The 60935-nt window shown below is 47.2% G+C and overlaps 5 protein-coding genes across 10 annotated transcripts; 2 read left to right on the forward strand and 3 right to left on the reverse strand.

The window, feature by feature from the left end:
• Nucleotides 1-3234: 3234 nt before the first annotated feature.
• Nucleotides 3235-6531, reverse strand: LOC147526377 (coiled-coil domain-containing protein 81-like). The gene is made up of 7 exons (XM_086629356.1): nt 6418-6531; nt 5924-5985; nt 5620-5773; nt 4977-5233; nt 4573-4658; nt 4009-4103; nt 3235-3344 (listed from the first exon to the last, which is right to left on the reverse strand). The coding sequence occupies exons 1-7, from the start codon at nt 6488-6490 to the stop codon at nt 3235-3237; spliced, it is 837 nt and encodes a 278-aa protein (XP_086485482.1). The 5' UTR covers nt 6491-6531.
• A 4223-nt stretch (nt 6532-10754) lies between these two features.
• On the reverse strand, nt 10755-14052 carry LOC147526378 (coiled-coil domain-containing protein 81-like). The gene is made up of 7 exons (XM_086628671.1): nt 13939-14052; nt 13445-13506; nt 13141-13294; nt 12497-12753; nt 12093-12178; nt 11529-11623; nt 10755-10864 (listed from the first exon to the last, which is right to left on the reverse strand). The coding sequence occupies exons 1-7, from the start codon at nt 14009-14011 to the stop codon at nt 10755-10757; spliced, it is 837 nt and encodes a 278-aa protein (XP_086484797.1). The 5' UTR covers nt 14012-14052.
• A 4210-nt stretch (nt 14053-18262) lies between these two features.
• RAD17 (RAD17 checkpoint clamp loader component) lies at nt 18263-35267 on the reverse strand. Of its 6 annotated transcripts, none has more exons than XM_086628665.1 (16): nt 35207-35267; nt 33645-33923; nt 32432-32515; nt 31552-31708; nt 30922-31058; nt 29839-29891; nt 29620-29745; nt 29463-29532; nt 28729-28840; nt 25958-26149; nt 24704-24789; nt 23981-24127; nt 23328-23474; nt 22459-22579; nt 21065-21122; nt 18263-19063 (listed from the first exon to the last, which is right to left on the reverse strand). In XM_086628665.1, exons 1-16 carry the CDS (start codon nt 35246-35248, stop codon nt 18796-18798), a joined length of 2079 nt encoding a protein of 692 aa, XP_086484791.1. In that variant the 5' UTR covers nt 35249-35267; the 3' UTR covers nt 18263-18795. The 6 variants fall into 6 exon arrangements, with proteins under 6 accessions (XP_086484791.1, XP_086484795.1, XP_086484793.1 ...); XM_086628669.1 differs by lacking the exon at nt 35207-35267 and adding an exon at nt 33198-33464 and having other exon boundaries at nt 33645-33666; XM_086628667.1 differs by lacking the exon at nt 25958-26149.
• A 245-nt stretch (nt 35268-35512) lies between these two features.
• Nucleotides 35513-37225, forward strand: AK6 (adenylate kinase 6). Its single transcript, XM_086629631.1, has 5 exons — nt 35513-35584; nt 36110-36202; nt 36548-36606; nt 36693-36838; nt 36984-37225. The coding sequence occupies exons 1-5, from the start codon at nt 35557-35559 to the stop codon at nt 37171-37173; spliced, it is 516 nt and encodes a 171-aa protein (XP_086485757.1). The 5' UTR covers nt 35513-35556; the 3' UTR covers nt 37174-37225.
• A 1861-nt stretch (nt 37226-39086) lies between these two features.
• Nucleotides 39087-51927, forward strand: CCDC125 (coiled-coil domain containing 125). Its single transcript, XM_009979038.1, has 11 exons — nt 39087-39357; nt 40923-40981; nt 42283-42369; nt 43267-43344; nt 44059-44144; nt 46297-46379; nt 47268-47383; nt 48656-48763; nt 49777-49948; nt 51357-51490; nt 51592-51927. Exons 1-11 carry the CDS (start codon nt 39087-39089, stop codon nt 51925-51927), a joined length of 1530 nt encoding a protein of 509 aa, XP_009977340.1.
• The last annotated feature ends 9008 nt before the right edge of the window (nt 51928-60935 follow it).

Raw genomic sequence — 60935 nt, forward strand, 5'->3', positions numbered from 1 at the left:
GAAGCTCTCCCCTCCAAGAAAAGGCAGCAATGAGCTGTCCAGAAAAGCAGGGCGCACTGGAGCGCAGGTGCCAGCACACCGGGCCGCGTCATGGCCAGGCATTGCTCAGGGCGCAAGACACACGCTGTGGAAGGGAAGAGCCCCAGCAGCATGCAGAGAGATGGGAATCTCACCTTCCCGGTCCCACAGAAGCTGGATCTGGACTGTCCAAAAGAACCCCCAAATTCCAAGCACTCAGCTTGGCGGCCTCTGCAGACTTGCTGAGGGTGTGCTCAGTCCCACCAGCTATGTCATTACAGAAGACAGGCAGTAGTAGTGGCCCCACTAGAGACCTCTGAGCGACATGCCTCTGGCTCTGTTGCGTTATGTTGCTGCTAGTGCTCTTTTACCCTTCCAGACTGTGGCTTTCTTCTTCATGCTGTAGTTTACGCTTGCCAAAACAGGGCTTTTTCACTTTCAAAAGATTGTCTCTTTCCTAAGTGAAGAAACTTGCTACCAACAAGGCCATTGGGCAGTTCCTGAGCGTCAGCCAAGGGCTCAGCTAAGGAGTGGCTTCAATGAAGCACATTTCTCCATGCGAGCGTAGCTTTTCAAGGGGCGTCAAGCTCACCGTTTTCTTTTTCCACTGCGGACCTGCCCTAAGAGGGTGCTATGACCAGCCACGGCGCTCTGGTTATCCCTACAAAGCAGTGTTTGGATGCAGAGAAGGCCCCACGCCACGTGCCCCGGCACAGACTCTGCTCTTCTGGGCAGCTTGATAAGCTGCCAGCAATTTGGATTTATTCTCATAATAAACCTAAACCAGAACTCTGCTTTTCTGCTTCTAAATCACTTTCTGTGAGAAGCTGCTGGAAGCTTCCCCTGTGCCCGACAGAGCCAGTGCCAGCCAGCTCCAAGACGGAGCTGCTGCTGGCCAAGGCTGAGCCCATCAGCGACGCTGGTGGGGCCTCTCTGGTGACATATTTCAGAAGCGGGGAAAAAAAATCCTGCACAAGTGCAGACAGAGAGGAGCAAGAGTACGTGAGAGAAACGACCCTGCAGCCACCGAGGACTGTGAAGAAGGAAGGGCAGGAGGTGCTCCAGGTGCCGGAGCAGATATTCCCCTGCAGCGCTGCTCTCTGCCGGGCAGCGCTTCGGCACCTCTCCTCCTCCCGCAGCCTCTCCTGCAGCTTCTCGCCATAGGCCTTTCTCCGGAGGTGGGGAGGGCGATAGGGCTCCTCAGACAGACAGGGGCAGAGGCTCTGCCAAGGCACAAGCGACTCTCCTGAAGCACTGCCACCGCCGGCTGGGACGCTTTGGCCCGGAGCCATAGGGCCAGCTCCTTCTGTAGCACGCGGTCGCCCCTGGACAGCCCCGGACAATGGCGGCTCAGCCCCACCACGCACCACCATCAGCCTCCGCCCCGCCCCGCCCCGGCTCCCGGCAGCCCCCGCCCACGTGTCCCGGCAGACGCTGCTCTGCCGCTCACACGGGCTGTCGCGACCGCCCGGCGCGACCCGTCGCAGCCCGGCCCGTGTCGCGGGAGCCTCTCCAAGCGGGGGCGGCAGGAGCCCCCGTCCCCTCGGCCGCCGCAGAGAAAAGCACTGCAGGGAGCAGCACGGTCGCTCGGCTGGGCACAGGCACCAGCAGCCTTTATTCCGCACGTTCCCCTGTGCAAAGGGTTAATTCTCCTCGCCCGGGGCACCGCTTGCTGACAGCTCTCCCGCTGAAGAGGGTGGCCGCCGTGAGGGCTACGGCCGCTGCCTCTGGACTCTCCGGGGCTGCTCGCAGGTTCTTGGCGCGCCCGACAGCCCCTGTGCCTTGGCGCGGCGCTCCAGCAGTGCCGTCCTCTCCCCCCTGCTGAAGGACGCGGAAGAAAGGGCGTCAGCAACGCCCCGACACCTGGCTCAGGCCAGCGGCTCCTGGAGGTGCTGCCGAGGCCGCTGCTGTGAGCGGCATCTCGGGAGACCTCGTGCCCCAACCACACCGCCGCGAGAAGGGCGCAGCTCAGCCGGGGGCGAAGCCGGCAGGGCCGAGAGCTGGGATCGAGCGGGCTCGGCAGCGGAGCGCCGGGTACCCGGGAGTCACTGAGTGGGGAGGGCAAGCAGAGGCTGCCCCTTTGGGAAGGCAGTGCCCAGCAGCTGAGCCAGCCTTGGCTCTCCCGGCCCTTTGCCAGAGGCGGCACACACTTACTCTTCCCAGGCTGTCCTTGGGAGGTGCAGCTCTGCCCGCCCCTCCGACGCTCTCTGCCGTGCAGGGCTTTGGCACCTCTCCTCCTCCCGCAGCCTCTCCTGCAGCTTCTCGGCATAGGCCTTTCTCCGGAGGTGGGGAGGGCGATAGGGCTCCTCAACCAGACACGGGCAGAGGCTCTGCAAAGGCACAAGCGACTCTCCTAAAGCACTGCCACCGCCGGCTGGGATGCTTTGGCCCGGAGCCATAGGGCCAGCTCCTTCAGCAGGAACACGGGCAGGGCAGTGGGCAGAGAGAAGACCTCTGCCTGGCCAGTTTGCCACAGCACTGCCGCCTGGCCCATGCCAGGAGACCCTGCTGGCTCCCCTCCAAGGGAGCAGGGAGGGAAGGTTTCCTTCTCCTGCGGGCTGGAAAGCGCACGACAGACCTGGCCTCGCTCCATGTCCTGCCCCGTTCTATCGGCGTGGTATTTGCGCCACACCGCCGCTTCCACCTCTTGGCGCCTGGATGCCATCAGCAGCTGGAGTTGTTTTTCTGCCCTCTCAGCGCGGTGCGAGCGCGTTCCCTGGAGGCCATGCACACACCCCACGCGCAGCGTTAGTCTCCTCGGGCTTGGGCAGGGCAGGAGGGCAGGGACGGTGGGCAGCTCTTGCTGCCTCTTCTGCCCCGGCCCAGGGTCCGAAATGGGACACGGGGCTGGCAGATCCCTAGGGCATACCGTTCCTGAGGGCTGCGGACCACAGGCAGGGAGCTCCAGGTGTGGCCAAGCTGGAGGTCTGGGCTGCTTCAGCTCATCCTGCTGGATTTCTGGCAGGAATCTAAACAAGTACGGCAGGCTGAGCTTGTGGGAACCCAGTCTGAGCCGGGGACGGGCTCGCAGCCTGTCCCCCGGCTCCGGCACCACTGGGCGGTTTGGCAGGAGGACCACGTGTCCAGCAGGACGTCGTCTCCAGGGCCTTTCGGCATCAGCACGGTCACCCCGGCCAAGGGAAAACATCTCACTCGGATGACAACAAGGGCACGCTGTGCCCCTGCGCCCGCAGCCACGCCGCTCCTCCAGAAGACTCACCTGACTCGGCCCCCGTGCTTGGCTTTAGGCTGCTCGCAAAGCGTTGCCAGCTGCCTGGCTAGAGAAACCCTCCGCTGAGCCAGGAACACCGGATCCAGCACACTCACTGCAAGAGGGAGGCACGAGAATAGCACAACAGCGTCTTTGGGACCGCGGGGGCTGGCCTGAGTGGCAGAGGTGCCCGGTCGTGCTGCGCAAGGCTGGCGACAGTCCTTGCTGCCCCTGGGAGCCACAGTTCCAGGAGGTCCTTGTCCCTTGCCCACACTGGATCTGCTCCAGTGCTGAGCTCCTACTGAGCCACCTGCCTCGCCGGGGCACGGCTTTTCTCCTGCTCTCTCTTGCATCTCTGCTGGCAGCAGGGACCCACCAGTGGGAGGAACTGGGAGGTGCCCAGGGGCCCCAGGGGCCCACTGGGCAGGGGCAAGTGCCCCAGTGCACAAGAGTTTTCCTCCTCATCCAAACACACGGCTTGCGAAAGCAACGCAGGCACGGACCGGCCCGGCCTCGCTGACAGCTTCAGGTAGTGCCTTGGGAAGGCAGCTCCCAGGCGAAACGGGACGCGGAGCCCTGGGCTCCCTTTCCCAGCGCAGGGCTGTCCAGCCCAGAGCCTCTTGCCGAGCAGGCGGCCCCACGTGTCCTAGGACGGTTGCACCAGCTCGCAGAGCTGTCTTCTCCTCTGCCGCGCCGCACACAGTGACCTCAGGTCTCCCGCCCTCGCGAGGACAAGAAGAGTCCCCACACCCCCTGCCAGCACTCAGCTGGGACATTACCTCTGCGGGCACCCCCTCCCCACGGCGCCAACTCTCTCCTGGGCTTCAGAGAGATCGCAAGGGCTGACGCTTGCTGGGGGGTCTCGGCTGCAAACCTGGGAAGAAGAAGGCACCAGCTGGGCAAAAGGGCACCACACTCCCTTGGGGGCTGACGCTCATAAGCGTCTGGCAGGCATCTTTGGGAGCCACAGCCACGTCCTTGGAGGACACAGCACTCTGCGGGACCTGAGGGGCCCCAAGGTCTCCATCAGCCTCTGCAGGTGCTTCCCTCGCCTTCCTGCCAGAAAGCTGACGACCCCCGCACGCGCCCTCCTGGCTGCCCCCGCAGACCCTCCCGCCTCTCTCACTCTCTTGGGCCACACTGAGAGTGGACTGGCCACCTCGTCCACACTCTCCAAGCCGGCCACGAGCGAGCGGTGGGTGGACCAGGAAGCTCTCCTGGGAAAGAGCTGGTCTTGCCTCAGTTTGGCAGGAGAGGAGCCTCGGCAGGAGGGTGTCCCCACAGCAGGGGCTGAGCAGCTGCTCCCTTGACCAGCCAGGGGCTGCAGAAGCCATCCTGCTCACCTTGGCAGCGTGATGACCTCGTCTCGACTGAGCCGACTAAATTCGTTTTTGCCCTCAAAGGCCACAAGAGCCATCATCTTGGAGTCCTGCAAGGGGACAGAGACAGGTCAGCAGCCACCCAGCACGCGTGCTGGTTGCTCACCAAGGGGGCAAACAGTCTCGCTGCCGAGGGACACAAAGGCTGCCTCTCGGAAAGCCTTGCACCACCTCCTCCTCCCTTGATGACATTAGCCTCTCCCTCGAAGGGGCCGAGGCGGCACCGAGCCTTGGCCAAGCTCATGGAGAGCGTGTCTAGGCCAGGTGGCGAGGCAGGTGACGGCAGGCCAGAGAAAGCTGCTGGAGAGAGGTGTGACAGCATTGCCACAGAGTCATGAGGAGGAGCCCTGGAGAAAGGACAAGCTCACCCCGAGCAGAGCTTCCAGCATGTTGCCTGTTGCATCTAGCTCCAGCAGGCACTCATCAAAGAAGGTCATGCTGACCACTGCTCTCCGCACAGCTAGGATGCCAACGCCATTGAAGGTGAACTCCACCTCCTTCTTCTCTTGGAGGGCCCCGGCGAAGAACAGCAGGGTCTCGTGTACGCACTGCTCCACGATTTCTGGCCGGAACCGGATGTCTGTGGCAATCTGCTCAAAGTCGAGCTGAACGCATGGTGTCTCCTCTAAAGAAACAAGCACAAAGCAACCGAGTCGCTCCCACTGCAGTTCAGCCAGCTCTGAGGCCAGGTGCCATCGGCGCCCGGCTCTCGGGCAGCGCTCTGCCAGAGAGCGCTCCCCGTTCAGCTGTGGCCACGTCTCCAGAAGGGATCTGATGGACAGCAGAAGGCAAAGAGAAGCTTTGCCTCCTGCTGCGAGTAACCAGCCGGAGCGAAGGGCGATCTGGGGAGATGAGGCTGGCTCCCCGGGAGGAGCAGGGTGCTGGGCCACCATATGCGTGCCCACGCTCAGCGCTCTCCGGGTTGGAAGAGCCTTTGCTCAGCTGTGTTGCAGACGTGCCGGCAGCATGCCAAATGCGAGGGCTGTGCCGGGGAAGCGCTCGCCTTCTTACCAGGAATTTTGGTCTTTGCACACTTTAGCTTGTAAAATTTCTTCAGAAATTTGCACGGCTTGAACACAGGCCTCTCGACAAGCAAAACCTTGTCCTCTCCCACCGTGGCCCGCGCTGGGAGAAGTGCAAATGTCCCAATTCCGATCTCCACCGCCTGAAAACGCAAGCAAGCAGAGGGAGCGTTGGCAGGGCTGCGCAGAGGCAGGAAGGCTGCCGGACGACTCGCGTTGCCCAGCGGATGGCATTTTGTGTCCTGCTCCTCCTGGCGGGGCAGGAAGGGGCACGGGCCGGAGGCAAGGCTCACCCTCTTCTTCAAGAGCTGTCTCCGGATGTAGCTAGACGTGCCAGCCCAGACTTTGCAGATTTCTGGAAGGCAAAGGAAAGGCACGCCGTGCTCTGAGTCAGCAGCTGCCAAGCACCCAGCACCCCCTGCCCACGGAGGCACACGGTGGAGCGCACTCAAGTGCCTCCTTGCCCTGAGAAAACTCTCGCACCGCCGGGGCTGCCCAGTTGTACTCTTGACCACTCCAGCCTCCAAGAAGCCAGTTTTGTGCCCAGGACGAGCCTGTAGTTCCCCCCTGGGGAAGGGGATCCCACCCTTTGGCATGGGCAGCGGCTAGAGGTCTGGGCTGCCAAAGCTACCCTGGAGCCCCAAGGCACCATCCGTCAGGCAGGGCTCTCCTTGCAGCTGCCAGTCCTCTCCAGAAGACCCTCTCCACAGCCCCCGCCCCATCCTCAGGGTTTCCACAGCTCATCTCCGCTTTGCCTCGCTCCTGCCAGGGCCCCCCAGGGCCTTACCGTTGGTGGTGAGCTCCTTCAGGGTTGGGAGCTTCTCAGGCCCCACGGGGTTAAAGAGCAGGTACTTGGACATCTTTGCTACCCTGCACCACAGCAGCCGGGTTACAGGTGCTTGTCCTGCTGCTCCAAAACCCCTTTCCTCCTCCTCCTCCTCCTGTTCCTCCTTCTCCTCCTCCTCCTCCTCCTCGCCACTGCCCCACGCAGCGTCTGCACGGCTCTCCCGCAGTTCTCCCCTCGCCTCCTCCTGGCAGCAGGAGAGCCCCTGCGCAGCAGAGCACTGGTGAGAGCAGTCCCGGCGTTGCCCAGGCTTTGCCAGGGAGTGTGGCCAGGATACGCGGTGGGGAGGGGGAGCTGTTGCTGTGACGTGGGTGTCCCACTGTGACGCCACGCCATGTCACACAGGGATGCGGGGACCCGCCACCTCGCAGCCTCACCATCTTCTGTCCCCAGCACGGGCAGGACAGCCCCACGGGGCACCTAAGGCTGCTGCACTGACACTCCCACCTGCTTGTCTCAACTTAGCCCCTACTCGGCTGACCACGGAGGCACACTCGGAAGCCAGCAAGGATCGCGCAGTGATGCTGAAGGGGCTTTGTGCACTCAGAACAGGGCTGGAAGGTCCACCCAAGGCCCCAAGGGGAAGCAAGCCGGAGCTTCAGTTCACCAGATGCCCTTCTATCCCTAGAGCCACTGGGATGGAGCTCTTTCACCACACCAGAACCCACAAAGGAGGACCGCAACAGCACGTGGTGCACGGGCTGCTGCAAAGACACGACGTGCCTTGCAAATGCATCCTGCCAGGCACGCTCGTAGTCCTCAAAGACTGCACTAGGCAAGACTGTCGGCTTCCCAAACGCTCTGCCGAGCCCCCAGGGGCCCCACTATCCCATGGGGACCCTGAGCGCAGCTCCGGGAACAAGACAGACACTGACAGCAGTGTAGAGAGAGAGGAGAAACCCCAGCAGGCAAAGAGGAGACCACTACCCCAGCGAGCAGCAGAGGTCCCATCAGCCCAAGCCCCAACACCAGAGCAACAAGGAAGCCCCACAGGCCTGAAGCTCTCCCCTCCAAGAAAAGGCCCCAACACCAGAGCAACATGGAGGCCCCACAGGGCTGAAGCTCTCCCCTCCAAAATGAGCTGTCCAGAAAAGCAGGGCGCACTGGAGCGCAGGTGCCAGCACACCGGGCCGCGTCATGGCCAGGCATTGCTCAGGGCGCAAGACACACGCTGTGGAAGGGAAGAGCCCCAGCAGCATGCAGAGAGATGGGAATCTCACCTTCCCGGTCCCACAGAAGCTGGATCTGGACTGTCCAAAAGAACCCCCAAATTCCAAGCACTCAGCTTGGCGGCCTCTGCAGACTTGCTGAGGGTGTGCTCAGTCCCACCAGCTATGTCATTACAGAAGACAGGCAGTAGTAGTGGCCCCACTAGAGACCTCTGAGCGACATGCCTCTGGCTCTGTTGCGTTATGTTGCTGCTAGTGCTCTTTTACCCTTCCAGACTGTGGCTTTCTTCTTCATGCTGTAGTTTACGCTTGCCAAAACAGGGCTTTTTCACTTTCAAAAGATTCTCTCTTTCCTAAGTGAAGAAACTTGCTACCAACAAGGCCATTGGGCAGTTCCTGAGCGTCAGCCAAGGGCTCAGCTAAGGAGTGGCTTCAATGAAGCACATTTCTCCATGCGAGCGTAGCTTTTCAAGGGGCGTCAAGCTCACCGTTTTCTTTTTCCACTGCGGACCTGCCCTAAGAGGGTGCTATGACCAGCCACGGCGCTCTGGTTATCCCTACAAAGCAGTGTTTGGATGCAGAGAAGGCCCCACGCCACGTGCCCCGGCACAGACTCTGCTCTTCTGGGCAGCTTGATAAGCTGCCAGCAATTTGGATTTATTCTCATAATAAACCTAAACCAGAACTCTGCTTTTCTGCTTCTAAATCACTTTCTGTGAGAAGCTGCTGGAAGCTTCCCCTGTGCCCGACAGAGCCAGTGCCAGCCAGCTCCAAGACGGAGCTGCTGCTGGCCAAGGCTGAGCCCATCAGCGACGCTGGTGGGGCCTCTCTGGTGACATATTTCAGAAGCGGGGAAAAAAATCCTGCACAAGTGCAGACAGAGAGGAGCGAGAGTACGTGAGAGAAACGACCCTGCAGCCACCGAGGACTGTGAAGAAGGAAGGGCAGGAGGTGCTCCAGGTGCCGGAGCAGATATTCCCCTGCAGCGCTGCTCTCTGCCGGGCAGCGCTTCGGCACCTCTCCTCCTCCCGCAGCCTCTCCTGCAGCTTCTCGCCATAGGCCTTTCTCCGGAGGTGGGGAGGGCGATAGGGCTCCTCAGACAGACAGGGGCAGAGGCTCTGCAAAGGCACAAGCGACTCTCCTGAAGCACTGCCACCGCCGGCTGGGACGCTTTGGCCCGGAGCCATAGGGCCAGCTCCTTCTGTAGCACGCGGTCGCCCCTGGACAGCCCCGGACAATGGCGGCTCAGCCCCACCACGCACCACCATCAGCCTCCGCCCCGCCCCGCCCCGGCTCCCGGCAGCCCCCGCCCACGTGTCCCGGCAGACGCTGCTCTGCCGCTCACACGGGCTGTCGCGACAGCCCGGCGCGACCCGTCGCAGCCCGGCCCGTGTCGCGGGAGCCTCTCCAAGCGGGGGCGGCAGGAGCCCCCGTCCCCTCGGCCGCCGCAGAGAAAAGCACTGCAGGGAGCAGCACGGTCGCTCGGCTGGGCACAGGCACCAGCAGCCTTTATTCCGCACGTTCCCCTGTGCAAAGGGTTAATTCTCCTCGCCCGGGGCACCGCTTGCTGACAGCTCTCCCGCTGAAGAGGGTGGCCGCCGTGAGGGCTACGGCCGCTGCCTCTGGACTCTCCGGGGCTGCTCGCAGGTTCTTGGCGCGCCCGACAGCCCCTGTGCCTTGGCGCGGCGCTCCAGCAGTGCCGTCCTCTCCCCCCTGCTGAAGGACGCGGAAGAAAGGGCGTCAGCAACGCCCCGACACCTGGCTCAGGCCAGCGGCTCCTGGAGGTGCTGCCGAGGCCGCTGCTGTGAGCGGCATCTCGGGAGACCTCGTGCCCCAACCACACCGCCGCGAGAAGGGCGCAGCTCAGCCGGGGGCGAAGCCGGCAGGGCCGAGAGCTGGGATCGAGCGGGCTCGGCAGCGGAGCGCCGGGTACCCGGGAGTCACTGAGTGGGGAGGGCAAGCAGAGGCTGCCCCTTTGGGAAGGCAGTGCCCAGCAGCTGAGCCAGCCTTGGCTCTCCCGGCCCTTTGCCAGAGGTGGCACACACTTACTCTTCCCAGGCTGTCCTTGGGAGGTGCAGCTCTGCCCGCCCCTCCGACGCTCTCTGCCGTGCAGGGCTTTGGCACCTCTCCTCCTCCCGCAGCCTCTCCTGCAGCTTCTCGGCATAGGCCTTTCTCCGGTGGTGGGGAGGGCGTTAGGGCTCCTCAACCAGACACGGGCAGAGGCTCTGCAATGGCACAAGCGACTCTCCTAAAGCACTGCCACCGCCGGCTGGGATGCTTTGGCCCGGAGCCATAGGGCCAGCTCCTTCAGCAGGAACACGGGCAGGGCAGTGGGCAGAGAGAAGACCTCTGCCTGGCCAGTTTGCCACAGCACTGCCGCCTGGCCCATGCCAGGAGACCCTGCTGGCTCCCCTCCAAGGGAGCAGGGAGGGAAGGTTTCCTTCTCCTGCGGGCTGGAAAGCGCACGACAGACCTGGCCTCGCTCCATGTCCTGCCCCGTTCTATCGGCGTGGTATTTGCGCCACACCGCCGCTTCCACCTCTTGGCGCCTGGATGCCATCAGCAGCTGGAGTTGTTTTTCTGCCCTCTCAGCGCGGTGCGAGCGCGTTCCCTGGAGGCCATGCACACACCCCACGCGCAGCGTTAGTCTCCTCGGGCTTGGGCAGGGCAGGAGGGCAGGGACGGTGGGCAGCTCTTGCTGCCTCTTCTGCCCCGGCCCAGGGTCCGAAATGGGACACGGGGCTGGCAGATCCCTAGGGCATACCGTTCCTGAGGGCTGCGGACCACAGGCAGGGAGCTCCAGGTGTGGCCAAGCTGGAGGTCTGGGCTGCTTCAGCTCATCCTGCTGGATTTCTGGCAGGAATCTAAACAAGTACGGCAGGCTGAGCTTGTGGGAACCCAGTCTGAGCCGGGGACGGGCTCGCAGCCTGTCCCCCGGCTCCGGCACCACTGGGCGGTTTGGCAGGAGGACCACGTGTCCAGCAGGACGTCGTCTCCAGGGCCTTTCGGCATCAGCACGGTCACCCCGGCCAAGGGAAAATATCTCACTCGGACGACAACAAGGGCACGCTGTGCCCCTGCGCCCGCAGCCACGCCGCTCCTCCAGAAGACTCACCTGACTCGGCCCCCGTGCTTGGCTTTAGGCTGCTCGCAAAGCGTTGCCAGCTGCCTGGCTAGAGAAACCCTCCGCTGAGCCAGGAACACCGGATCCAGCACACTCACTGCAAGAGGGAGGCACGAGAATAGCACAACAGCGTCTTTGGGACCGCGGGGGCTGGCCTGAGTGGCAGAGGTGCCCGGTCGTGCTGCGCAAGGCTGGCGACAGTCCTTGCTGCCCCTGGGAGCCACAGTTCCAGGAGGTCCTTGTCCCTTGCCCACACTGGATCTGCTCCAGTGCTGAGCTCCTACTGAGCCACCTGCCTCGCCGGGGCACGGCTTTTCTCCTGCTCTCTCTTGCATCTCTGCTGGCAGCAGGGACCCACCAGTGGGAGGAACTGGGAGGTGCCCAGGGGCCCCAGGGGCCCACTGGGCAGGGGCAAGTGCCCCAGTGCACAAGAGTTTTCCTCCTCATCCAAACACACGGCTTGCGAAAGCAACGCAGGCACGGACCGGCCCGGCCTCGCTGACAGCTTCAGGTAGTGCCTTGGGAAGGCAGCTCCCAGGCGAAACGGGACGCGGAGCCCTGGGCTCCCTTTCCCAGCGCAGGGCTGTCCAGCCCAGAGCCTCTTGCCGAGCAGGCGGCCCCACGTGTCCTAGGACGGTTGCACCAGCTCGCAGAGCTGTCTTCTCCTCTGCCGCGCCGCACACAGTGACCTCAGGTCTCCCGCCCTCGCGAGGACAAGAAGAGTCCCCACACCCCCTGCCAGCACTCAGCTGGGACATTACCTCTGCGGGCACCCCCTCCCCACGGCGCCAACTCTCTCCTGGGCTTCAGAGAGATCGCAAGGGCTGACGCTTGCTGGGGGGTCTCGGCTGCAAACCTGGGAAGAAGAAGGCACCAGCTGGGCAAAAGGGCACCACACTCCCTTGGGGGCTGACGCTCATAAGCGTCTGGCAGGCATCTTTGGGAGCCACAGCCACGTCCTTGGAGGACACAGCACTCTGCGGGACCTGAGGGGCCCCAAGGTCTCCATCAGCCTCTGCAGGTGCTTCCCTCGCCTTCCTGCCAGAAAGCTGACGACCCCCGCACGCGCCCTCCTGGCTGCCCCCGCAGACCCTCCCGCCTCTCTCACTCTCTTGGGCCACACTGAGAGTGGACTGGCCACCTCGTCCACACTCTCCAAGCCGGCCACGAGCGAGCGGTGGGTGGACCAGGAAGCTCTCCTGGGAAAGAGCTGGTCTTGCCTCAGTTTGGCAGGAGAGGAGCCTCGGCAGGAGGGTGTCCCCACAGCAGGGGCTGAGCAGCTGCTCCCTTGACCAGCCAGGGGCTGCAGAAGCCATCCTGCTCACCTTGGCAGCGTGATGACCTCGTCTCGACTGAGCCGACTAAATTCGTTTTTGCCCTCAAAGGCCACAAGAGCCATCATCTTGGAGTCCTGCAAGGGGACAGAGACAGGTCAGCAGCCACCCAGCACGCGTGCTGGTTGCTCACCAAGGGGGCAAACAGTCTCGCTGCCGAGGGACACAAAGGCTGCCTCTCGGAAAGCCTTGCACCACCTCCTCCTCCCTTGATGACATTAGCCTCTCCCTCGAAGGGGCCGAGGCGGCACCGAGCCTTGGCCAAGCTCATGGAGAGCGTGTCTAGGCCAGGTGGCGAGGCAGGTGACGGCAGGCCAGAGAAAGCTGCTGGAGAGAGGTGTGACAGCATTGCCACAGAGTCATGAGGAGGAGCCCTGGAGAAAGGACAAGCTCACCCCGAGCAGAGCTTCCAGCATGTTGCCTGTTGCATCTAGCTCCAGCAGGCACTCATCAAAGAAGGTCATGCTGACCACTGCTCTCCGCACAGCTAGGATGCCAACGCCATTGAAGGTGAACTCCACCTCCTTCTTCTCTTGGAGGGCCCCGGCGAAGAACAGCAGGGTCTCGTGTACGCACTGCTCCACGATTTCTGGCCGGAACCGGATGTCTGTGGCAATCTGCTCAAAGTCGAGCTGAACGCATGGTGTCTCCTCTAAAGAAACAAGCACAAAGCAACCGAGTCGCTCCCACTGCAGTTCAGCCAGCTCTGAGGCCAGGTGCCATCGGCGCCCGGCTCTCGGGCAGCGCTCTGCCAGAGAGCGCTCCCCGTTCAGCTGTGGCCACGTCTCCAGAAGGGATCTGATGGACAGCAGAAGGCAAAGAGAAGCTTTGCCTCCTGCTGCGAGTAACCAGCCGGAGCGAAGGGCGATCTGGGGAGATGAGGCTGGCTCCCCGGGGAGGAGCAGGGTGCTGGGCCACCATATGCGTGCCCACGCTCAGCGCTCTCCGGGTTGGAAGAGCCTTTGCTCAGCTGTGTTGCAGACGTGCCGGCAGCATGCCAAATGCGAGGGCTGTGCCGGGGAAGCGCTCGCCTTCTTACCAGGAATTTTGGTCTTTGCACACTTTAGCTTGTAAAATTTCTTCAGAAATTTGCACGGCTTGAACACAGGCCTCTCGACAAGCAAAACCTTGTCCTCTCCCACCGTGGCCCGCGCTGGGAGAAGTGCAAATGTCCCAATTCCGATCTCCACCGCCTGAAAACGCAAGCAAGCAGAGGGAGCGTTGGCAGGGCTGCGCAGAGGCAGGAAGGCTGCCGGACGACTCGCGTTGCCCAGCGGATGGCATTTTGTGTCCTGCTCCTCCTGGCGGGGCAGGAAGGGGCACGGGCCGGAGGCAAGGCTCACCCTCTTCTTCAAGAGCTGTCTCCGGATGTAGCTAGACGTGCCAGCCCAGACTTTGCAGATTTCTGGAAGGCAAAGGAAAGGCACGCCGTGCTCTGAGTCAGCAGCTGCCAAGCACCCAGCACCCCCTGCCCACGGAGGCACACGGTGGAGCGCACTCAAGTGCCTCCTTGCCCTGAGAAAACTCTCGCACCGCCGGGGCTGCCCAGTTGTACTCTTGACCACTCCAGCCTCCAAGAAGCCAGTTTTGTGCCCAGGACGAGCCTGTAGTTCCCCCCTGGGGAAGGGGATCCCACCCTTTGGCATGGGCAGCGGCTAGAGGTCTGGGCTGCCAAAGCTACCCTGGAGCCCCAAGGCACCATCCGTCAGGCAGGGCTCTCCTTGCAGCTGCCAGTCCTCTCCAGAAGACCCTCTCCACAGCCCCCGCCCCATCCTCAGGGTTTCCACAGCTCATCTCCGCTTTGCCTCGCTCCTGCCAGGGCCCCCCAGGGCCTTACCGTTGGTGGTGAGCTCCTTCAGGGTTGGGAGCTTCTCAGGCCCCACGGGGTTAAAGAGCAGGTACTTGGACATCTTTGCTACCCTGCACCACAGCAGCCGGGTTACAGGTGCTTGTCCTGCTGCTCCAAAACCCCTTTCCTCCTCCTCCTCCTGTTCCTCCTTCTCCTCCTCCTCCTCCTCCTCGCCACTGCCCCACGCAGCGTCTGCACGGCTCTCCCGCAGTTCTCCCCTCGCCTCCTCCTGGCAGCAGGAGAGCCCCTGCGCAGCAGAGCACTGGTGAGAGCAGTCCCGGCGTTGCCCAGGCTTTGCCAGGGAGTGTGGCCAGGATACGCGGTGGGGAGGGGGAGCTGTTGCTGTGACGTGGGTGTCCCACTGTGACGCCACGCCATGTCACACAGGGATGCGGGGACCCGCCACCTCGCAGCCTCACCATCTTCTGTCCCCAGCACGGGCAGGACAGCCCCACGGGGCACCTAAGGCTGCTGCACTGACACTCCCACCTGCTTGTCTCAACTTAGCCCCTACTCGGCTGACCACGGAGGCACACTCGGAAGCCAGCAAGGATCGCGCAGTGATGCTGAAGGGGCTTTGTGCACTCAGAACAGGGCTGGAAGGTCCACCCAAGGCCCCAAGGGGAAGCAAGCCGGAGCTTCAGTTCACCAGATGCCCTTCTATCCCTAGAGCCACTGGGATGGAGCTCTTTCACCACACCAGAACCCACAAAGGAGGACCGCAACAGCACGTGGTGCACGGGCTGCTGCAAAGACACGACGTGCCTTGCAAATGCATCCTGCCAGGCACGCTCGTAGTCCTCAAAGACTGCACTAGGCAAGACTGTCGGCTTCCCAAACGCTCTGCCGAGCCCCCAGGGGCCCCACTATCCCATGGGGACCCTGAGCGCAGCTCCGGGAACAAGACAGACACTGACAGCAGTGTAGAGAGAGAGGAGAAACCCCAGCAGGCAAAGAGGAGACCACTACCCGAGCGAGCAGCAGAGGTCCCATCAGCCCAAGCCCCAACACCAGAGCAACAAGGAAGCCCCACAGGCCTGAAGCTCTCCCCTCCAAGAAAAGGCCCCAACACCAGAGCAACAAGGAGGCCCCACAGGGCTGAAGCTCTCCCCTCCAAAATGAGCTGTCCAGAAAAGCAGGGCGCACTGGAGCGCAGGTGCCAGCACACCGGGCCGCGTCATGGCCAGGCATTGCTCAGGGCGCAAGACACACGCTGTGGAAGGGAAGAGCCCCAGCAGCATGCAGAGAGATGGGAATCTCACCTTCCCGGTCCCACAGAAGCTGGATCTGGACTGTCCAAAAGAACCCCCAAATTCCAAGCACTCAGCTTGGCGGCCTCTGCAGACTTGCTGAGGGTGTGCTCAGTCCCACCAGCTATGTCATTACAGAAGACAGGCAGTAGTAGTGGCCCCACTAGAGACCTCTGAGCGACATGCCTCTGGCTCTGTTGCGTTATGTTGCTGCTAGTGCTCTTTTACCCTTCCAGACTGTGGCTTTCTTCTTCATGCTGTAGTTTACGCTTGCCAAAACAGGGCTTTTTCACTTTCAAAAGATTCTCTCTTTCCTAAGTGAAGAAACTTGCTACCAACAAGGCCATTGGGCAGTTCCTGAGCGTCAGCCAAGGGCTCAGCTAAGGAGTGGCTTCAATGAAGCACATTTCTCCATGCGAGCGTAGCTTTTCAAGGGGCGTCAAGCTCACCGTTTTCTTTTTCCACTGCGGACCTGCCCTAAGAGGGTGCTATGACCAGCCACGGCGCTCTGGTTATCCCTACAAAGCAGTGTTTGGATGCAGAGAAGGCCCCACGCCACGTGCCCCGGCACAGACTCTGCTCTTCTGGGCAGCTTGATAAGCTGCCAGCAATTTGGATTTATTCTCATAATAAACCTAAACCAGAACTCTGCTTTTCTGCTTCTAAATCACTTTCTGTGAGAAGCTGCTGGAAGCTTCCCCTGTGCCCGACAGAGCCAGTGCCAGCCAGCTCCAAGACGGAGCTGCTGCTGGCCAAGGCTGAGCCCATCAGCGACGCTGGTGGGGCCTCTCTGGTGACATATTTCAGAAGCGGGGAAAAAAATCCTGCACAAGTGCAGACAGAGAGGAGCAAGAGTACGTGAGAGAAACGACCCTGCAGCCACCGAGGACTGTGAAGAAGGAAGGGCAGGAGGTGCTCCAGGTGCCGGAGCAGATATTCCCCTGCAGCGCTGCTCTCTGCCGGGCAGCGCTTCGGCACCTCTCCTCCTCCCGCAGCCTCTCCTGCAGCTTCTCGCCATAGGCCTTTCTCCGGAGGTGGGGAGGGCGATAGGGCTCCTCAGACAGACAGGGGCAGAGGCTCTGCAAAGGCACACGCGACTCTCCTGAAGCACTGCCACCGCCGGCTGGGACGCTTTGGCCCGGAGCCATAGGGCCAGCTCCTTCTGTAGCACGCGGTCGCCCCTGGACAGCCCCGGACAATGGCGGCTCAGCCCCACCACGCACCACCATCAGCCTCCGCCCCGCCCCGCCCCGGCTCCCGGCAGCCCCCGCCCACGTGTCCCGGCAGACGCTGCTCTGCCGCTCACACGGGCTGTCGCGACAGCCCGGCGCGACCCGTCGCAGCCCGGCCCGTGTCGCGGGAGCCTCTCCAAGCGGGGGCGGCAGGAGCCCCCGTCCCCTCGGCCGCCGCAGAGAAAAGCACTGCAGGGAGCAGCACGGTCGCTCGGCTGGGCACAGGCACCAGCAGCCTTTATTCCGCACGTTCCCCTGTGCAAAGGGTTAATTCTCCTCGCCCGGGGCACCGCTTGCTGACAGCTCTCCCGCTGAAGAGGGTGGCCGCCGTGAGGGCTACGGCCGCTGCCTCTGGACTCTCCGGGGCTGCTCGCAGGTTCTTGGCGCGCCCGACAGCCCCTGTGCCTTGGCGCGGCGCTCCAGCAGTGCCGTCCTCTCCCCCCTGCTGAAGGACGCGGAAGAAAGGGCGTCAGCAACGCCCCGACGCCTGGCTCAGGCCAGCGGCTCCTGGAGGTGCTGCCGAGGCCGCTGCTGTGAGCGGCATCTCGGGAGACCTCGTGCCCCAACCACACCGCCGCGAGAAGGGCGCAGCTCAGCCGGGGGCGAAGCCGGCAGGGCCGAGAGCTGGGATCGAGCGGGCTCGGCAGCGGAGCGCCGGGTACCCGGGAGTCACTGAGTGGGGAGGGCAAGCAGAGGCTGCCCCTTTGGGAAGGCAGTGCCCAGCAGCTGAGCCAGCCTTGGCTCTCCTGACCCTTTGCCAGAGGGGAGGGAGGCAGAGGGTCCCTCCCTCTGGCTTTGCCAGAGGACGCCCTTTCTTCTGCGTCCTTCAGCAGGGGGGAAGAGGACGGCATTACGACGGTGAGCATTACATACTGCCCGAGTCAGGGCAAGGCCAACAGTGATGCGAAGGAGTTAGTGTGAAAGTAACTCTGCTCTTCTATGACACTGCTCTCAGGAAAGATAGAAAGACTTTTGCTTGTAAAGTAGAAACCAGTATTTCACAGCTTATTGCTATTTGCGCTAGAGGTCCCCCCCCACAAGCACAGCAGGGGTCAGACGGTGATTGAGGCATATGAAACTGCAGGACGCCCGAGTGAAGCGAGCTACCACCTAAGCTGAGCAGGGCACACCCCATCCAAAGCACCCTGGAGAGGGGGAAAGGTGTTAAGGGACATCAACAGCCAAAAGTGTTTTGACTTTGCTCTAATGAGTGCAGCTGTAACAGAATTTAAGAATTAACAGAAGTTTCCCTCTTCAAAATTAAACAATAGATAGAGATGCAAAGACTACACCTGTCCCTTGAGAGAGAACAAATCTGGGCTTTTTAATAGCAGCATTAATTCCAAGGTTATGGCGGGTGAACATGTATGTTCTTCTACTAAACTTCGTCTGTAAGCAATGCAGAAATGCAAACATGTTACACATTCAGAGTTGGTTTTGTTTTTTTCTTACTCCCATGGTATCACTAACCACAGCAACGTATTAGATTGGTCCAAGCAAATCTATTTCAGTTACAGAGAAGTGCTCAAGGATTAAACAGTCTCTTCAGAAAAACACAACACACTTCCTGCGTGTCACTTACCAAACCCAGGGTGATTCTTTCCCCTAGCACAACTGCAATTTAAGGAGAAAAACTGCACGTTACACCATTGACTTCCTACAGAATACAAAGGACGAGGACTTACGTTTTATTATTATGTTTTCCCCTCCACAAGTTAGGAAAATATGGTTCAAAAAGGCATCCCAAATAGTCTGTGGTACAACATACGTTCAACTTACAAACATATAAATCTGTGGCAGAGTACAAGGCAGTGTTAATACAGTAGGAGTTTTATTTACATCATCAGTATGGTATATCAAACTTTTTACAGGTATGCTTCAGTCTCTTCTTTCAGAAGAGCCAAGCTTCCCAACAGCAATTGTTTCAAAGGTATAAATTTTAATAAAACCTTCAAATGCTGATGACTTATCAAATGTGTACACAGGAAACACTATACAACTGTGAAGTAAATTAAAATGTGTAAAAAATAAAAATAACTTGAGTGACACTCCTTATCTATAGTATCTTTCAAACTCATTTCAGTCATCATTTATTATTCTCTTTTTATCAATATAGATTATTTCGTGGCTCAGGAGATGCAGGGAGTAGCTTGTAATTGTATTCAGCTCAGGTCTGATCCTGCAAACTTGAGAGGAAGCTGAGGAGAGTTGTCTCAGTGCTGATGCAGTGTGTTTAGACTTGGCCTCCTAGCCCACTCAAGTAGCTAAAGCAGTATTTTTGTGCAGACCATACCCTCTTTCGCAAAGGCCTTTGTAGCACATTAATCTATTCCAGCAAGTCAGTGGTTGCTATTTTGTTGTACTCAGTCGCTATCGTATTCCTCTATTTTTAATTCGTCTTCCTCCATGATTGCTTGAGCTGCAACAGGCTGAGGCTGACTGCAAGGTAGTTCACTTCCACTGCACTGGCTAGAAGACAGAGGGAATTCATCCGACTCATTCTCAGTTGTTCCGTTTTTCTCCATCTGTACAGCTGACTCCATAGCATACACATCGGCACGATCTCCCTCGGAGCTAACAAATAAGTCTGGTATCCCAGGATCTTTGTCAGTAAGCGCTTCAAGCTTTAACCTGTAAAATTATCATTGCAACAGTAAGTTAACAAAAAAAAAAATCTCCTGCTCTCTCACACAGCAGCTGCAATAGAGAAGACTGCCTGTGTACCACACAGGTCACCCTTCTTCACTGGTGCTTAACAGCTTTCACATTTTCTGGTAGTAATAGCATCCAACCATCCATCACAGTTAATTCAAGCTATACACATTCCATGCTTACATCACTACCTTCCATATTATGTTTTTGCAGCTGTGCACACATCTTCCAGGTATAGGTACTCGTGCCCAGAACTCAACACTGCACAGCTTACCTGACAGCCTACACAAGACACAGGAGTTCCTCTCCGGGAAAGGACTGTCCTACATAGCCTCAAACCACAGCAACAGCAAAACACCAGATGGTTTTTGTGCTCTGTCGCTTTCCCAGTACCCATTGCTGCTTGAAGTTTCTTCCTTATCACGACAGTGTTTTGGCTTAGCTTTCCTCAAGCACATGAGCTGCTAACAATTAGCTTAGTGGCAACAGCCCATGGTATGTTAAGACCTTTTCCAAGCAAATCCAAAATCCTTTGGGACAGAAAGCAACTGAACTTGAAACAGGCAAATTTAAAAAAAAGAGTAGAAAGGAAATATTTTTCTAGGTTTTAATTTCTTTTACTGTTTGGACTCCTCAGTCTTTCTAGCATTTGTGTATCAGTTACCAATGTTCCTTTATTATTTTTTCCCTCTTTATGTGGGAATAATAAAAACTTACACAGTTACTGACAAAAAAAATCATCCTGACACCAATTCCAGTTGATCAAATACCATGTATTCTCCTCAATGCTGGTGGTCTGACTATGGTACCACTCCTGTTTCATTAATAAATATAATGGAAAATAAATATTCTTCCATTGAAACAGCTGCACATAAGTTATTTTAAGGACTGTGTAATAACACAAAATAAATTTTCTTCAATTAGGAGAAGGAAGAAACACCTGTGCCTTGAAGAGGACAAATCTCTTAAGACTCTTGAAGGAAGCAAACGCTTACTAAAATACCTGTATTCCTCCATACTCCCTGTCCAAAACAGTCACAAATGAAAAAGAATTACTGTATTTTCAGGAGAAAGTTTCCTCTCAGGTAGAATTCTAAGTGACACACTCTTAACTTACTAAAGCAGGCACAAAACACTTACCAGTATTTAAAGGTATGCTGCAGACAAAAATCAATGGCATGAGGAAGTCTACAATTAATTTGTAAAGTTGCAAACGTTTTCAGCTTAGACTAGGGAGATTGCAAGGAAACACATCCGCTAGAGACACCTTCCTCTCTTCCTGACTAGCAAACAAAACGGCTCCTAAGACAACTGTTGGGTTCCTGGGTAATACAGCCTCTACCTTACAGGCCAGTATTACATAGTTAAACTCAGACAGAATACTACGGTGATAAACACGAGACGCTCTGTCAGATGCCCTAACAAACTCTCTCTCTTGGTTAAGAGATGGAAGAGGAAGAGATTCCAGCTACAACTGCTTCAAAAGAAACAACAACTATTTCCTATTATACTTTCTTTCTCACACCTCTAACATGTGTGTGAATATAGAATATTCTATCAAACTGCGGATTAATATTTTATGTCACAATAAACAATAGGCAAAGTGCATTACACTCATTGCATCAACTTGGTTTTGTTCTCACATAAATGTTTTTGATTGCAAAAAAAATTATTCAGATCATGCACTGGAGAAACAGGTATGTCTAGGTCAGAGAGCTAATATTTGATACGACGGAATAGAAAGCTAAATGGGAATTAAAGGCAAGACTAGTAAAATGTTGCTACTAACGTTGTAATGATAAATTTGAACTAGACAAAGTTTTAACAGGCAAAATACAAAATTATGCTACAAAAGAGGGAAGATGCCACACCATACATATACATTGACGATGCTTCTCTATGAAGGAGTTCTTTTCCTCAAAATATTAAGAAGGAAAGTCTTACTTTCTTAAAGGAAAGACAGAAGTCAAGTTTACGTACCTCCCAAAACGTCTTCTCAGTGGTAGCCTCCCAACGTCTTGGATAAAAGCAATCTGAGCTGAGAACAAAGGATCACCAGTGTCATATTGGGTAGATCATAATGCACATATAATTAAGCACACTGGAAAATAAACAGTTACTCAGTTAAGTATTCCTGTAGATACTTGCAATGTTTTGCATGCCAAAACACTGCGTGCACAGGTACGCGTGTGGGTTTTTTCTTTTTTTTCCAAAGTGTTTGCCACATTATCATAACATATTTACAGATTGTCTACACAGAAAAAAAAACCCTGACATTCCCCAACTGTGTATCTATGATGTAGAGTTATTATTCCACAGCCTACAAAATGAATTCATCCTGATGTCAAGGCTTTAGTTAAGATATGAAGCCTTTTATTAGATGGAATTAACATAAGCGATCCAGCTGTCTAAACAAATTTTAGGATCCTGTACCATACAAGGTAAATTTTTCCACATGAACTGTCTGCTATTGGATTACCTCAGGTTACACTTTTTTAATGCATTGCAATCTTGGATTTTGTTTACTTTATCTAGGAAAGGCTTTGTAAAGCCTTTGAAGTCTGTGGATGTTACTGGAAAGGGATCAGTAAGCAATGAAGAATCTAGTTAATACTGCCTACTAGGTTTCCAAAAGTCTTCTCACCAAATCCTCCACTAAAGGCTTTTAAAAGAAGCCTTAAGCCTAAGAGAACAACATCATCAGTAAAGTCTGATAAATAATTAATGAATAGGAAACGGGGAGAGGGCTATAAGGTAATAGTTAACTCTTGCAATGGAAAAAAAGTTGCCAGTACAGTTCTGCAGAGATCTGTGCTAGGGCCTGGACTATCCAGTACATTCTTAAAATGTAACCCTGTGAAAAAAGGAGGTGGAGAGAGATGCAAGTTTGCTGATGCTGCCAGTTGGACGGCTAGTAAGGATGCGGGCAGACAGAAAAACTCTGCAAGGACCTTAGGAGACTGAGGGAGGGAGCAACATGATGAAATTCAAAAGTACAAAGATACCAGAAATCCACGCAGTGAAAAAAAGGGAAAAGCACATGTGCCAACGTGAGGACTCAGTCTTACACATTTTATACAGCATTGCACATGCCTCACTTCTGCCAAGAGAGATACTTCTTTTACTTCTTTCAGTTACACAAGCTTTTAAAATGTTCTTGATGTTGTTCCAAACCTAACAGGACAGCTTGAAGTTTGGCTATGTTACTAGAAATGTTTGTGGATATCAGCTATGCGCGTTTGCCGTAAGTTGTTCTATTTACTGAGGCAAAAGCAAAGATAGAATTGATGTTTCGGATCAGAAAATTTCTCAGTATGCTTTAATGACAAAAAAAAAAAAAAAAAGTCCAGGATCAAGAGTTACACCCATCTTACCTTGGTTTCTCATTGGATTTGCTAACATAGCAAGGTAAGGCAACAGTTCTGTCTGAAGACATCCGCCTGGTAAGCAGAAGCTTGAAAAGAGAGATTTTGCTGCAAGGCAGTTTTCTTGATACTGGAAGAGTTGGGGAAAAAGAAACACATGAAAAAAACTGGTAAATCATTATTAATGTATATATTCTGTACCATAAAAGACAGACTTCCTGCCTGCCTGCGAGATGACTACACACAGGCTACTGAGTAATGAGACTAGAAAAAAGATAAGCAGTTAGAATTAACATATACAGATCACAAAAATGGTAAATTCCTTCATTTTTGCCTTTTGCTGGACATTAAAGATTCTAGAAATTGCCGATCCCTTGACTACAGAATTCCCCACCTATCCAGGCCAATAGTTTTTGCCAGCTACAGCAAGAGAGATCTTAATTCAAATGTATGAAATTGCCAAGAGCTTTGGTATTTTTTGAACAAGCTATTTCTGATAAGCACATAAAATGTAACAGCAGTAATTTGTTAAACTCACACAACAGTTTAATGGGATTTAAACTGCACGAAAACTCGAAGTATTACTTTCAGAAATATTTTATATTATTTCAACACTAGTTGTGTCTCTATTAACTTCAGATTAAGGCTCTCCCAACAGTATGCCAGCTTAGAGACAGGAATCAGATGTCAGAGGTCTTCAATTTATTTTCCTATTAAAGGAATAATACAAATGTAACTCTTCAAGCAGGTGCTTTTTAGAAGTAGCTTATATGAAAACAGGTATTTGACAAGTTCAGCACTGTGATCAAATCTCATCTATACTACTCAATTGTCATACCTTAAAAAAAAAAAAAAAAAAAAATCAAGCAAGCACTTACCTTTTTATTGATAAAGAACCACTGGGGTTTATGTAACGGCCGGAACCCCATCCCTCCTTGGTGGTGGGCAAAGGCTCTGGATGTGTTTGAATGTATCACCCCTCGGGTAGCCACAGACGCACTGTATTTTTCCATCACAAGCCGTGTCTAAGAGAGAAATCAGGCATCACGTGAACTCCAGGTCTCCATGTGGTGTCTGTCTCAAACTAAAACACACTCTGTAATTGTGGTGACACGGTGTGCCCAGAATACGTTTAGATTTCTGTGAAACTTTTACTTAAAGCAGCTGAAGGAAAAGCTAGCTCAATTATTTCAGGGAAAAGGCATACAGACTCCCAACAAATTTTTAGCATAAATGGGTTCCACTTAAAAATACTTTGTAGAATATTTTACAAACACTATAACCCACTGAAATAAAATACCGACAGAAGCTGGACAAAAACTTGGACTTGCATCTCTTCTATAGCTGATGTAGTTCAGCATTCGTTGACAAGTCACTGTCACCTATATTGTAAGTTTGAAGTGACCTAGCTTAATTCTTATTGACTCATAAGAAAATTGCTTTCTACCATTCATAAACTGAGAAAAATTTAGCAGCTCAATGTCAGATTGTTTAAAAAAAAAGTATATGTGTATAAAAAGATGACACTTACACTCCAGTTACTACAAAGGACATCAGCGATGCTCAAATATTCACTGGCTCTCACTACATCATTTATATCAGAAAAAAAGTCTACATAGTTCTGATGAAGGTATAAATTAAAAATGCTTCCAGACATATGCGATTTTTCCACAATATCCTATTATTAGGGAAAAAAAAAAGTTCAAGTTTTACACATTATGTAAGGAAAAGCATCCTATAAAGCTATCACACATTTAGACAAGAAGCTGGCAAACATGATCGACCACGTGATGCTTATACACAAAAGGGCAGTTGGTTTGCTCCTAGAAAAGGCTCACGCTGGGGATGGAGGGGCAGAAGCCATTGCTGTCTTCAGCTCTTTTAATGGGTGGTAACACAAAGGGCTCCTCTTGGCAATGCAGAGTGACAGGATGAGAGGTAACAATCACAGCCTGCAGCAAGGGAAAGCCCACCTTCCACCACAAGTCCGTCAGTGAGGCAAGAGAGCCTCTGTCCTCAGAGATACTCAAAACTCGTCAGATCAAGAGTCTGGGAACCTCATCTATCTTTAAAGTTAGCCTCCAGAGATCCCTTCTAGATTCATTATTCTGTGACTTAGACAGCTTGAATACATGTATATTAAGCTCAGTGACAAAACTACTGTCAAATGAGAATTTGCATCAATCACTGAAGAGTTCGGCTTGGTTTGTTTCTTCCAAACCAAACTGGAATCAAGGTGTTATGGCAGATGTACCTCAGGCTGAATAAGCAACGTGTCCCGATGGTATTCTGATAAGTGAGCAGGCAGCTGAGGAAGTTCTGATTCTGACACTGGTTCTCCTACAAAGGATTTAAAAATCTTTAGTCTTTTAGTATCAGGAATGTTACATTTCTGCACATAATTAAAAAAGGCAGAAGAAAGAGACACATATATCCAATTAAATATTCAAAATCGGAATAAAAATTAGATAGGAGCAAGAATTGAGACGTGTAACTGCATGAATAGTAGTTTTCGCATAAATTGAGTGTCATTTTTGGCAACCATCAACTCTACCAGCAACAAGTTTACACCGTTTTCAGTTCCCAGAAAGCTCTTGATGTGGTAAGTACTTGATTATATACTCAAAAACACGGAATTTGTTGTACTAAGTGTAATGTAACTAATTATACCTAACTATTTTCATATTCCTTCATCTCACTGTTTCTCCTCATTTGATTTTGCAACTCATACTGTGGACTATTACTGAAATGCAGACAGCCAATGGCATTATGGAACCTGATTTAGCTGAGTGCAGACAGTACTAGTTTAGTAAGTACGAAATGCTTATGAATTATAGTTTTTAAACGTTATAAAAACAGTACTGTAACCACACACAGGGAGCAGATAGTGTACAAAAAGCAGACCTTTCAGTAGTAGTAAGGTGGAAAGTATTTTGGAGAGGTGGAAAGGGAGACAGGGAATGACAGAGAAGTAGAAGAGGTTTTGAAGTCAGACAGGAGAGAGCATATATGTCTATTAAAGGGAAACAAAGAGTTGAGATAAAAAGTAGGGAGGAAAAGAGCAGGAGCAGTCAAACCCATACACACAAATAAGGGAGGCAGTAGCTACCAGGCTGCAGGGCTGTTCTGCAACCTTTAGGAACACAGATGAGTACAGAACACAAACGTACACCACCGTATAATTCTGCACAAAAGCAAAATTATGCTTTTGTACAAAACAACAAAAGTGGTGGCTGTCTGTCTAGCTTTGTGCACATGGCAGCACGTGGACCTAATGCAATGAGTTATGTGATTTTATGACATACATGTAGTGAGATGTTTATTTACCTAATAGATACAGACAGCTGCAATCACAGTTACCACGAACTTTTATTACTGTTTTTATGCTGTTATTAATGATGAAACATGCAAATTATAGGTCACCCTAAGCCTTACTTCAGCAAATCTAGCTATTAGCAGCTGACATGCTTTGCCCACTGAAAGGAAGAATAAGTCAAGGTTTTCCTACTTTTGCAGTAAATTATTTTCCCCAGAGCATGGAAAAGAAAGATGGAAGCATCTTTGCCACCAATAGCTTGGATCTCCTGTTCTTCTGAAGTATCAGATTTACTTTTCTTTCTTCCTTTAGATACTGCTGCTTCACATTTTAGCATGGAGCTCCTTTTCTTACTTGACCAAAACTCCTTCTCCAATGAGCAGTCTATCAATAAAAGCAGAAGTACAATCAGGATAAAGTACATGAATCTAAAAATGTTTTCTACTTGTGGTGGTTTAACCCAGTCCAAAGCCAGGACACTGTAACATTGCTATTGCTAATATTCTAAACAAACAAATAATAAAAAAAAGGGTTATATCAGTAGGGGCACTAAGAAAAAAATAATTTACTAGGAAGGCAACTCAGCTACCTAAACTAGCATGCTTCATGCCACTTCTGTCCCTTACGCCACAGTTAAGGTGTCAAGTATTTTTCTGAATAATAAATATGTGTCTTTTAAAAAAAAACCCACTAGCATTCTTGCTTATTCATTCCAGTTTTGATGCATTCCCAACTTGCCTTTCTTAAAAATTTCTTCTTTATAAAGTACAAGTGCAAATACATGTAAATTACATTTCAATTACACTGTTCACTTATCGATTTAGACATATAATGAAAAAATAAAAGATAACACCCTCACTGAAACATAAGGCAGCGAAGAAAAACTTTAATTTAGGTGATTCTTCCAACAGCCTACTAATTTCCGCAATGTTTTGAGCTCCAAGGAATAAAACCCCTCTTCTACTCCAATTTAAAACTCAAAAGTGTTCACCCACGATTTGATTTAGTGGCAGGTGAATGTTCCTTATTGAGCTAAGGGAACTTATCCTGTAAGTATTCTCTTTCTTTCCTCCCACAATTACCATGGATCCATTTTACCTGTTAATACTACTACAAAGTGAATGCATCATTTGTGTTTACACTTATAGGCAAGTGAAGAAAGAGATTATATACATGTAAAAAGTAATATTGCATTCCCAGGACACCATCAAGGAGGTGAGACGTCGCCAAAATTTACCAAATATCACTGGCTACCAATCATTTACCTAACTGAAATACTTGAACAACTGAAAAATTTCTGTTCAACATGAAGGCAGCTTGTCTCAATCTGTTAGAGAAAACGCGAGAAAATGTTCAGTGTGGTATGACTTGAGTACATGATTCTGAGATGTTAGGTACAGAAGCTGTCAGGCCATATATGCCTTGGTTTTCTCCCAAATTCTCTTTAGAACTCTCATGTTTTTACGTTTCTAAGGTAATCTATTAAAAATTACACCAACTGGTCATCTTAAGACTATTTAGATTTTCTAGAGGAAGCTGCTTAGCATCCAGCAGTGAGCTACTGCAAACTCTTCTCAGGTATCACCAACCTACTACTTCTTAACGCCATTATCACCAAAATGATTTTATGGAGAGGAATTTTGTATTTTTCTGATTGACACAGAACAATACAAACTTAGCATACTAGAAGACAACATCAGCAGAATTTAGTTTCCACATTTACGAGTTAAACCTAGAAACTTTACTCTCTCCCTCACGTAATTTAACAAACACAGTTAATTTCAGTATACTCTAAAACTCAAACTACAACACTCCCTCCCTCTTACAACAAGGACTTGAAACTACATTTAATCCTATATTGCATGGCATATTTTCTATTTGCAAGGTGGATGGGAGAGAAAACGAGTAAAAGCAACAAGACCATTGCTAGCTTTATCACACACAGCGGAAGACAACTGTTGGATTCACTTCCTTGTTTCTAGGTTGAATATAAATGATGGCATCATCTAACAGTTCTTGCAATGAGCTACGCATGCCAGAGTACTGCTTTTAAAAATCATAGATTTATGTAACTCGCATACATTGGTTTCTTAACAATTACTGACTTCCAAAAGTTATAAAAGACATGACAAAGTCTCCTGTTTTCTTTTGATGTTGGAACACTGAAAATAACCCCAAACTAAGTTTGATTTGAGCATTGTTCAAGGCCAGGTTGGATGAGGCTTTGGGCAACCTGGTGTAGTGGAGGGTTTCCCTGCCCATGGCAGGGGGGTTGGAACTAGATGATCTTTGAGGTCCCTTCCAACCCAAACCGTTCTATGATTCTATGATTGTCCAGTCAAGCACTTTGAAGACGACCAAAACAGTGAACGTAAAAGTCATTCGTTAATACACTCAACAACTTCATAGTAGGTCATGCCACCTCACAGCTTTTCCATTTACCAACAGCCACACGAACTCCAAAGCCAAATCCATCATCACAGAAATGCTGTAAACAAAGTCAATGGGCTATTTCAGAAACTATTTAAGGGTAGACATAAGAACATGGAGAAGCATAAGAAGGAAGCAATGAAAATAGCCCTCTCAAATCAAGGTTGCATTGTAAAAGCTTTGAACAGTAAAGACACACCAACAGCAAAAATACCAAGAAGAAAAGAGGGCATTTCATTAGATTACATCACCACATACGCAGCAGATGTGACTCAGTTTTAAGATTACCTACAACGTCATGAAATGGAATGTTTTCAGCTTAAAAAAAAAAAAAAAAAAAATCAATGAAAACCCACAAAAAACTCTGCCTTTTATTCCTGTTCCAGCATGTCAAAAACGTTTTGCACAGCTCACCTGAGCAGCATGTCAAAAACATTTTGCACAGCTCACCTAGCTGTGCTGCAACAGTGAACAGAATACCTTTACATCAGAAACGGTCAAAATACCATTCACTTAAAGTCACAGGTATTTACCTTTCATAGAAGAAAACTGAAGACTGTTTATTGCACTTCTTATGTCACCTGAACAGCCTCTGCAAAGCAACTCCAGAGAAGTTCTATCAAGAGCGTAATTCTTTTCTTTGTTCTGCAAGGAAAAGCAACGTTCAAAGAAAAAGCAGGAAAAGGAGTATTTGAGTAATGCTAGCTGTGGGAATCAAATTCTGATACACGCCAAAAACAGACTACATGAGCATCCACCATGTGCTCAAACCATGTGATACTGCTAACGTTAAAACATTTAATCCATTTAAGCATATTGCCACATTTTATATAGCAATATTAAAGAGAATAATGCACATCACCCTTTGCAGAGTGCCACTCAATATTAGACTTGGCTGTAATCAAATCAATGTGGGAATAACACAGGATTTAAGTTCTTCTGGCCTTGCTGGATCCAATGAAATTACTTCTATTCCTATTACTTGTTTCCTATATATAGTTTCTGTAATAGGCAGAAGAACTTTCAGAAGTAACTTTGAAGACTTAGACAAAGGATGAAGTAGAACTAATCTTAAAACCAAGACATCTTTGCAATTTGTTTCTTGTTTTCTGCTGGGGGGACTGGTGGACTTTATTTTAGCGGTGTGGGGGTCTACTATCAAAAAAAAAAAAAAAATCAAACAAATACAGTAACATATTTCAGACATTAAAGTCTGAAATCTTTTGGTCCTAGCACTGCACAGAAGTTATCAGTTTTGACAACTTACCATACTAGCTTCTGTTGCAGCTATTCGATTAAGAACTTTCATCATATTTGTTGGTGCAACAGGCTTCAAACTGTTGAATTTCATTTAAAAAAAAAATTAGTTAGTTTCTGACTTCTCATTTATTTTAATCAAGTTTTAATGAGACAGAAGATCTTACCTAATACTGGATATACACAATTCCTCTAGAATTTCCGCTGGGAATAGTAACCTCTGGTTGCTGTCTCCACTGAAGTTATCTGAGATTATAAATATAAGGGGACATCTACTTGTGCGAACAAATCTCCTAAATTGAAAAATAAGCAAATATAACAAGGGTCAAACTCCACTTTACTGCAAGTGGCTAAGGCAAATCATTAGAAACTCATTTGCAACTGACCTGAGAATTTCATGTAGACTGCTAGGCTCTCGATAGAATTGGTTAGGTATGTCCTGTTCAAAACAAATGAAGCGCTGTCTTTACATTCAGATGTAAATCTCTCTCCCACAGACTGACAGCTACCTTGCTACACACTTTTTCTTCCTGGTTAGCTTGCTTTCAACTAAATCTGAATGCAGCTAACATTGAAGACAACCAGAGGGGAAACAAAGCAAAACAAAACAAAACACACACACACAAATAAAAAAGTCGAAAAACCAAGGCATAGTATTTCTTTCTTTCATTATGGAAAACAACTGGCTAAAAAGAAACATTTTCCTTCTGTCCTTATTTCCTAAGAAACAGCCTTGGGTGATTACCTCGCCTGCTAGACAGAGTTTTACTCAAAGGATAAACTTTCCAGGTAGCAGCTCCACTGAGGAAGAGGGCAGGATATACTACTTGAGATATGAGAGGACCTACTCACAAAAGTGACTTTATGAAGAGAAGTCACAGAAAACTATGGTTCCTAAATTCTACAGTACATCAGAAGGAAAATGCTATTGAAACACACTCCTGAACAAATGGAAATAAAATCTTCTGTACTTCATGTCATGACTTACAAACTCAGAGTTCACATCTCTGCCCTAACTAACCCACGTAAAACCAGGGAATGCTAAAATTCAAGTGCTTTCTGATTGTGTTAGTTCTCATGTATCTTCTACACTCTTCTGCATCCTTAAGTAACAGAATAGTGGGAGTTTTTTCCTCTTTTCCTGTTTATACATGCATTTATTTCTAAAAGACTAATCACACAGAAACATGGGTATGACTTTTCAATATGATTTTGATTTACTTTTTGATACTCTGTTACTTATTTCTGTACACAAACTAGTCTCCAATTTCTGCCAGGCTGTTAGCTTCTATGGTTTAACCGCAGGTGGCTTAGTCCTAGACTGCTAGAGACTCACAATAACAAACTCAGCTGCAGTAAAGCAGACTAACTTTTGGCAACACCAGTCCACCAGCTGAAGCTCGTTAGTATGTCAGTATTATAATAAAAGGTATTGTTTCCAAAACCAGACTTCACAAGTTTTCACTTACTTCAATAAGAATCAACTTTTTATCATTTTCTGAGGACTCCCCAAGCATCTGAAGTTTGTTATACTTATTTGCCCTTAATAGAAAATCTTGAAACAGAGCTGCTTGGGCCTGACTTGGAAACGTATGAAAGTTTGAGTCTGAAAAAGAAAACTAATTAAAAATATGTTTTTCATATTATACCAAGTAAAACATAAATACCCACAAGAAGTAATACCCACCTATGCTATTTTCTAACAGTTGCCACTGAACACCAGCAGCCAAGCCCTTTGGCAAACACTTGACAAATACAAGAGAGTTTTTAAAGAGCACAATTCAACTGAGGATCTAAATGAAGACAGACTTGTGAGTTTTTATTTAATTGGCTCAAATTATATCTAGGCTATTACATAGCTCTCTGTACTGATTTGAATTGCAAATTATTTTGGAGTAAACACTGTAAAAAAACCTAAATCCTTTTTCAGATAAAAGCAAACGAAAGATTCTTATTAAAGATCAAGGATCTGACTTACATGGATGCGGATCTGAGTTCATATGTGACAGACAAAAGAATAAAAAACACAGAATACAAAAACTACAAAAATAATTGGAAGGCAAAAAAAGGAAAAGAAAAGAAAAAACCAAAATACTTACCATGGCCAAACATATTTCTTAAGTCTTCTTTTGTAAAGTCTAAAGATAGTGGATTGGTCCATTCTTGCACCTGAACACCAAGATCTTTTGCTAATACTTGTATAGTTGCAGTCTTTCCACAACCAGGAGGACCAGTTAGCAGTAAAACAGAGCCACCCTGTCACAGGGAAGGAGTGGGGAGACACACACACACAAAAAAATCCCAAACATGATAAATAAAGACTGAAAGTTGACTGAAGGTGAAGAGTGGTTGAATTTCTTCCGTAGTTTCTCTGGTAATGATTCTCTTTCCCCAACAAAAACTGAGTTAAGTATTTTGTGTTATTAATTTACCTATTAAGTATTCAGAGCTAGACCAGAACGCTGAAAGTCCTGCTCTCAGTTTTTAATGTGTCTGTTGGTTAAACTGCACACCATGTAGACTACCAACATAAAGCACGCTGAACTGGAGAACTAGGTCTGAAAAACGCCAGGCAAGATGGGTAAATGATGCATGTGTGTAAGAATGGCTCTTATCAATCAATAAGTAAAAACATCCTATTGCATCAATTCAGTGCAACTGGAGTTTGCCAAGATACCAAAATTAACCCGTGGGAGATTAAATGCAGTTACAAGCACATATTGAAGAGGTATGAGCTGACTGGATGCTAGAAAACAATGTTTCTGAGCAAAACCATGTCCACCTCGTAGCAGCGTTAAGCCTCAAACAAACCCTAATTTAGAGTAAACCCTAATTTATGTTCTTAACAAATTTCTTAACATACAATAGCTGTACAACCACTACCTATAAGTTAAGGGTTTTCTCTGAAATTAAAATAAAATTGAATCTACCTCGTTTGTATGGTTTTATATCTCAAGTTGCTAATTTTAGCAAGATTACCTGCTTTGGCTGCCTCTGAAATATGTGCATTTTTAACCAGTTTTCAACTTCTTCAATTTTCTTCTTTTGCACAGCAAGGTCATTCTAAAACGAGATTAAAATATATGAAATGCATATACACACTTCCTGGTTTCTAAGGCCGTAAGGATGAGATTCCAGAACAGAACAAAGGCTGACTAAAATATTAACAGACATGTACATGTACATTCCAGTTACATATGTTTATGCTACCTAGAAGTAAGTGCAACAGTTAAGGATAATCATTTCAGCCTGTTTCCTGAAACAATCAGTTTTCCATTGCTTGCAGTTGGGAAATAATGAATTATTTACTATTCCTAAAGTAACAACATGGCAATCTTGCCTGTTTCTGTCAGTATGCTTTACAGCTACTGCTAGAGCTGATGCTTTTTAGGCTCTACTGACTCGACTCCAATACTACATAGGTTTTTCAAACTCCTGCAAATCTCACGCAGCTTACTTGTCTTCTAGCCTTGTAACTCAATTCCTCTCCAGAGATGAGCTATTAAATATTTACACAGAAAATACAAGTATAACTCACATTGACCAGCACTCAAATCTAAGAGACAGTTAATACACGTGCTGATGCCTTTGATGTGGAAAAGCTGTTCCACGAGCAGAACCAGTAAAGACAGGCTGACTGCAGATTTGGGTCCTTTCTCTTTGAAGCCCTAAGGTACCACAGTAGCTCCCACTCGCAAAGCCACGCCTGAGATGCATCGAGCAAGCAAGAGATAGCTTCACCTACAATCAGTCAGGTACTCTCAGGATGCTAACAGACCAGCTCACTGCTGTCCAGTAACGTGTAAGATAAGTTCTGTTATCTTTCCCATCATAAGCGTGCTAACTCAGTCCTCTCTCCTTTCTTCAGCTGTGGATCTTCCTAGTACTTGGAACTGTCAGATCTGGCTAAAATTCAGTTAACAGGTTCCGAAGTTTAGGAGTGGACGGGCAGGAAACAACATCTCATCAATAGCTTTATCTCCTCAGGAAGCCTGGAGGAAAAACGCGTCTCCTATGGATAAACAGCGAATTAAAATCTCAACAACAGGAAGTAAATACATCAAACTAGTACTCCACTGCCCCAGTAAAACAGGATATACTTGGAGCCTGACCAATACAGATTATGAACAGAAGCACGGCATGTTACACTACAATGGTATTACTGCATTAGCGCTGATATTAACTCTCACACCTGAGTTTGGGGTTTGTATCTGTCTACCCACGGCTCATCTTGAGACTGGCTCCAGTTTTGCCTGGACTTGTTACAAGGCAGATCTACTGAAGGTGACTTTGCTCTTTTTCTGGGAAGAACTTTGGGTTTGCAATTTTCCGGCACAGAAGACAGGTGTTTCTTCTTCTGCTGCCGGTTTCTTCCAGAGTTGCCTTCTAGTGGCTTCACAGGAATGGCACTAGAAGAAATATCTGTGTTTCCAATGAAGTCATCAAACGAATGTGCCAACCAGTCTGTTACCTGGTAAAATACAAACATTTCGCTATTAATGTAGCACCCTTCTCCCCTTAGTTGGTATAGCTGTCTCTAGAAAATTCCAGATTTTTCTCAAGTGTCTACAAGAGCATCTCACAGATGTAAAGAACTTCATGAGCATTGAAAGGCCTAGTACTAGTTAGAACAAAACAAGGGCACTTATGCTTTTTCAATGCGTCAATGACAAGCTGCTTCAGTATTAAAAAGCAAAGACACTTGACACGTTGTTGTGGTATTTTGCAGCAAACTGGCAAATCAGAACAAGTTGAAAATTCTACAAACACACATTCAAATTAAGGAAGTAAATTTAAAACAGAAACAAGAATGAAAAAACAGCATGAGCTTATTTATATCATTTTGATATTAACATTGTGTCCACATTGTCTCTGTACAGTTTTTGGCATGTGGCTTTTTTTTTTCTTTTTTCTTTTTCTAAAAAAAAAAAACCCCATTTACAATGCAGGCATTTGCGTTTAAAAGGTAGAAATAGGCAATAGAGAAAAATTATTTAGGCAGCACAGTAAAATCAAGTATTTTTGGTTTGCTGTGTGAAGAAGCTTGGACTGATCTAGAATCAGACCATCATGTGTCTCACAAGTCTGTGTATCAGAAGACAGTGACAAGGAACGAAAGTGCCAATAGCATCAACATCTGATTTTGGACTGGAGAAATAGCCTAGTAGAACAGGTGTACAAATTTGCATCCCAGCGCCACTTTTCAGCCCTCTTACGGTCCCGAAGTAACACCCCTTTTAGCACAGGAGCCGTAAAGGGCTACAGGCCAAAACACACTTCCATGGAAACTCCATGGAGTAACAGAATAGACTCATCATCTCCCAAAAGGCCCGTGAATACTCTCAGTCTACACGCCTTAGAAGCTAGCGCAACAGACCATTACCAGACAAGAGATCACCTCGGAGTGAGAGACATTATCAACTGGGAAAGAGAATTTGCGCCTGCACCGTTTGCTTTCCGCGTTACTCTGACTACATCTTCAGTTGAACTGGCGCGTTACCAGCGCGCCTGACACCGCCGCGGGAGGGGATCTCCTTCCTACGCGCTGCACCGGTAAGCGAGGACATAAATATCTTACGCAAAGGTAAAAAAACGCGCAGCGGAAGAGGAGCCCCGACGCAGAGACCGGGCAGTAACGGCCGGGCCCGCAGCGAACGGGCGCGGCCGCACTCCTCCCGGAAGCTGCAAGAAGCGTCCTCGGGGCAGACTGTCGGCCGCAGCCCGCGGAAACCCCGAGCCGCCACCCCGGCCTACCTCCGCCGGCGCCGCCGGCCCTCCCGAGGAGCTTCCAGACATCCTCGGCCCGGGCGGCGCCCATCCGCCGTGCTGCGACCGCCGGCCCCGAGGGGACAGCCCCGCGCCCGGGGCCGCCGGCGCCGAGGCACTGCCCGGGCGGGCTCCGGCGGCGGGACGCAGTGAGCCGAATCCCCTCACACCGGACCGCCGCGATCCCCAGGGGCCCTTCTGCTCCGCCGGCTCTTAGCTGTCCGCGGCGCGCCGGCCCGGCGGGTGACGCCATCGGCGTGCGCCGGTGCCGGCGGAGGCCCCCGTGCACGTGTCTCCTAGGCGACCAGCGGCCGACGCCGGCGGCGCGGAGCGGCGGGATGAGGCGGCCCAACGTTCTGCTCACCGGTGCGGTGGTAGCGACGGGGCAGGCCCCAGGCCGGCTCGAAGCGGGGAACGCTGCGGTGTCCGTGGCGCTTGACCGCGGCGGGAGTGCGGGCGGGGAGCGCGGCGGGGCTCGGGCTGGGCCCGCGGAGAGGCCCCAGCCCCCTGCGCAGCTCCCGGTGATCTGCGGTGTGAGGGCCTTGCGCAGGCGGTGCCGGGCTGCGCTGCTTAAAAACTTGTTCCTTCTCCGTAGTAGTTACGGCTTTTAAATGAAGCAAGTTTTTTTTTCTACATCGTCCCGGCTAGAATGACACTTCTGCACAAAATAAGAGTTTTCTTTCTAGGTTTTTTGTGTTTGTTTTTTTTTTTTAAATCTCTAGCCGTTGCTTTTGTTTGTTTTTCCTTGTCGTGCAGCATTTTGCCCCCTTTTTCTTACACAAACCTGCCGACATTGGCTGACGAAAGCTTCCTTTTTGACTCCTTAGAAGGTGATTTGAAAAGGACTTGCATACTGTTCCCTTACCGTTTTATATGGGTTTTTTTCTTTAGGTACTCCGGGTGTTGGGAAAACGACACTCGGAAAAGAACTTGCATCAAGAGCCGGGATGACCTATATTAATGTGGGTGACATGGCAAAAGAAGGTAGGCCGTATTAACAAAGTGGTCCATCAAATTGCTTTAGGTATTTTTGCTTCGTATAACCATGTGCTTGCACTGCATGTATTATGTACGGAATGAAAAGGCCATGGATTTGGTATGACACGAATCTTTCGGGTGGTGTGAGTTAAAAAGCATTTACATAACAGTAGCATACTTTGTATTAAGCAATAAATAACAAACTTATCCTTGTGTGGGTTTGTAAACAAAGTGTTCCTTGCTGTGAAACACTATCTTTTGTTTGCATCCTCCTGAAATAAAACTGACAATATAAGCAATTTTAATAACTGCTGTTACTTCACCAATTTCCACAAATTATTTTCGCTGCAGGAGAATTGTATGAAGGTTTCGATAAGGAATATGATTGTCCAATTCTGGACGAAGACAGGGTAAGTCCAACTTTGAAGCCTAGCGGTTTTGTATTTTGACTTTCTGTAGTTTCTGATAAAGTTGCCGATCTTTGTTTCTTTTGTAGGTAATTGATGAACTAGAAGATAAAATGAGCGAGGGTGGAGTTATTGTCGATTATCATGGCTGTGATTTTTTCCCTGAACGGTGGTTTCATATAGTGTTTGTACTTCGTACGGAAAATTCATTTCTGTATGACAGACTTGAAAGCAGGTGTGTCAATGGAATAAATAAGAAGCACTGTTGTGTGACTTCATTGGAGATTTTTTTTAGGGGATAAATTACTGATTTTCTGTAGAATACTTTATAGTTCTCTGCATATCTAAGACTGCCTCTCAGTATTGTTCTTGTTTTCTAGGGGCTACAAAGGGAAAAAGCTGCAAGACAACATCCAGTGTGAAATTTTTCAGACACTTTATGAGGAAGCTGTGTTGTCGTATAGAGAGGAAATTGTACACCAGTTACCCAGTAACACTCCAGAAGACCTAGAGAGAAATTTGGATCAGATTATGCAATGGATTGAGCAGTGGACAAAGGACAACAATTGACATTTAGTGGAAAAGTAACTCTGCTGGATGGCTTCCTGGGAGGGTTTAATAAATGATGTTCGTAATTCTTGTATGATAAATTAAAATTAATTCTAGTTTAATTTGATATGGTTGGGGAGTAGAAGGTGGTTCTGAATAACCAAGTTGTAAAGCTTTGGAACAGCCTCTGAGGTATTCTGGGAAAGGCACCGAGGAGAACTGACGCAAGTGAAAATTCAGCAGTGAAGGAAAGGATGAAAATGACACAGATGCCTTTAGTAGCAGGAACTAGATTCAGTACTTGAAGTTGATGCTTACAATTAAAGCCAAGCTTCTTCTTGCCCCAAGAAAACTGTAAAATCCTGGTAACTGATGGCAGTTGAGGTGTTTTTGACTTCTAGAGGGTAAAACAGTGTCCTGAAAAGGACTTAGTCTGTTTCTGAATTTCCAGACTAAACACTGCTATGCTCTGCTGTCGTTTTGAACTTTGGGAATTAATGGCGTAAGGAAACATCAGCTACATCTGCACTTGTGTGGAGTATTAAGCGATAAGTTTTCACAGTCCTTTTTCTCTTTGTGTTCTCCATCACCCATCCCAATCAGGGAACATATTTATTATCACTGTAAATTTATCAAGGCAATACATCATTTGACAGGATAACGAACCTGCACCGATCCAAAACATGGTCGCACTTAAAATACTGGCAGCCATCTCTTCTAATCCCTTATAAAGCCTGGGTCCCAAATGAGCACGGCCGTGAAGGGTAGAAATAACCTTTTTTCACTGAAAAAGGGGCTTGTAAAGTCTTGTGAAAGATTCTGTGGGAAGTGCTTGCTCGTAAACTTTTTATACACACGGATTTGTGAATAGTGAAACTTCTTGCTTGAAAATTTCTGCTGTAAAGGGTATTACGGTTACATACTTCAGATTCTGGTTTTTATTCCAAATTTGATACAGACTTTTTGTGAGACGTACAGAGTAACACACTGCGTCACCAATTTGACCCTTGTATAAAGCAGAATGGTGAAAAATGTGGAGTTTTCTTGCGGAATTGGGACCATGTTGTAAAAACGCACACACGTGTGTGTGTTGTTCTTCCAACAGCCACTTTCGGGGTTATTGCTTGAATGGGAAGCCAGGTGGAGAGTGGCCTGGAAGCATCTGGACACCACCAAGTCTTGGGAATGCCTTGAATGACTGTGCCTTGTGGAGTAAGATCGTCTTTCTGGAAGCTGCGTGGGATTTTGTAAATGTCGCTGTGCTGGGGGGGCTGTGGGCAGAAACAGGCCTCTATTAACAAGAAAAACAAACACCCAAACAACAAACTCCATTTGTGGCTCCGTCTCTGCCCTCCCAGCGTGATCCCGGGGCGCTGTTGTCCCGCTTTCCGGGTACGGGGAGCGGGACGTGGTGCTCCCGCCGCCCCCGCCGAGGCTCCAGCCCGCCCCGGGGCGGGACCGGCAGCGCCGAGACCGGGCGGACAGGTGGGGCGAGGGCTCCAGGCGAGGCACGGGACTGGGACTGGGACTGGGACGGGACCGGGACTGGGACGGGACCGGACCGGGAGGGGCGGCGGGCGCGGGTCCGCGGGCGGGCAGGAGCGTGGGGATGTCGCCCGCGGGAGCTCCCCGAGGCGCTTCCACCGCGCCCGGCCGCTGCCGCCCGCCCGCCGCCGCAGGTTTCGCCGCTGGAATGCTTTTCCGTGCGGCGGGAGGGATGTTTTCTGACAGCCCGAACCCCTGTCGGGAACGGCCACGCACTCGCAGCTTCCTGTTTTTCACTGTAACGTGGTTCTGCTGCTTTACTTACGGAGTTTTTCTGTTTTTCTAGATAAAATATTTGTTGTTTTGAGGGAGGTACGGTTCATTTTGCCAGTAAGTGAAGTGCTCGCTGTCAGAGAAAAAAAAAAAAAAGCAAAACCCAGGAGGAGAAGATGGAGGAAGCAGAAGAGGATGACATGGCATGTGGAGACTTGGGAAACGGACTAGGGAGAAGACCTGGAGGTGTTTATGAGGGGGAGAATTTACAAAACTCCTATTCGTTTCGATCTCGGAAGGGGTCTGGAAAGGTTTGTGGTTCTCTCTTGTCAGCGAAAAGAGTGGAGGAAAGAGATGATGTGGCTCTTTCTGGTTCAAAACGAAACAGTTTTTACGATGGATCATCCAAAAAGCCTGTTACTGGTTCCATGCTACAAAACAGCTGTGGTAAGAGTAATTTAGAAATTAATTATTCACTGTGAGATACACCCCTGTTAGCAAAACTAAGCCGTTGAGCTGCTCCGCAAGGAAGGCGCTGTCAAGTTTAATTGAAACCGTTTGCCAAAACACTGTGAAGTCTCTGAAGGATTCCGGGACGTGCATGTGCCTCGCATACCTGCTGGGATCTAACGCAGCCTCGCAGGTTTGTTGGTGCGGCCTGTGAGTCTGCCGTTAGTGTCGCAGAAGGAGATGCTCGATGCCACTGAGGCCGCTGAGGAGCCTCTGTTCCCAGATCTTCCTCCCAAAACATGAGCAGCAGAATTGCTTTTCAGTAAATGAGGCTGTGGCCCTTCTTAGTCTGAAATGACTGTTTTTAGAGTGTGTAGTTTTGCCTTTGAAAGTGACATTTAGTGAAGAGCATCATGTGGTGGGGATGGCATTTTTGTTCCTCTAAATAGATGCATGAAATCGAATGGAATTGCTTGGATTCCTGGTTTGTTTAAGTGTATTTTCCTACAGATTGTATCTCAACCTTATGGCTAAATATTCAAAATCCTGTTTGGCATTTAGTTGAAATTTGTGAATTGGCATACTTTCGAGGTTAAGAAGGTTTTTTTAGAACCTGCATATCTCTGTTCTTCTGGTGTTGGCATTATTTTTTTTTTGTGAAGACAACACTGCTGTAAATAAAATCAAATCTAGGCAGTGCTGTTCCTTACATTTTGCTGCTTTCCCTCACATTTGTAGCCGTTTTCAGTATTTTGACTGAAGTATTTCTGTATAACTTGCTTATTTGTCTCCCTTAGAACAAGTCCCCACTGTTCCCACACACCACAGTAAGCCAAGCCATTTAATTATTCTTTATTGGTTTCAGCATCTTCAGTGCGAAGATGTTACAAGAGCAGCGTAACTCTGATGGATTTTGCTGTCCTTCTGCTGGTCTCTATATAATGCTTGTCTTAGATCTAGGTCTTTCACAAAGCAATCTCCAGGAAAGGCTTTGATTTAGTCAGAGGCTGCATCTTAACATCTCTGGGATGCACAGTTTAAGAAAACTGGTACCTGTAGTAACTGCTTGTTTAGAGGAGTACTGAATCTTGTTGGGTACTCCACCACCATGCTTTATCTTCATCTCCTGAAAATTGCCCTTACTTCTAAATAGTGCTAGCTGCTTTTATGTGGAGTTTGGTTGTTGAAAAGTTACAATCTGAAAACAATCTAAAAAATTGAATCATTTTTTGAATCAAGATGGCGATTTTGTTGTGTTGTTTGTTTTTTTGTTTTTTTTTTTTTTTTTTCCAAAAAAACAAATTCTAAAATAATTGTCCTGATTTTAGGTCTGTCTGCAACTGATCTTTTTTCCCCATTTCACTTCTTTAACCATGAAACAATGTGCTTGAGCTTAGTGTTAATGTATTTGTTAAATCTGTTTATTAGCTCCAGAAGGAAAAAGCCACAAAGATGAAAATCACCTCTGCACGTTTCCTGTTTTCAGAGTAAAGCAAATTCTCATGTTTTCTTTGTAAATATTATAGTGTCTCATCATTTAGTATCTCCTATCAATCCTACAGAATCTAATACTGAAGTGTCAAATGAAGAACTAAAGCAACAACTTTGGGACGCTCTAGAGGTTAGTAACTGTGCTAAGTGTGCTGCTCTTGAAATCTGCGTTTCCTTTTAATGTAGCAAAGTGAAGCACGGTTTTTAGCTGAAGCACACAGTTTAGCGGAAGATCTTGGTATGTCCAGAGTCTTGGATGGGTTCAGGTTCTTGAAATTAGAGCGGTAGCTGGAAGCCTCATTAAATTTTATGCCAGGCAATCAGAGTGCAACGTGCAGTTTATACTCTGGATTGATTTTTTTTTTTGAGGGACGGAAGGGGAGGAGGAGGAAGAAGTATTTTTAAAGCTGTAGATAATATCAACAGGATTGTACTCCTTTTCTAGCAGGTTTTCCTTTTCTAATAAGTTTTGGGGCCTGAAAAGCTGCAGTGTAAACAGAATAGTCTTTGGGTTTTTAATCTGCATTTTTGTTGAAAGATAGTTAACTCCTACATTTTAATTTTACTGTGGTGAAATATGTTGGTATCTTGGCATCAGTCGAGGCAGAAAGAGCAGGATAATCTGTAGAAAATGTAAAAAGATACACTTTGTCTGTAGTGTGTTCATTAACCTCAGGACATCCCATGGTGTAGGTCATTTTCAAGTTGTGTTAGCGTGAAGAACCTTCAGGGCACAGCAAGTTAAGATGTCAAGAAATCTTACTAATTTTCAATTAGACAAAACTGATACTGTTACCAGCTACAATTTCAGTATCAATTGCTGAAGTAATAGAACTGAGAAAACTATGAAAAAAAGTTTTCTGTGACCACAAGTGAACAACTGAGTGACCTACATAAGGATTAAGGAAAGATAAGTATACAAAGCAGTAAACTTTCTTTTAATTCTTGGAAATTGAAAAATGGCTGTCTTTGGAAGGAGGGAATATTGCATAGAGATGTGATTGTTACGGAGCAGGAATCTGTTTTCTTCTTCTTGTTTTATTCTGGCAAGTAGTGATTTTGATCTAACAGTCCTTACATGATACTCGTGGTAGAGAATAAAGATATTTTGTATAATGTATTTACAGTACATAATATTAATAGAGCATTTATATTTTAGTGTATATTGGTAATATTTACCACTGCATATATAAGACAACTGTATTGTGTTCTGCTAATAATTACAAGTATTCTTTGCTAAGGATTTTGTGCTAGCATGCACTGTTAACATTTCTTCATTGCAAGCAAGCTATTAGTCAGAAAAGAATCCTGTAGGGTACAAACAGGATAAGATTGTTTTTTGAAGAGAGCAAATTTACATTGCTGTTATGGTCGAGTTTTAACAGCATTACCTTGGCTTTTACTCAATATGCCTACTTTATTTTGCTTCAGGAAGTTGAAATTTTGAAAGTTGAGCTTGAAGCATCTCAAAGACAGCTTGAAGGAAAAGAGGAAGCCCTAAGAATTCTGCAGAGCATGGTAGGAGTTTTTCAGAAATCGTTTAGGTACTTAGTGGTAAAGAAAGGAAAACAGAAGAAATCTTCCTGCCACTCCTCATCAAACCCCTCCCGAACCTCAAGTTCTTCCCAGGGCTATAATTTAAAGCATTGAGTCTGCAAGTGTCTACAGACTTGGCTTCTATGATTTACTACTTTTTCTGCGCGAAACTATTGTGGTTATTTAAGAAGACTTTACTGTTGTACCAAACTCTCATAATTTTTCTTTGAGGATCCTTGAGGATTTATCTGTTTAACTTAAAGAATAAGGACTTCTTTCCAGTGTTTTAAATTTTAGATTTTGCCAGTGCTTGAAAGGCTCCTGCAAAGCACAGGTATTTTCAGTTGACTACTCCATCTGTTGTCTTAGAAGACAGTATGCAATAAATGTCAGGTCAGTCTTTTGTTCATGGTTTGTAGTATTTTTATTTGCTATCACAACGAATTATGCTGAAATCAGTTCCTGTTTTTTAGCCTACTTGCATAACCCATTTATAGTCCTGCACTTTCTACTCTCAGACATTTGTAGTAAGTTACACCTGGATCAAAGAATGAGTATGTTGTAACCAAGTTTTTTCAGAGCTGGTTTTGCAGACAAGCGCTAAAGAAGACATGATCTCATTTTAAACAACGCTACATTTCTCAACAGAAAACATGATGGGATTGAAACACGAGTTTTTTACGTGACATAGTTATTTAGTGGCTTGAAAGGAGAACCCACTGGGACTTCCACGCAAGTTGCTAGTGTTTGTAATTCCACACACTCCTGTTTAACTAAAAACGTGAACTTCTGTTTGTGTAAAACTGTGAAAACTTGGCTAAAGTCAAATTAAGTAAACTTCATTACAGTATTTGACAGAGTTGTGCTCTTTTTTTGTAGGCAGTATTTAATAAAGCCACCAGTCACACAAAAGCAATGCTTCAAAAAACTGAGGAAGAAAAGAGAACTTTGGAAAAGGTAAGGGTACATGTCTCCTTCATGCTTGTGCAAAACCATCAAAGTCCATTGCTATTAATAAGGGCTTATCAGAATGTTTATTTAAATCAGACCAAATCTGCCATTAGTTCCTGTTTTTTTTTGAAAGTATTCTTACTCTTATTTAGTAGAAAGGGAAAATGTTAATGTGTCACTCTTTTGATCTAGCCATTTTCAAGTGTGTACAAATAATACCTGAAAGTTACTAGAGTTCTTTCTGTACTTTCAGTTGGTCCTTGTTGTGAGTGTCACTGTCATTCATAGTGAGTTGCACAATTTCTTAGGTACTAAGCTGGAACTTCCCAAAAAGTCCAAGAAATGGGTGCCCATAGGGAGGATGGTGGGGAGGAGGAAGGTGGCATTGAGCTTGTTAGACTGAGTTTTATGCTTTGTTTCTCTTCCTGTATGACCTTTCCAAAGAACAGTAAGAAGACAGAGAAATGTAACAGCATGGGTTTGTTTTTGTCATAAGCCACCAGGCATCAGTTCATGCAGCATGGTCTGGAATCCATAGATCAGTGATGCAGAAACCTTTTTGTGTCTGGCACCCAATGTATTTTTAACAGTACCGTAGGTTGTCCTCACCGTTGGTCATCTAGATCTCTGCAAGTGCCAAACTCAGCACCACTGGTTCCTCTTCTTCCTTTCAATGCGAGGCTTGTAATGAACTGCTGCAGGTTTCTTTTGTTTCCACAGGAAATCAACATTTTGCAATGGGAAATTGAATTTGATCAGGATAGACTGAAAAACATAGAAGACACCTGGACTGAAAAATATGACAGGTATTTGACTTACACTGTGTACCTTTGTTTTTTTGTGTTTGCTTTTTTTTTTTTTTAATTGCATTGAATGCTATATGTCACCTTTCTTGTGTTGCCAGTTTGCTTTTCTGGGTTTTCTGTTTTTTGGGCTTTTTTTTTGTGTTTTCCTAATTTCCTTCCAGATTTGGAAAGATTTATTGAATTTTCCTGCTAGGCACATTTGTGTTTTTCAATTAAAACTACTGAAATTATTAAGTTTAAAGTCTTTAGCATGTATATAGGCTAGCTTTGCTAGGCTCAGTTTTTGTTTGCGTCCTCTTACGTTAACCAGCTGGAGCCAGCCTGCCCGTACTAACTTTAAATGTAAATGAGGCATAGAAAATAATGACATGTGCATGCATGTGGAAATATAATTTGCTGGTTAATTATTGATTTTCTTGCATTGTAGGTGTGAGCATATGCACAGGTAAAATGGAGTGCTTTTGGGAGAGGCTGATCAACTGGTTCTTTGTTTAAATAAGAGTTACTCTAGATGGACAGCAGGTGTGGTTAGGCAAGCAGAAGATGCCAGAGGCACTAAAGTAATAAGGCAATAACACACCTGGAAAAACGTGACCAGCAGGCTCACTTCTTTAAAGGCAGAAAGGATATCTCTGAACTGTACATGTCAGAGTTCTACAATTATTTCAGTACAGATTTTTATTTAACATTGTCAAACTTTGAATCAAGGAATAAGCCAAAAGTTTACAAACTATTCATTTGTAAGAAGAATTTTGTTGAGATGTTGTGTCTTGTTCACCTGTTAATTTAGTTACACCTGTCAAGGGATACCTCCTGGAAAACCCTTTTGCTTTCCTGACTTAGGAGTTTGAAAGTGTAACCAGGTAGTTTGGAGCAACAAAACTAGAGTTAACTGTGAAAAGCTAGAGACGTGGCTTCAGAAAACTATAAGTCAGGAGGGAACTCAGTTCTCTTTGCAGAAGGGTTTTCTGGGAATTGAGACAGTAGGATGAGAAGAATACGTATTTCACTGTGTTTATTTCAGTGAAGTAATTCAGGCTACTATTTAGTTTTAAACAAAACCATGAATGTAGAGCTTGTGGCATTTACTGAGAGCTGAAGAGATGCACCAAGTAAGTGGTATGGCTTTAACATTGAAGGCATTAGATTGCCACTTTTCTATTCAAGAAGGAAAATATTTAAGTACGTCAAGGGAAAAGGCATTATAAATGCATATTGTACGTTCTCAGGTTGCAACGCTTTAAAGTACAGGTGTTCTGGAGAACAGCGTTAAAACTACAGGAAGTTTGCTTTCTAAAATTCGGACCAGAGCCATGTTGTCACATGTCCAATAACAATTTTGTTTGTTCTTTCAAGGAAGTAAGAGATTTCTAGCAAGTGTTACAGAGGTTCATCATTACAAACTTCTTTGGAGTTTCTCGTGGTAAGGAGGTGTTTAAACTCACCTCTTGTTAAACTCTGAAGTTGTTGGCACTGTCTACTTACTTGTGAACGGTTTCTTCTTATTTTCATTTTTTAACGTTCACTTGAACATACTTGGACACTTTTAAATTGGTTGTGTGAGGGTATGGTTTCATGAACAAGGTGATCCTTTTTGAACAGCACATGCTATCTGGGTTGCAGAGAAAACTCTGTGTGAGTGCAGAGACTCTTGGTTTTGCTCCATGCAGAGCTACCTGCAGCCTGGGTAACGAGAAATGACCCCACAGAAGGCAGCGTGGCATAGCCTGATTTCTTAGCCTTGGTTCAGTGCCAGTCAGACCAAGCCTACACAGAGCTTACACCATTTAGTCAGGAGGAGTGTCAGGTTGCTTATTGGCCCCTGGCTAGCAGATTTGGGTCTAACAACATACTACCTCTTATTGGTATGTATATTGTTGTGAAAAGATTTTACGATATTTTCCATTAAAAAACTGGCAAGTGAGGAAACTGCTTGTAATAATACTGCACGGATTATATCTTGTCAAATCAAATACTCAGCTCTTCTCAGTTTTGATTTTTTTCTTCAATCTTTTCCATAATCCTAATTTTCATTTGCACAAATATTAGATACAATGTTTTAACAGGCAAATGTTTTTTTTTTTTTTCATTTAAATGCCCATTTTAAAATACTTTTTTAGAAGAGAATACAGCCTTTTTCTAACTTCTGCAGGATATATTGTGAAAATGCAGCTCTTAAGGAAGCATTGAAACTGAGAACTGAAGAAGTTAAAACTCTTAAAGCTGAAAACGCAAGTAAGCCACCAACAGCTATTCCTCTTCACACTCTCAAGAGTAATTCAGGATTTAGCTCTGAAGGAAGCCTTCTGTCAGGATAAGTCTTCTGTTACTGGCAGCTGATATTAGTGGATATGCAGAAACCCTCTTTAAACAGACAAGTTGTGTTTGGTTTTTTTCTCACATTGTCACTTGAACAGAAAAAAAAAATATTAAAAGATCGGAAAAGTCAGGTATGCATACATAGCTTAAAGAGTAGGTCAGGTGTGAAAGAAGTATACCTATCTTATCTCACTGGCATGGTGACACCCTGGGTGTGGAGCAACACAAATGGACTGTGCTCCCGGTTGTGTCCTGGAAGGAGGCAGCAGCAGCCACTGAGTGCCCAGTGCTCCTGCTACAGTGACAACCTGTGTCAGAGACGCTCACTTGTAACATACCCACTTAAAGAGTCCCATAGCACAGAGTTTGAAGTATTCAGCTTGATGGCTTTATAGCAGAGCTTTTCAAACTGCAGGTTGTGCAGGCATCTGCCTGGGTTAGATGGCATAAGCCCCTTTCCCTTATTTTTGGTTTCCAAAAAGCTTTAAAATAGCTGACAAATACAAGTATTTTCCCAGTATCGTGCTATTCTAGAAGAGCAGCTGCCTCAGTTGTAAGTGTACAAAGAGATGAGCTCTTAGTACTGAGGCAGTGTAATAGATGAAACGGTATCTCTGTGAGTTGTTACCTCTAGAAAAACACAGAAGACAACTGGGATCTGAGTTTCTGGATCTACATAAACTTACCATATTCTCAAACTGATGCTTAAACTATAGAACCGCTTCATTTAGATGTAGTTAAACTCAGAAATTAAGAACTCAGAGCAGCAGACTTTGTAATCACTGTCCTCGTTTTATTTCACAGTCCTGAATCAACAGTGCTTGGAATTTCTTGCAATGCTTGATGTGAAGCAACAGAAGGTTGTTCAGGAAAACATGTCCTTGAATAAAAGTGACATTGCAGATTTTACAGGTCTTGAAGTAAGTATGGCTGCCATGGTTTAACCTGGCTGGCAACTAAATGCCACAAAGCAGCTTGGTCACTGTCTCCCACCCTTGGGGAACGGGGAAGAGAATTAAAAGGGAAAAGAGAAGGAGGCTCATGGGTTGAGATAAGAACAATTTAAGAATAATATAAAATTAAAAGTAATAATAATAATATGAATAAATTGATAATAATATATACAAATAAGTGATGCGCAGTGTAATTGCTCACCATTTGGTGAACAATGCCTGTCCCATCCAGGCAAATAATCCTGAAACAGTAAGTCCTGATGTTGCAATCCTGGATGAGGGAGAGGCCCAAAAAGAGAGAAAGAACTCTGAGAGACCAAGAGAGTGAGAATGAATGAGAATTCCAAATTTACTGTTCAGCTCTCATCTATATGTTCAGCATGATGTTGCATGATATGGAATATTCCACTGGCCAATTTGGCCCTCAATCCTAAGTTCAAATCATAAGGGAGTTGTGGACCCTTTGTCCCAGCCATGCTCCGCCCCAGCCTGCTGTGCTCCTGCACATTGGCAAGAACAGGACAAGCTGAAAGGTCCTTGATGTCTCTGTACCAACTGTAAACATCAGTGCACTATTAACATTCGTCTCATAAGAAATCCCATACTAAATCAAAAACACAGAGCTCTACTAGCTGCTAAAAAGAAAAACTAACTCAGTCCCAGGTGAAACCAGGACAATGACTTCCATGTTTTACAAAATGGCTGGTTCAGAGCTATGTTTATGTTAAAAATGTATAGATACATTTTGCTTACTGATTATTTAACCATTTCTTTGGACCGATTTTTAGCTACTGACAATATGCCCTTGCATACCTGTTCATCAGTTTTCTTATTTGTAGAGTATCATGATTCCTATTTTGCAAAGAAAGAGTAGACAGAAGGAGCATCAGGCTATCTTTCGCAAGCCAGCGTGCTTATTTTTTTTCTTCCTAATACCTAAATTCTTAACTTTTTTGCCTACTGCTTTACTTTATTGAGTGAAAAAAATTCTGATGGGGTCTGCAGAAAGTAGCTTACGCAGGCCAATAGTTTTTGCCTTTAGGTTATCTTGCAGAAAATTACTTTTCCTATGTGTGGTTGTGAGTCAAATCATGCCTAAATCTTATGTAGCTTGCTTCCCCTGACCCTTACGTTCCTTTCGTAGTTTCAGGATATGTTTTTGCTTGCCATGTGGCATCTCTTGTATTGTGTTGTGTATGCAGGAAGGTACTTAACTGGTGGTTTGGTTTGAATTTTAAGCTGGCCGTTCTTGGAGCCTGCACCTGCAATACTTCTGGAGGGCAACCTTGTCCCTGCGCGAAAACGGCAGCTGTAACTCGAAAGCAGCTTCTTCATCTCAAGCAAGAGGTAATGCAGCTTGTCTTAGATATGAACAAGCAGAGGGGTGCTTGTGCTCAAAACCAAATGAAGCCAGAAACACTCGACTGCAGCTTGCATAACCTAATGTGTCTTAAAACACAAATGCTTCTCAGAAATAACGTAATGTTTGTTCGTAATGCTTATACAAAACTGTAATTGTGATATCAATCAGCTTTACTGGTAAAAAAAAAAAAATTCTCTTTCCCATTCTTTTTCCTTCCACTCGTGTTTTTTAATCTAAAAAAAGGAAAAAGCACTCTAAGCATATGCAGGCTGTAAACGTACACACCCTGAGTGTGGACTACCACTGACCCCTTCCTTCCTGGCAGTGCATTCCACCTCTCCCTCGCATTGACGTCAGCACTCACAAGCCCACTCACCCAGCTAGGTCCGGAAGCTGATCTTGCTGAAAACTCGATATTTATGTCAGGCTTAAAATGATCACGTGACTTTCAAGCTCTTCAGCTTTTTAATTTAGTGAAATTCTATAGTTTTAGATGGAAGAATTTTTCTTGAAATTTGTATTTGACTTTGCAAATGCGGTAGCCATCCTCTTGGCCCACTGCAGAAGTTCCATCTGACTTAGTGGTTTTGAAAACAAGTACTGTCATGTCCCTTTTGTACCAAAGTTGTTATGCCTGACATAGATATCATTCTTTTGCTCCTTCTGCTCCTGGCCCAACTGGCGTGAGACATCAATGGCCCTCGTCAAACTCTTCTGCATATGCAGAGAGAAATAAGCACTGCTGGCAGCTTGTCTGTGTAGATGGGTGGTGGTGTGTCCATGCATAGAAGAGGAAGAGTAAGGTCTTCAAAACACTTTTCGAAAATCTTGGAAGTGGCAAGAAGGCGCTTAGTTTGGTTTCTTCTACTTCCTTGATCATATTTATGTAAAAGTTGTCTGTGTTAATGGCTTTGTTCTGTCTCTTAATATACATTTAAAATCTGCTATTGCTTCCAAATTGCTTAATGTACTTCAAATTTTCCTGAATTAAAAGCAGATTGAAAATCTGAAGAAGACTAAAGAGGAAGCTTACATAATGGCAGATGCCTTCAGAGTTGCATTTGAGCAGCAGCTTATGCAGAGGAAGGACCAAGCCCTGCGGCTTGCAGAAGTGATAAAGATTAAGAAGGAAGCGAAATTTATAAACTGGAGACATCTGAAAGATGATGGTAACTGGGCATGCCGTGTATCTGTAATGGTTGAATAGAAAATAAGTTAGCTGGCAAGCGGCACGGGCAGACCTTACTGTACGAAATGTCTGATTGTGGTTTAATTGGTAACTGAGGCTTCTGAAGAGTCAAGAAAAAAGGAACAATGTTATGTCAAAACTTTAAATACGTTAAACAGTATGTCATGTTGTTGGAGAACTTCTACCGGAAGTTTTGCATGTGTAAGGTAGAGTGTCTGTGTCTAAGTGGACTATATGAATACTAATGTAGGACATCGGAGCTACCGGTCTAGACTTTTAATATAGCCATTTTTTTGTTACACACTCATGAACTGTATCACCTGAGTAGAAACATGCTAGAATAAGTAAGCTGTTATTCAGGATGACAATAACGTTCTGGATATTAAAGGTGTTTATTATGAAAGCAGCACAAAAAAGCTAATATCTGCCCAGTTTAGCCTGGCCATTTCAGATGCTATCAGCAATTAAATGCACTGTTTTGGTTTTTTTTTTTTTTTTTCAAATGAGCTCTATATAACAGTTAAGGAAGGAGGAGAAATGCAAAAAATATATACTGAGCTCTCAATGAAATACTAAATAGAATTTTTCCTGGTTTTTGAAAACATTTTTAGTTTTTTATTATGTATGTGTGTGTCCAGATTAGTATTTATTATTATTCTTACACTACTATTCTTACACTTCACGTGTTACAAAGCCTTTTGTAGAAGAGGAAGAATTCTAATTTCTTCTTTAAGAAAAAGGATGAAGAGAAGCATTGAAGTGCTTATGTCATGGTCAAAACCATAGCAGAGTTTAGGAACGACACTCCAAGATATAGTTATGCTCGCCATTGACCTGGAAGTGCCAAGCTTAGAACTTTGGTGGGTCTTTTAGATTCCTTGAGCACCCTTGGGATGTAACACTAGAACAGCATTCATCCTGAATATCTGTTTCCCCTATACCGACATACCTGTCTCCAAGCTCTCTATCCTGATACATAAGTTTCATAATTTTAATGTATCTTAACCTTTTTAGAAATCTTAGAAGCTTTTAAACTGTTTATGTCAAAGAATCTTTTTTTTTTCAGGCTACCTACTATTCAAAAACAAATTACGGCAAATTATTGTTTAGCTGGATTGCCAAAGTGTATTTTCCATACAGCAAAAAGGATTTTATTTTCAATTTGCCCATCTATATGGTGAAAGGTCTACTTAACCTTTTGGTGATGCTAAGGGTGGTGCTGCATGCATGTAACCTGCCGTGCTATGTACAGTGGAAGCAGCTGTAGCTTGCATTTCCATTTTAGAGGAGATGGTTCAGAAAGCACTTTTACGCATGCCCATTTTATGCCCAAGTAATTTTTCTCTTTCTAAGCAATTCCACGTTCCATGCATTTTTATTTTCCTTAGGACGTGTCAAGTTACAAGGGAAAAAGAGTGGTCTGGGGCAAAAACTATCTGGCCTGCTGTCATCAGATGTGGACTGCAGGAAGGTTGAAGAGCTAGACAATCCTCATGAAATCCTGAAGATGTTAATAGATTTGGTTAGTATTTTGTGGAGCTATTCATTGTGAGTCCTTAGAGGAGCAAATCCTTGTTCGTAGCTTATAAATTAATTTATTTTCTTTTTTAAATAAATACTCAGGTAAATGACAAAGAGGAGGCATTGGCTCATCAAAGAAAGGTTAGTTACATGCTAGCTCGTGCAATGGAGATGAAAGAGGATGTTTTGGAAGAGGATAAAGGAAGTGGCATGCTGAGGAGTCGTCAGTATGAAGCCCAGGGGTCATCGGGTCCCGTACAGGCCTGCTGCCAAAACCTCTGTTCTCAAACCAGCATTTTTTCACTTCCCAGTGCAAAACCGTTTGAATATCCAGTAAAAATGCTTCGAAAAGCACACTCCTGGCCGCCCGAGACGACGCACTGCGAAGACAATAATCCACCTGGAAAAGCAGACGAGACTGTAGTGATCTCTATATAGCCATCCGCTGGAATAAATTTCTTTTTTACAAAGAGAGATTTTGTGGAAATGCCTAAAACCGTCCTGTGATTGCATCACTGGGCGCCAGACTCGGACAGTGCATTAGCTGATCCTGCCTTTAATGATACTGTAATAGTGCAGTGCTCTGGCAAACCGGCCCGATTTTTAAATAATTTAACAGCAATTTCCAAACAAGATGAAGTGGCTCTCAGTTGCCTGAGCTTCCACTTTCACCCGCGCTTTCCCTGACTCCACGATATCTGCAGGCTGACGGAGGGAGGCACGTCACCCTCAAAGGAAAAGGCGGGGCCAGGGAGGGAGGGCGCACGCCGGGGGGCGGGGCGGGGCGGGGCGGGGCGGGGTGCTGCGTGTCGTGACGGCGCCCTCTGCCGGAGGCGCGCGGGAGCGCGCGTGGAGGCGCCGCGTCAGTCACACCGCCGGCTCCGCCCCCCCGGCGGCCGGGGCGCGGAGCGCCGCGTCTGCGCAGGCGCGATGGATGCCCGGAGCGGGCGGGGCCGCGGCGGCTGGGGCGGGGCAAGGCGCTGCCGCGCATGCGCCGAGCGGCGACCCAGCGCACAAACAAGGGGCGCTGCCGCTGCCGCTGTCCTCTCGGGGCTGTTGGCAGGGGGAGGGGCTGCCTCTGAGGCGAACGGACACCGGCGGCGGCGGGAGTGTCGCCGCCCGCCCCACAACGGGAGCTCGGCGTCCTCCGGTCGCGCACGTCCCCCTCGCCCGGCAGCCCGCGGGGTAAGGCTGTGAGTGCGGGGCGGGAGGGAGCCGCAGTGAGGCCGGGGCGCCGGGCGGGGCGCGCGGCCGGACGGCGGTCACGGGTGTCTGCCGCCGGACGGCCTCTTCCCGCCGGCAGACGAGGCCTCCCGGGCCGCCCTCCCTGGCGGGGAACCATAGAGCTGCGAGGCGGGGGGCGGCCGCCCGCCGTGTGCCGCCGTCGCCTCCCGAGGCTCCCGGCTGGGGCTGCGCGGCGGGGTTGAGGGGACCGCACCGGGGCGGAGGCGGGAGCCGCTGCGGGCCTGGGTCTCCCGGGGAGCGCGAAGCGCCGCACGGGCGGGATGTCTGCGGAGGCGCTCGGCGCGGCTCTCCCCGGCCTGCGTGTCCCTTGGCCGCGGGGCTGATGGCCTCGCGTCAGCGCTCCCCTCGCCGCCGTCGGCTCTGCTCTGCAGGCGCTGACGACGTCTGTCTTGCCCGATTGACGTAGGTGCGGGCTCGACTCGGGGCAGAGTCTTCAGTTGGCGTTGAGCGCCGAAGAAGGGCTTGTGAACTGACGAGCTGATAAGATTGTCATTAGTCGGAGAAACTTTGTGCAGAGGGGATGTGTCAGGCCCAGTAGCATCAGTGAATGCACTGTTTGGTAAGGGAAGATGATAGAAACAAAAAACCGAAACCAAACCCGGGTAGATTTTTAGCATGCAGTTTGCTGCTTGCGCACTGTTGCAGCTAACTGCGTAGCAGCCTTAGAGCACCTCACGCTGTGTAGCGCATGTTAGATTGCTTAGGTGGATTAATTGCCCCGTGAGGTTTAGAGAAATCAGTGATGGTTTTGCTTACTTCTATTGCTTTTATTTTGGTATAGGGTACAGAGTATAGCAAACTTGCTTACACTGTATGCTTACAGGCTTTAAATGTTTTAAGACATCTTTCTGGATAAAGTGGGAAACATTACCAGTCTGTATTTAAATACAAGCTATAATGGTAAAGAACTGGTTATTAGTACATTCTGGAAAAATGAGTAGAGTACAGAAAAGGATCCAATTGACTGCCAGTACTAGGTGCTGGTGGCATCTAGTGCTGTACTGCTGAGATTGTCTGATATGGATATCTGGTTATTAATAACAAATCAAAGAAGAGGAGACTGCTGAGGGAACACCAGTTTCTGTTGAGGAAAGATCTTTCAGACCTCATGTAATAATCATATTCTCATGACTCATTTTCTAATGCTGAATAATAAATGCTGATACAACTAAAGATGATGGCACTGTGGGCAGTATGTGAGAGATTCGTTTGTTCAGTTGAGTGAGTGCATTCTTCAGCTTTGGGCCTGGCTGCTGATGGTACCACTGATGTGTTGGAGCACTGCTGAAAATTGGGAGTTGTTGACAGACGATTTTCTCTGTGGGGTGTGAATGATGCTTTTTTTCTGTTCAGAAGAGCAATAACAAATTACTGTGGATGAGCAAAAGAAAGTCCTGAGGAGCCGAAGATGGTGTCAGGATAGAGTTATCCGATTAATATTTGTGATGATATCATAATGGTATTGATCAAGTTTTGGTTTTTTTCAAGAAATTATGTTGAACTAACAGACTGTTGCTCATTAAAGAAGGCTGTGTAGTTTTTTTGCAGTGTGCCAGCTTTGTATTCAATGTCTGAAAATGTCCATAACCTTTCTCTTCAACCCCTGATTCAGCTAGTTAAATTTGCAGTGGCAGCAGCCGCTACAGTTTGAGTTGGATAATACGTTGTCTTACTCAGCAAGAATCATTCTAGACTTTATTTGACCACGCTAAAGTTTTGCACAAAGCAGTTGCTCAGTTGTAGTGATTTTCTCTGTGCAAGTTGATTGCTGATGAACTCTATGTGCAGTTGTACCCTTAATTTTTTTTTTTGTTTGTTTATAGGGCCTCAAGCCTGTGGGTAAGGAGTATGGCATAGGGATATTGGAGGGGGGTAAGGAGGCAAGAGCTGGTCATTAGATAATTAAATACCTTTAAGGTGGGAGAAGAGGCGTACTGTGCTTGATGTAGCACTGAATAAACTTAGTTAGTTCTTAATGGTTGTGTTTCTATCAGAGGCTTTATTCTAGTTATGGTAGTTCCTGGGTGGTAAGTGGGAATAAACGATATAAATCCTGCTGCTAGGATAAAAGCTTCAATGCAGCTTTCTGCTCTGACTAAATGTAATGATTAAACTCAATGCTGGAGTTGAAATAATGTAACTTTCTTTGCAGTGAGCAAAAAGACTTTCCCGATAGCCTAAAATTTAAGATGTCTACTGCAATCAGCTTTCTGGAGCAACACCTGTGTGCATGTATTGGTGTTCCTTTATCTTTAAACTTGATCTTGTGGTGGTTTAGTATGCTCCATGTAAAAGCAGGCCTGGATTCTGCAGTGAGGATTAGCTGTGACCAGCTGAAGATCTGGTAATGCCTATGTATATTAACACTGCAGAGAGTGTTTGTCAGGGATTCTTAAACATCAAAAGGCAGCTTGTCATCACACATTAAACTGGTTAGCTGGTGATCATTAGGTTAGCCATTTTATTTTACAAGTTTTCCCTGCTGAAAACTACTACCTCCCTCCATTTAGAGAGACTATATTTGGAAAAAAAAAAGACAATCCATCCTGTAACTTGGCCATTCTCTATCGTAGCAGACTTGTGTTATGCTCTCCTTTCAGTAAAAGTGCGTTGAGAGGTCCCTAGTGGCATACTGGTTTTCAACTCTGGAATATGTGCCTATTCTTTTAGAAGTGATTTGTAAAGGGTATGAAAGAAGTGGCTTATAAAGTGTTTTTTAAACCAGCCCACTTGCATTTGTTGCACAGTCATCCATATCACAGTATTTGCTTCTCTTAGGTAACAGTTTTTGTGTAACAGATTTATTGTCTCTGTTTCTGAAGATGCTGTCTTTATGCCATTTGAAGTGCAGTATTAGGGGTTTGCCAGAGACCAAGCCTCACCTGACTGGGCAAATAACGTAAGCAAACCTTTGCTGTTCTCTCTTGATCCGTTTAAGCTTGTTTCTTGAAGGTCGCAAAAGGTAAGGCAGTGCCTTTGACCAGATGTCGATGTGACCTAAATATTAACTGTTTGGAAGCCTTCCAAAGATTGGCACAGGACAGCTCACTTCAGTACAGTTCATATCAGCTGTTCTGACAGCTTCCTGGGTTTGCCGTGGTGACTGCTGCCTGGCATAGCCGTTGAGCGTTGTTGGTTTTCCACGAAAACTCCAGTGAGATAATAAAGAACGCTGGTCTTGAAATGACAGCACACGTAAAACTTTGAAAGATAAGCGACTTAAGGTGAGCTTGCTGAGAAGCATACCAAAGGTTTTCCTGAGAAGTGGCAAGTACTGTTAGTGTGCTGCATCAACAGAAGGTATTACTCTGTCTTGAAGCTGAAGGATGCTCAGTTGACAAAACAAAGAGTTGACTGTTAACTAGAAAGAAAATGAATCTTTGCCAACCCATGTGCTTGGAAACCCTTGTGATCAGTGTGTTCTGCTCTTCAAGTGAGATCAGCTGCTGGTTGAGGAAGTGAGATGTACATAAGAACGAATGGTGTGATGAGAATTGATGACCTGTAATGGAGTGAAATCCGCAGAATGTGAACTATTTCTGTCCTTCAGTATGTCATCTTTAGTGTTTTTTCTGGCTGAAGAAGTAGCATCCCAGCCCTTCTCTAAATGTTGGGTCTTCTATTTTACTTGTACAATAGACAGATACCTTGAGGAAATAACAGACCTCATTAGCTCAATTCAGCACAGTAATCTGTGAAAGTAAACCTCTAAAACTATGAATTAAGTTAACTGATTTAACTGTAACTGCCTTCTCTGATGTAAGCTTGACTTCTGGAGTAAAGCTTTCTTGGATCTTTAAACTGAGTTCTACAAAGTTAAGTACTAGCTGTTAGTGCTATACTGTAGTCATTTTATATTTTATGCTTGGATTATTTTTTTTCCTTTTTGAGAAGGGCTACTGTTTTATCTCCAACTCTCCTTGCACGTATTTAACTTACCTTAATATGATGGCATATGGTCTTTGACAGACAGCAGTTTATTCGTTGTTTAAAACTGAAAGCTTTGTACTTTGGAAAAAAAAAGTATAAAATGGAGCTGATAAGAACCTCGAGTTATATGTCTCATTGCACAGTTAAGGACCTAATGCCTCAGATACAGTTAATGAACATTGGGTTTTAATAGTTTATTTAAAACAAAAAAAGTACATCTGTGAATCAACTTGGAGAGAGCCTAGGGACTGTATTCAGAGCTCTCAAAAACATGTTCAGAAGACAGTGCTTAGTGCTGTTTAGTCAACAGAAGGTAAGAAGTGACAGCAGCAAGGAGGGAATTGAGTCAAGCCCTGATGTTGTCTGCTAGATATGCAGATTAAGATTCCCTGTGCTTTTCTTTCTGGTAGTGATTCCTTTGTGCTCATGTGTTGCCTCTTCTGTGTGCTGGCACGCTTTTTTGTATGTCTCTGGGAGGATCTTGTTTGGATGAAAACAAAGGAGAAACTCTATTTAACCTAGGTCAGTTCTTGCTCTGCAAAACGTCACTGAACAAATGTTTAACTGGCATGATGGAAAGAACGATAAAAGGACAAGCTTTTGACAGAACAGTTGCTCTGAAAGCTGCGGTGGAAAGCTCTTGGTGCAGAAGCAGCTGTGGTCTCCTCTTCCACACCCAGCACGCTCTTCCTATGCTTGTGGACACTTCGGTTGCCCATGGGAAGCAATCCTTTCCCATTCCCTTTACCTTCTCAGTCGTTTGTTTTCTTAATGAGTAGGATTGGGGGTCGGGGGGATGGTGGGTGTTTCTTCTACTGAAACTTCTACATACTTAAAAGCAGTATAGTGATGACGATGCTGTTTTCAGGTTGTTAGAGGTAGAATTTGTAAAATAATATGTTCAGAACGAAAGTGGATTGCTAAAACAAATGGTTCCTACAGGCTTCTTTTGCTCAGGGAAACAAGTAGCCATTTAATGAAAACATGTCACTAGGGCTTTTTCATAGCTTCTTATCCCCTCCTTGTTTAGTGTAAATATTGGGATTGACTGTAGGCAAATCTAGGGAGCAAAAAATTGTACTTGATCTTGTTGCTGAAAGATGATTTGAAAGGTAAGAAGCAAGAAGGCTTTTAGAATTCTTTGGTGGTGCAGATACATGGACAAAGAGGTGGGAGACAGAAAGAGAAGCTGAGGTGCTACTGCTTGTCTGCCCTGGTTTGGGGCTTTCAGTTTTGTTGGTGGGTTTTGTTTGTTTGTTTTCTTGGAGACCTGTTTTAGAAAAGCTGAAAACCTGTGAAACACTTGAAGAAATGCTGGTGAAATTAGAGGAATAATATGCTAGTTATTCAAAGTTATGCCAGTTGTTCAAAATCATAGAATCATAGAATGGTTAGGGCTGGAAGGGACCTTCAAAGGTCATCTAGTCCAACCCCCCTGCAAGGAACAGGGATATCTCCAACTAGATCAGGTTGCCCAGGGCCTCGTCCAACCTGTCCTTGAATGTCTCCAGGGATGGAGCATCTACCACCTCTCTGGGCAACCTGTTCCAGTGTTCTACAACTCTCATGGTAAAAAATTTTTTCCTAATATCCAATCTGAATCTACCTCCCTCTATTTTAAAACCATTACCCCTTGTCCTATCACAGCTGGCCCTCCTGAACAGCCTCTCCCCATCTTTCTTGTAGGCCCCCTTGAGGTACTGGAAAACCGCTATAAGGTCACCCCGGAGCCTCCTCTTCTCCAGGCTGAACAGCCCCAACTCTTTCAGCCTGTCCTCATAGGAAAGGTGCTCCAGCCCTCTTATCATCTTTGTGGCCCTCCTCTGGACCCTCTCCAACTGGTCCATGTCCTTCTTATGTTGGGGACTCCAGAACTGGACGCAGTACTCCAAGTGAGGTCTCACGAGGGCAGAGTAGAAGGCGAGAATCACCTCCCTCGACCTGCTGGCCACGCTCCTCTTGATGCAGCCCAGGATGCGGTTGGCCTTCTGGGCCGCAAGAGCACATTGCCAGCTCATATTGAGCTTCTCGTCCACCAGTACTCCCAAGTCCTTCTCCTCAGGGCTGCTCTCGATCCATTCTCCACCCAGTCTGTATTTGTGCCTGGGATTGCCATGACCCAGATGTAGGACCTTGCACTTGGCCTGGTTGAACTTCATGAGGTTGGCACGGGCCCACCTCTCCAGCCTGTCGAGGTCCCTCTGGATGGGGAGGGACTTTACTCACAATGCTTTACTAAGTAATATGGAACCATTTTGTCGCAAAGCTATATGAGTATAACTAAATCTAACAAGATTATTGGCTCAAAAGACTTGAGGTATCATGGTAGTTTCTGAGCTCTCTGTATAAATTATTTCATCTATATTAAATAGATATCAACATTTGCCTGTGATTGCAGTTCTACCGTTCTTTGCATTGAGTTCTTTACATTTTCAGAGGTCAACAGTGCAAATGTGTCCTTCTCATCTACCTATTTAGTATTTATAATCTAATATCACATATATGCTTAATTCAGAATTTGTCTTGTGCCACCTCAGAGTGCAAAATTATGGATAATATCTAGGTCTTTTTAAGTATAAAGTAAAGATAGCTGAAAAGATTACTTTTCTTTCTTCAGTATTTTTTTTTGAAATAAGAACTTTTTTAATAAGAGCATTGAGATATGGGAACAAAATTAATTTCAGAGGACATCTTTAAGACTAATTTACTGGTGATAGATGTTTGCTTCCTTCATTAACGATTAGTTTTTTTAAAAAGCATTGCTGATTTAAAAAAATACTCAAAATACTGTCTGTGGTGCATTGGGAGTTTAACTTGCAGGGCTGCAACTCTGTGAACAGTGCTTTGTGTAGATAATTAAGAGTGAAGCAGCCAGATTTACAGATCCTTGCCAGGACCTTGGGCAAGATTAGTGTGAGTTTCACTTTGGGGACCTGTTTTGGTGGAGAAACAAGCAAAAACCTAGCTTTGTTCTCCTTTGAAGTACATGACTTTCTGTCTTCTTAGCTCTCTGATGAGGCCTCTTGTGCAATGAGTGGTGCCAGTACATACAAAGGCTTGGTGAATGGGTGCTGGAGAGTGGTGAGGGGCCTGTGACCACCCCGCTTTTTGGTTACAGCTGTTAGTTTGTCCATTAGTTTTAACTTAAGTTGTACCTGAGTGGTAAGGTTGTGTAATATGTGCTTACAGAGAAGAAAAAACAGCATTATCTATTTCTTGATCCCCAGTTTTCTCATAATCCTTCAATATTTGTAGCTTATATGATCACTTAGATGAATTTTTGTTGCTGCCCATAAGTACATGCTTTAAGGATGAGATCTGTAGTTTAATGTCTGTTGTTGAATCACCAAAAGCTGTTAACGTTGTGAGGGTCTTAACTGAAATAACTTGCATTTCAAGTTGTAATCTCCCACTTGCCAGGAGGTTGTGGAATGAGTTGATAGTTACAGGCAAGAACTATATTCAAATGAGTGTAAGAGAAGTGACATTAAGTATGTACTTACTGGTATTTGAAGCTCGTTGGATAGTTGTGTGAGACTTACCATAGGGTGCAGCTTGCTGAAGACTGTTGGAGTGGCTAATTCATGGCCATGGATCATCAATAGTGATATATTCGTAAAATCATAGAATGGTTAGGGTTGGAAGGGACCTCAAAGATCATCTAGTTCCAACCCCCCTGCCGTGGGCAGAGAAATCCTCCACTACACCAGGTTGCCCAAAGCCTCATCCAGCCTGGCCTTGAACACTTCCAGGGATGGGGCATCCACAACTTCTCTGGGCAACCTGTTCCAGTGCCTCACCACCCTCTGAGTGAAAAATTTCTTCCTTATATCCAATGTAAATCTGCCCTCTTTCAGTTTAAAGCCATTGCCCCTTGTCCTATCACTACAAACCCTTGTAAAAAGTCCCTCTCCAGCTTTCGAGTAGGCCCCCTTTAAGTACTGGAAGGCTGCTATAAGATGACCCCAGAGCCTTCTCTTCTCCAGGCTGATCAGCCCCAACTCTCTCAGCGTGTCTTCATAGCAGAGGTGCTCCAGCCCTCGGATCATCTTTCTGGCGCTCCTCTGGACTTTCTCCAGCAGCTCCATGTCCTTCTTGTGTTGGGGGCTGAAGAGCTGAACACAGTACTGCAGGTGTACTCACAGTACTGAGAGCAGAGTAGAGGGGCAGAATCACCTCCCTCAACCTGCTGGCCATGCTTCTTTTGATGCAGCCCAGGACATGGTTGGCTTTCTGGGCTGCCAGCGCACATTGCCGGCTCATGTTGAGCT

Source organism: Tauraco erythrolophus, chromosome Z (genome assembly GCF_009769465.1).
Source record: "Tauraco erythrolophus isolate bTauEry1 chromosome Z, bTauEry1.pri, whole genome shotgun sequence".
Classification (NCBI taxonomy): domain Eukaryota; kingdom Metazoa; phylum Chordata; class Aves; order Musophagiformes; family Musophagidae; genus Tauraco; species Tauraco erythrolophus.

Excerpts from the sequence above, each read along its gene's own strand:
- LOC147526377 (XM_086629356.1), bottom strand. The coding sequence starts at position 6,490 with ATGTCCAAGTACCTGCTCTTTAACCCCGTGGGGCCTGAGAAGCTCCCA. Across the intron at positions 4,659-4,976 it reads TGCTGGAAGCTCTGCTCGGG|GACTCCAAGATGATGGCTCT; the intron begins GTGAGCTTGTCC and ends GTCCCCTTGCAG. Across the intron at positions 4,104-4,572 it reads GAGGTCATCACGCTGCCAAG|GTTTGCAGCCGAGACCCCCC; the intron begins GTGAGCAGGATG and ends TCTTCTTCCCAG.
- LOC147526378 (XM_086628671.1), bottom strand. The coding sequence starts at position 14,011 with ATGTCCAAGTACCTGCTCTTTAACCCCGTGGGGCCTGAGAAGCTCCCA. Across the intron at positions 13,507-13,938 it reads GAAGGAGCTCACCACCAACG|AAATCTGCAAAGTCTGGGCT; the intron begins GTAAGGCCCTGG and ends TTTGCCTTCCAG. Across the intron at positions 12,179-12,496 it reads TGCTGGAAGCTCTGCTCGGG|GACTCCAAGATGATGGCTCT; the intron begins GTGAGCTTGTCC and ends GTCCCCTTGCAG.
- RAD17 (XM_086628665.1), bottom strand. The coding sequence starts at position 35,248 with ATGTCTGGAAGCTCCTCGGGAGGGCCGGCGGCGCCGGCGGAG. Across the intron at positions 29,746-29,838 it reads AGTCTACATGAAATTCTCAG|GAGATTTGTTCGCACAAGTA; the intron begins GTCAGTTGCAAA and ends TTTTCAATTTAG. Across the intron at positions 26,150-28,728 it reads TCAGTTTTCTTCTATGAAAG|ACTGCTCATTGGAGAAGGAG; the intron begins GTAAATACCTGT and ends TTTTATTGATAG.
- AK6 (XM_086629631.1), top strand. The coding sequence starts at position 35,557 with ATGAGGCGGCCCAACGTTCTGCTCACCG. Across the intron at positions 35,585-36,109 it reads GCCCAACGTTCTGCTCACCG|GTACTCCGGGTGTTGGGAAA; the intron begins GTGCGGTGGTAG and ends TTTTTTCTTTAG. Across the intron at positions 36,839-36,983 it reads TATGACAGACTTGAAAGCAG|GGGCTACAAAGGGAAAAAGC; the intron begins GTGTGTCAATGG and ends CTTGTTTTCTAG.
- CCDC125 (XM_009979038.1), top strand. The coding sequence starts at position 39,087 with ATGGAGGAAGCAGAAGAGGATGACATGGCATGTGGAGACTTGGGAAAC. Across the intron at positions 44,145-46,296 it reads TGGACTGAAAAATATGACAG|GATATATTGTGAAAATGCAG; the intron begins GTATTTGACTTA and ends TAACTTCTGCAG. Across the intron at positions 48,764-49,776 it reads TTCTTCATCTCAAGCAAGAG|ATTGAAAATCTGAAGAAGAC; the intron begins GTAATGCAGCTT and ends AATTAAAAGCAG.